At 29.3% G+C, this 72089-nt stretch overlaps 6 protein-coding genes, 1 long non-coding RNA gene and 1 other non-coding gene across 10 annotated transcripts; 5 read left to right on the top strand and 3 right to left on the bottom strand.

The window, feature by feature from the left end:
* Positions 1–15942: 15942 nt before the first annotated feature.
* Positions 15943–18809, top strand: LOC110652558 (AT-hook motif nuclear-localized protein 1). Of its 2 annotated transcripts, none has more exons than XM_021808169.2 (5): positions 15943–16643; positions 17399–17463; positions 17572–17703; positions 17936–18097; positions 18205–18809. In XM_021808169.2, exons 1-5 carry the CDS (start codon positions 16193–16195, stop codon positions 18580–18582), a joined length of 1188 nt encoding a protein of 395 aa, XP_021663861.2. In that variant the 5' UTR covers positions 15943–16192; the 3' UTR covers positions 18583–18809. The 2 variants fall into 2 exon arrangements, with proteins under 2 accessions (XP_021663861.2, XP_021663860.2); XM_021808168.2 differs by having other exon boundaries at positions 15944–16643; positions 17396–17463.
* Positions 18810–24759: 5950 nt separating this feature from the next.
* On the top strand, positions 24760–25430 carry LOC110652559 (uncharacterized). The gene is given in 2 exon segments (XM_021808170.2): positions 24760–24962; positions 24965–25430. Coding segments are annotated over 2 exon segments (447 nt in total). The 5' UTR covers positions 24760–24835; the 3' UTR covers positions 25285–25430.
* A 17148-nt stretch (positions 25431–42578) lies between these two features.
* On the top strand, positions 42579–48128 carry LOC110638576 (glucomannan 4-beta-mannosyltransferase 9). The gene is made up of 9 exons (XM_058147444.1): positions 42579–43450; positions 43539–43637; positions 43730–43982; positions 45755–45865; positions 45989–46125; positions 46491–46604; positions 46849–47048; positions 47155–47346; positions 47501–48128. The coding sequence occupies exons 1-9, from the start codon at positions 43121–43123 to the stop codon at positions 47661–47663; spliced, it is 1599 nt and encodes a 532-aa protein (XP_058003427.1). The 5' UTR covers positions 42579–43120; the 3' UTR covers positions 47664–48128.
* A 3075-nt stretch (positions 48129–51203) lies between these two features.
* LOC110638551 (peroxiredoxin-2E-2, chloroplastic-like) lies at positions 51204–52147 on the bottom strand. Its single transcript, XM_021789146.2, has one exon. It carries the CDS (start codon positions 52005–52007, stop codon positions 51315–51317), a length of 693 nt encoding a protein of 230 aa, XP_021644838.2. The 5' UTR covers positions 52008–52147; the 3' UTR covers positions 51204–51314.
* A 2302-nt stretch (positions 52148–54449) lies between these two features.
* Positions 54450–58998, top strand: LOC110638565 (enolase 2-like). Its single transcript, XM_021789164.2, has 16 exons — positions 54450–54705; positions 54866–54929; positions 55105–55169; positions 55263–55310; positions 55571–55657; positions 55739–55819; positions 56012–56113; positions 56193–56273; positions 57014–57088; positions 57206–57268; positions 57361–57438; positions 57737–57931; positions 58084–58134; positions 58234–58374; positions 58484–58540; positions 58631–58998. Exons 1-16 carry the CDS (start codon positions 54637–54639, stop codon positions 58709–58711), a joined length of 1338 nt encoding a protein of 445 aa, XP_021644856.1. The 5' UTR covers positions 54450–54636; the 3' UTR covers positions 58712–58998.
* Positions 58999–62444: 3446 nt separating this feature from the next.
* On the bottom strand, positions 62445–62527 carry TRNAL-UAA (transfer RNA leucine (anticodon UAA)). The gene has a single exon. It is a non-coding gene; the product is annotated as a tRNA-Leu (tRNA).
* Positions 62528–62606: 79 nt separating this feature from the next.
* Positions 62607–65488, top strand: LOC110638560 (splicing factor U2af small subunit B). Of its 2 annotated transcripts, none has more exons than XM_021789156.2 (5): positions 62607–62964; positions 63059–63140; positions 63645–63771; positions 63995–64436; positions 65184–65488. In XM_021789156.2, exons 1-4 carry the CDS (start codon positions 62635–62637, stop codon positions 64392–64394), a joined length of 939 nt encoding a protein of 312 aa, XP_021644848.2. In that variant the 5' UTR covers positions 62607–62634; the 3' UTR covers positions 64395–64436; positions 65184–65488. The 2 variants fall into 2 exon arrangements, with proteins under 2 accessions (XP_021644848.2, XP_021644847.2); XM_021789155.2 differs by having other exon boundaries at positions 64566–65488.
* Positions 65489–66178: 690 nt separating this feature from the next.
* LOC110638561 (uncharacterized) lies at positions 66179–68394 on the bottom strand. The gene is made up of 4 exons (XR_009148991.1): positions 68373–68394; positions 67639–67714; positions 66521–66648; positions 66179–66450 (listed from the first exon to the last, which is right to left on the bottom strand). It is a non-coding gene; the product is annotated as an uncharacterized LOC110638561 (long non-coding RNA).
* Positions 68395–72089: the final 3695 nt, after the last annotated feature.

Raw genomic sequence — 72089 nt, 5'->3', positions numbered from 1 at the left:
GTGAATAGGTTAATTTTTACCCTCATTAATATTTAATCTCTTTTTAGGGGTTAAATGTTAATCTTGGGGTGGGTAAGTTAACAGAAGCTAAACACACTATTTATATATCTCTTTCTTATTTCTTCTCAACTTGTTTTATTTTTTAGTCCCTTCAAACTCTTCATCTCCTACGACAATAAGAATGTACGATTTTTTTTTTTAATCACATAAGTAAGACTATAATTTTTCTGGGTATGAAAAATATGAATTTCTATCTTGTTTACTTGCTATGAATTTCTATCTTGTTTATTCAATTCTGGGTGTAAAATATATATATATATATATATATATATATATATATATATATATATATATATAACCTAATGAAATCTGTATGTAAACTGATAGAATTTTTTAAATTAAATTATTTACAAATGAAAAATAATATTACCAAAAATAAAAATTAAAAAAAATAATTTTGATATTTATTATTAAAATATAAAAATAGATGTTTATATATTTTTATGTGAGTTCAATTTTTTAATCTTGTACCAAACATCATTAATTATTACACAATTAATTATCTTTTATCCCTTAATAATTACTCCTTTAAATTTTATAAAATTAACACTTAACCCTCAATTTTTTAACCTTATATCAAATACACCCTAATCATTATAGAGAATTCTTATATTTATCAATTCAACTAATATGTTGAATGGACATTGCTTCAATAATTGATTACATATGATTTCATAATATAAAAGGTTGAAAGATATTTTAAAAAAATAAAAAAAAATAGAAAGAAAATGGATTAATAACCTCTAAAATCTTGAACTTCAATGGTCTTCTAAAATTTAATTATTTCTTTGACTTTTGTCAATTCTAACGCTAACTACTATCACATGTGTAACATTGTTGAGGCAATTACCACTCATGGTGATGTGGCTTCGAAAATAAGTAAACTTATATTAAAACAATAATAAATGGCTGTTTAGGACACAACACAACTCACCATTTTGCATCAAAGGATTGTTGAGGATAGCAATGCCAATATATATTTCGAGGATTCATCTCAATGATGAGCATAGCCATTTCTATTCATTGCCATCAGGGTGGAGCAAAATTTTGATTATAATTGAAAACTTGAATTGAATTGTTTTAATCTGATTTTTTAATTTGATTTTTAAAATTATTTGATTTAGTTCGGTTAGTATTTTTTAAAAAATTTAAATTTTTAGTTCGATTAATTTCATTTAAAAATAAATAAATCAACTGATTTTCTTCTCTATTATCAATTTTGTTGGTTTTATAGACTTTTATGAGTTAATTGTATAATTTATGAGATTTATAGGAGATTAAAAATAAAAATATGTAAATTAAACAGACTTTAATCAAAAAATCAAAACAAATAAAAATTTTTGAATTTGATTCTATTAACATACATTATTTTTAATTATTTTGATTCGATTAATTAAGAATTCAACTATTAATTGCACATCCTTCGATTATTTGCTATGGGGCTTCGTTTTATACCAGCCCTGCGGTGGCAAATCCATTGTTATAAATAAGGGGTCAATTCACTCATATTTTTTTAAATTATTTTTATGTATATATGTGTCTATGAATTTTAATAGAAAAAGAATTTTTTTTTTCAATGATTTCATTAACTTAATTACTTTTTAAAAAATTTTAATATTTTTTTAACGAATTTTATAACTTATTTATTTATTTTTTATATCTTAAAAAAATACCTACTTTAAAATTACTTTTAGTTTTTAATATTTAATTAAATTTAATTTTTTATTAGTATAATTAATTTTAAATTAAGTCACCAATTAAATTTAGCCCTTTGTTATTATAATACTAAATTACTATGATATTTTGGGCAAACCCAATGTCCTCACTTTCCACATTTATTTTTTACTTGTTAATTTCTTATTTTTATTAATTAGCTTTTATAAAATTTTATATTTAATTGAAGTTAAGTACAAGTAGAATTAAGAATTTAAATTTATATTACCTCTAAAATTAAAATTTTTAAATTTATATAAATATTAAAATTAATTTAAAAATAAAAATATAATTATAATTAATTTAAAGAATAAATAACATTTTTCATAAAGTCAATGTTCCCCTTTCTCATGTTTATATATAATATAGACTATGTGAAAATATAAGTAAACCTATTTTTTGGGATGGAGATAATAATTGAAATTTTAAACTTTAATTGAAAAATCTTATCTTTCTGTATTTTTATTTGAATCTGATGTCCTAAAATATGTCTAAGAGGGGGTGAATTTGACTAAAACAATTTTTCGGTTCTTACTCAAAACTTTTAAAAAATTGCAGCTTAGTTCAACCTAATTTTCTACTGTGAAATGTGTATGATACTGCTCAAATAATTAGTTGATACAAAGTTGGCTTATAAACATTCAGTATACTGATCTAACAGGATATATTGGCACTCAGTAAAAATTTCAGTAATCTGAATAAAATCACAGCACAGTAGATATAGCAGTAAGCAAATTTCATCAGATCTCAACAGATTCAACAGTAAACTAATTATCTCAGCATGCAGCAGAGTTAACAGTAAGTTGTATTAATTCTCCACTCAGCAAAAAATACTTCAACCAGAAATTAAAATTGCATAAATTTAAAAAGTAAGGGTTGAGATAATTGAATACTAAATTTTTATAGTGGTTCGGCCTAACTAGTCTACATCCACTCTCTTAAAGATCCTACTTTGAGTCTTCACTTCACTATTCTTCTCTTTTAAAGGCAAGAGACAAAAGCCCTCTACAAATTTTCACACCAAAGCTTTTACAAGTAACTTCACAATTCTACCAAATGTTATCCCAAACACTTTTCACAATCAAGCTTCAAGAGGTTCTTGAATGACCTCTTATAAATGCTAAGAAGATGTTTAAAACTTAATCTCACTTAATACAATAGAATCTACAAAGAAAAGATGAGTAGGTATGCCAATAATGAGCAATAAAAACAATTTGAGCACTTTGAATGAAAGCTTTAATGATCTTAAAAAGTTAGGAACAGTAGAGAGACTTTCATTAAGTGCAAAATGGCCAAGGGTAAGTGTATTTATAGGTTTGAATCATTTCTGACCGTTTGAAAACTCATTTGAACATTATAATTTCAAATTTCAAAAAAATAGTCGTTATTTTATCGTTTTCTGTGATGTTATGCAGAGTTGAGTCAATTAACAAACCAGTTAGTATACCAGAACCAGTAGCAAACCAGTTAGCATACCACGAAAGCTTTTCTGCATAACTTTGAAAACTTTAAAACTTTCACCAAATTATAATAAAATACTTTTAGGCCATTGATGATTCAAAAATAAGTTTTGAAAACTCAGAATAAAAATTTGAGGAATTAAAAATAAGTATCATTGGCTTCTACTCCTAAAATCTTTTTACACATATTCCTAAATTCCTTAAACTATTCTCAAACTACATATACCTTCAATTTTGATCTTCAATGCAGCTTGGAAGGTAACATTTTATTTCTTCTTTGTCTTTAATTTATCTTGTGTTATCTTAAGATGTTATTCTTTCTTTAAAACACAAATTCATCATTAACTCCATGAATTTTTTTCCTTATCCTTAGAAAAACACAACACTTAAAATAAAGTTAGTTTGATTCTAGTTGAATTTTTTTATCATCAAAATCTATTCTCCTTTGAGCTATGAGGTCAACAGAATCCATTAAAATTTTCACCTTTAATCTATATAAAAATTGCACTACTTCAAAATTATGAAAAATAAAATTTCCTAAAAATTTCTCAAATGTAACAGGTGCATATTATTCTTATTGTGATAAAATAATAATTTTGAAACATTACTAAGCATATGAAAAACAAAGAAGATTTTTTAAATGTCCAACTTATAAAATAAAATTAATTAAGTTTATTAGTAAAATTAATTAGAATCGTTAAAATTGAAAATCTTATTTTAATTAATTGAATAAATCGGTCGAAATCACTATAATTAAAATTATTTAAATAATTTTAATTTTAAAAATATATATTTTTATATAATTAAATCTATTTAATTTAATGTTATTGCAAAGAAATTATTAATTTTCTACAAGGGATGTCAAAGTAAAGATAATTTCATATGACTATAGCTTTTTTATTTATAAATAAATATTTTAATTAAAATTTGTTTTATAAATTTTAATATTTTTTTTAGAATAATTATTGTTATTAAATATTTATATTCTAATATTTAAAAAAACAACTTTATAATATATTTTTAGTATTTACCAAAGTGATAATCTAAATTTTTTTATTTGAATTACTAAAATATTTTAAAATTTTTCATTAACTCGATTAATAATATATAGATTGTGACAAAATAGAATTGAAAATTTTTAGATATCAACTATTTTTAAGCCACCAAGTATAGGTTCTACTTTTTAATTGGACTGAGTAATTATTTAATAAAAATTATAAAAATTAAAATAAAATTTATGACCTATATAATATTATTTTTATTAATCAAAATATACTATTAAAAAAATAAAAAAAATTCATTTACTTAAAAATTGATTAGTGATATGTTGAAATAATCTATTAATATTTGTTAAATATATATTACATACTAACTTATTTTAACTCTCTCTAACTTTTCAATAAAAATTTTATTATATTGAATTGTTTTATCATCAATATTTAAATGATTTTTTTAATTATTTTATTAAATTTTTATAATATAAAAACTTATTTTCACTTTCTCTAACTTTTCAATAAAAATTTTATTATATTGAATTGTTTTATCATCAATATTTACATTATTTTTTTTAATTATTTTATTAAATTTTTATAATAAAAATTTATAGGAAACAATAATTATGAATCATTATAATCACAAATTTTATATTGTAAATATCTAACTAACTTATCATATATAAATGATTTATTTATTTTATTCACCTATATATTAAAAGAAATCTATTAATTTATTAAATAAATTAATTGATAAGATATTGAAAAAAATTAATTATTATCTATAATATCTGTAATATATTTAAAAGTGAGATGGGGAATAATGTGATTGCCAAAAATACTTTTAATTTTCAAAAGTTTAATTTTTCAGGTATTTCTTGTGCGTTTTGGTGTCCTCTGTATAACAATTCTTGTGCAATTTTTTAAATTTACTTATATAATTTCATTTATTTAGTAGATATTTAATTGGAATTGTAGAGAGTAATTTGGTAAGATTTTATATTCCCTTATCATATTTATAGTATTTATCTATATTATTTTAATTATTTAATTTAATATTTCTAATTGATTTTATTTTCTTATAATTTTTTAACTAACATTAATTAAAAATAAAATATCATCATGGAAATTTAATAATATGATGAAAAATATTAAATTTAAATAGATATTGAAAATAATTAAATTATTATATAAAAAATATACATAAAAAACTTAAATCATAGAGTACGCACAATGAATACAAATAAAATGCAATGCATGATATAAAAAAAATTATTTTAAAATTTCAAAAAGCAAATTATATTTAATTTTTTTAATTATTTTTAACATGTTCATTAATATAAAATTTACTTTTTAACAGTAATATTATAGTTTAGATAGATTTAAAATTGACTGAGTAATTTTAATAGATTAAAAATAAACATGTTAATTATATTTTGGTCAAACCTCAAATTAAATTATAATTTATGTTAAATTTTTATTGAAATGAATCCGACTTTATATTGACCCGACCTAAGCGTAATAACAAAATATTTATGAAACTTTATTTTTAATTTTATTATTTAAAATCATGCATTTTTTGAAAAATTTTTATTTATATATATATAGTCTTTAAAATATATGCGTTGCACATGTATCAAATAATTTATAATTCATAATTAATTTTATCTATAAAAAAATAAAATCTAATCATAATAAATTTTAAATTATTTTGTAGATAAATTAGACTCTATTTTAATATATTACGAGATAATTCTAAAAAAATAATTTTACAAAAAAAATAATAATAAAAATTCCCATAATTAATTAATTATTTATTTAAAATGTTTCAGTGAAAAAAATTGTTCACCTTATGACATTCTTATTTTTCAAATAATTTACATTTAATTTATTATTAATTATAATACTTACAATTATATTATAAACATTTATGATTTATAAAAAAATGAAATTAACCTCCATTAATAAAAGTCATGCTCTCTATTTTAAAAATCGTTTAAAAATAGTTATAAAAAATTGTCATAATTCTAAAATATTCTTAAATTTTGCAACTGTTAATATTACATAATAAGAAAATCCAACAACAAACATATTTAAAATCACTTAAGCAAATCTTTGCTAAAGATCCTATTCTCAATATCATTTTCTACATTCATATACTAGTAATAATATAAATTAAATAACCAAAAAAAAGAAAAACTCCAAATAAACATTTTATATGATGTGTAAGATTTTTTTTTTTCTTAAATCACTCAATTTGTGAGAAATTTCAAAAAAAAAAAAAAAAGTTAGACAACCTAAATTTTGACATTATTCCATGAATCACTTTAAATATAGTGCACCTTTATTATTTTTAATTTATAGTTATTTGTTAAAAATTTTTAGTTTTTTATCTAAAATATAAATATCTTCAATTTATTTAATTTTATCATGAAAATATAAAAAAAATAAAAAAAAAATTATTTAAATTATGGTGTAAAAATTAAATTTATATTAAAATTTCATTAAAATGTAAGATAAAATAATGTAAGATAAACGTTTTGCATGAGTAACATGTAATTTTTTTTTTCAAACCATTTAATTGATGGGTATATTGATAAATCTATTCATATAAAGCGCATTTTTATTATCTTTAATTTGTAATTATTTTTAAATTTCATAAATTTTTATGTAAAATATAAATGTATTTAATTTATTTAATTTTACGATAATTACAATATTATTATCATCCAATTTTATAATATTTAATCTATATTAAAAAATTATATTAAAATTCATTAAATAACTTATCTTTTTTTAAACCTAATGATGAAAATTTTAAAATTTATTCACCTTAAAATTCAAAGTTGATAATTTAGGGATAATCAATATGTAATTAATGTGTAATAATTTTTTTTTTACATATTAAAATAACATCAAAAATAAAAATAAATAGGAAAAATATGACTTTTTTTAGGAACTAAAAATTATTAACTCATTTTATAATTGCATGTCTAAACAATAAGTTTCAAAATTTATAAACCATTATAATTAAAATATTATATTTTATTGTCACACCTTATCCCTATTTAGGGCATGACATGATCTCGTAATATATCCAATGAATTACTGAACTTTACCTATCGATAACCCATTAAATATATTACAAGGGATTTTAAATAAATTCAATTCATTTTAAAGTTTGAAGTGATTTTAAATAATTATTAAAGAGCTTTTAAATGAGCTTAACATCATAAATTGTAATTTTAATTAATTTGGTATTTCTAAAATTTTACAAAAATTTTGGCAGAGTAACGGCTAAAATCTAACAAAACAGTTCTTCAAAACTTGTTAAAAATACTTCATAAAGATATATTTTCCATAACTCAACTTAAATCATCACATTTCAATCTCAATAATCTACATCATGAGGAAAGTAATTCATTTTTTGGAGAATTCAAAAAGAACTTAAATATTGCATTTATTGGAATAACAAAGATTATATTACAAAAAGTTACATTAACCAAAATTATTTTACAAGCTTTTTGTACAACTGCTCAACATTCACATAATAATATATATAAATCACTTTACATCAAAAGAAGGTTTACAAAGGGTATAATCAATATATCCGGAAATAGATCCAAAATAATGCTCTCACTACTGCACAAGCAGCTCACTCTGCTGCATTATCTATCTCCTTACCTGCAACAGTATAAACAAGCTATCGTTGAGCAAACATTCAGTGGTGCACAACTTAAAAATTTAAAGCTCAATTCAAATTATAATTTATCAAAACTGAATCAATTATAATGTCAAACATATATAAAGTATTACAATATTTCTAAAACGATGTAACCATTTAATAAAAGCAAATTTTTATTTCAAACAATCATAGAACACAAGTTTTCTGAAAACCACACAGTTTAGAACATGACACAATTATCCAATTAATCCCAATAACCAAAGGCTAATGGGGAATACAAGGGCTAACTAGCACATATATGAGTACTCATTCAATTCGTCCTCAACTGGCACATATCTCAACATTTCAGCCAGAGAGGGAAAATAAGTCCAATTCATCTCACTAGGCAAGCTAGTGAGGAATACAAAATACATAGTCATGTCAACTATGGTTTCAATCATATTTAAACAATTTTCCATTCATCAAATGCATTTGTCAACTCATAATAATATTCCATTCAAAACAATTATCCAAAATGGGTTATCAACACATAATTTCTCAATTAAGATTTTTAATATAATAAAAGTCATAAACCATTCACACAACTCATTCAAAATAAATTCAATTTGAAAAATAAAAAGATAATGGTTGTTGTGCACAAACCTCTTTGTACTCCTCTTTCCTAGATTAATTTATCATCTCCTTAGGAGGCTCCTTTTCCACTGAAAATATATAATAGAGATGTCTCAATACTCAATTTAACTATCAATAAAAATCAATTAATTAAATGCCTAATGAATATCTAAGTTACTTAAGCAATTTTGAAGAGTTTTGGTTCTGGACAGATTTATGTCTTGACTTTTGAACCTAATTTCAACCTAGTTTTAATCATAATTTGATGAGGTATTCTTCATAAAAATTATACCTCTATGTCTTAGTTTTATTTTCCAATTTGAATCACTCCATTTGGAGTTTTATAGCTCTAGTTATGGTTAATTAACTAAGTACTGGTTCACTAACCCTTTGCTGTTCCAGAACCTGGCAGATTCTGGAACCTCACTTTGTCTAGCCAATTGGACCAGGTACAATCATATTTTAGCTAATGTTCTTCATATGAGTTATTCCCCTATGTGTCTTGGTCACATAGGCTCAAAATAATAAATTTTAAAGTTATGTATGGTGAGTTATGGCAATGTAACTAACCTAGACTCATAAACCCTATGCATCAGGATTTCAGGTTCAGGTTAGTGTTTTATATTTCACATATGAGGTCTTTATCCTTAGAATTTGAGTAAGATTTCTAAATCAAAGTTATAGTCCTGTATCTTAAGTTTCCAAAATAGTTTGGCTCATTCCAATTGGAGTTTCCTAGTGGGAGATATGATTTAAAGACTGTTCTAAGGTCAAGTGACTATTTGGTTGAATTTCAGGGTTTGGATGGCTAAATTATCCTAGCAATTTGTCAAAGTTCTATTAGGTTTTGGATTTTGCTCAAAACATCAAAATTATAGTTCTAAATCTTATAGAGATTTTGGCTTTAGATTCATTACATTTGCAGCTTTGTGGACCAAGTTATGGCATTTTTGCCAAAACTGGTCGGGTAGGTCCAAGTCCAGAATTTCAAGTCAATTTTGGTTCCGGTCAGAATTATTGACCTAAATTTTTCTAGCAAATTGGTTAGGTTAGAGTCAAAATTGGGCTCTATATTCTTCATGAAAAGTGTGCTCCTATGTCTAACCCTTCCAATGGTTCAAGAATTAGGTCATTCTGACCTTCCTAGAGTAAGTTATGCTCATTTGAACATTTAATGTTCATATGGTTATTTTTTCAGGTCTAGCATGTGGTTACTCGAATTCAAGTAATTTTTAGGTCATGTTAGATTCAATTTCTGGGCAGGATCTCTCTATGAAAAATGTGAATTTAGGTTAAGTTTTATCTCTAATTGGCCTCATACCAATTGGAGTCATACAATTCAATTTATAACCACTTAAGTGGATTGGACTCAGGTTATCCAGAATCCAACACCAAAACACCGTTACTATCCCATTGGTTTCTTCCACCAACTCAACCTCAATCCTCATCAAATTCACATTAAATGACCATAATTTAACTTCGAATATGTCAATTGCTCTTCTTAACACAAAAGCCCTAATTCTCAAAATCCTAAATTCCCATCTTCCACAACTCATGCAATTCATGTCATTCCAAACATAAAAATCAATATACTTCATCATTTAAGCTTAAATACATGTTTAATTCCATTCAATCCATTAAACCTTGAACCCCCTCATACTAGCCGAATTTGTCTCCCAAAACTCATGCATGATTTTTCCATCCTTTTAAGTAAATTTTCCTACACTTAACCTAAATTCAATGATCACACATAAGAATTCTAACTTGTAGAAAGATTTATCTCTAATGAAGTCTGTCAAATCCTCCAAATTCTTTCAATTCCTCAAATTTTCTTGCTCCTAATTTTTAAAATCAAAGTCCAATTTGAGTTTTCTCAAGATGAGTTATGGGATTTATGATAGAAATTTAAGGTTGTAAGCCTTAGAAATAGGTGAAAATGGAAGAAAGTTCAGAGAGATTGAGTGAGAGAGAGAGCCGACTGGATTTTGAAGAAGAAGATAATTTGTTTTTTTTTTAATTTTTGTCTTTATTTATGTATAATTATCCTCAAATTTATATAATTTAAAATTATAAATTTAATTATGTCATGCTTAGGTAATGCTTATGTCATAAAGCATTAAAAATTAACAATTTTCATTTCTTGATTTTCTTTTCTTTTCCTATACTTCTTCATTTTTAATTATTTTTCATTATTTTAACCTCATACATTTTAATGGACATTTAGGTCAAAAGTCTCCTCTAAGAGTAAATTGACCAAAATGCCCTTCATCGGTTTCAATCCATTTTCTAATATTGCTTAGTAACTCTTTGAGTTCTGATTCACTTATTTGAGCTTGTTCTCTTTTCTTTTCTATGATTTTCTAATTCCCAATAGTTTCACAATTATCCCTTGACTTAGCATGTCATGGAGTCCTACACGAATTTAGGGTAGAAACTGAGCTCGCAGTCGCTTCCCGGGTCGGTCATCCATCGCCGGGACCTCGGCTCATTTAACCGATTAGGCTTTGTTTTTCTTATTTCCATTTCAACTTCATGTGATTTCTATTAATTTTTATTTATGGCTTTTCTGGATGACTTAGATATGGTTGTAAATATCCTGACTGTCTGAATAGGCACTAGTCACCGGAACAGTATAATGCATAGATTACTTAATACAGGGGTGTTATATTTATATAATATAATGTAAAATGTTAAATTCAATAATAATTTTTTATAGAATAATATTGTTAATTAAATTGGCTTTTATTGAATTTTTAATCTTGTTTAGTTTTTCATTAATAATCTAATTATATTTTATAAAATATAAATAATAAATTCGTAATGTTAGTATGTAGACTTCTTATTAGATTAGTATTCCTAATAATCTAATTATATTTTATAAATACAAATAACAGATTTGTAATATTAGTATATAGACTTCTTACTATATTACCATATCTAAATTTTATCCAATTAGGATTCTATATTGTAATTAATTAATATTTTTCTAGCAATTAAATTGAATAATTTTATTAAATATATGAGTGCATTTTTATCCATTTTTAAAAGCTTACCCCTTATTTGTGTATGTGCCTATATATATATATATATATATATATATCATTAAGTTTTGATTTATATCATTCCAAAAAATAATTAACATTATCAAGACTATCAAACCACATTGAATTTGCATTTGCAATGATGACTAATTATTAAATTGATTAAAAAAAGTAATTAATTAATATCAATTGAATAATTCAATTAAATTTATTATTAAAATTAAAATTAATTTGAAAGTTTGAGAATTAATCTAATAAAATTAGTAAATTTGACTAAAACTAAAACAATAATCAGTTATTTTATATATTTGCCATTTGCAATGCTCTAAATGTGATTAATTTGATACATATTGAACCATGCAATTGAGACAATGGAATATTATTATATGAAATTATTATATTTTAGTTAATGGGTAGTTGGGCGTTTGGTGAAGTTGTTGGGTGGAGAAAACTAAGGTGGCAACCAAATACAACCTACAAAATCTGTTTTTCTTAACTATGTATTTAGAAAATTAAAGAGTATTAATTTTTTTAAATAAATATAATAAATATTTATATAAAAAGTAATTATATAACATAAAAAGTAATTTAATTAATTATCAATATATTTTTTAAAAATATATTATTCAATTATTTTTTTAATCATTATGTAAAATTCAAATATAATAAACAAAAATAAATAAAAAAAATAATATTTTTTATTATTTAATTCAGCATTAGACTCTTCATTTCAACAACAGATTTATTTTTGTTTGATTTTAAGTGTCAATATTTTTTTTTTTTCTAAGGGCAGTGGCTATTCTTTCATGCAGTACAGCTATAATGTTTGTTATTAAGAATTATATATGATATTTTTAGGCCGCATGCCAAAAGAATTCAAAAGTTGCAACTCAATATTATTCTTTATTTGATTACTTTTTTTTTTGTTAAATTATATTAATAATAAAAAGTCAATTACAGCAAAAAGCACAAAGGAAAAATGATTAAGATCAAATGATTAAAAAATTTTAAATTTTTACAAATCTAAATTATAAATTTATTTTTATATATTCTAATAAAGGTAAATATAAATTTATTTAATCAAAATTAAAAAATGAAGGACTTAATTGATTGTAAATTTATTTTAAGAATTAATTTAATTATTGTATATAATTAAAGGGCTTTTTTTTTAATTTAAAGGAAAAGCATTTAAATATTATTTTGTTTAAGTGAAATGTGGATTCTTTTCTTGGTCAACAAAGGCAAGCTGTCGTTCACTGTCTCCTGTTTCGTCAGCTTTCTGACGTGGCATTTCTTTGATTCAGTTATGCCACGATAGACGTATAGATAGGGACTGTTTTATATTTTTTTTTTAATTACTGTTAGAAAATTTATTTTTTTAAAATAAAGAGTATTAAAAAATTAAGAAAAATGATTTAAAATTAAATTAAATTAATTTAATTATAAAAATATTAAAATAATAAAATATTTTTTAAATTAAATATTTAATAACATTTAAAATAATATTTTTATTTAAAAAAATAATTTAAATTGTGTAAATTCAATATCAAACAGTCAAATAATCCTATGCCGTCAAGTTCCTGGCACGCCGCGTCATCAAAAACCGTTCGTTTTCGGACATCATAAAAGGTTAAGATCCAAGGTAATATAAAAGAGGGATCAAGTGTTGGATTCGAAGGATGGAGCACACGGAATTGTATCAATTTTTTTTATTATTATTATTTAATTTTTTGAGGTGGTAATAATAATAAGTGGGGGATTGCGTGTTTGGTCCGGGCCGTCAACGGTCTTACCGACAGCTTTTATGCTACTGTTGAGTTTTTGCTTCTTTTTGCAGCGTTAGAATTAATTTTCTTTTTTCTTTAATTTTTTTTATTTATTTTTTAAGCTCTTTTTGTACTTTTCTCCGTCTTTTTCCACAGCCAATTGATATGGGCGCTCCTTTCTATTCCCTCTTCTCCTTTTATTTGGTGGGAAATTAAGAAAATGCTTCATTTCATTAAATTTTCAGCATATGGTAGTTTCCACACATAAAGTGGAGTTTATAAAGTTTTGAAATAATGATAAATAAGAATAGGGGTTTATCGGTTGGATTTGGTTTTGATTTTTATTAAAAATTAGAATTGAATTAAAATATAGTCCTTTTTTTTTAAATTCAATTACACTTTAATATTTATTAAAAAAATTTCAATTTAATTTATTTTTAACTTTTATCTAATTTAGTCTAAAAATTTTAATTTTCAATTTAATTCAAAAATCAAAAAAATTAATAAATTAAGCTTCTTAATTTTAAGCTTAAATCAAGAAATTTAGCCATAAAATCAAGAAATTATTGAACTTTTAAATCAAAAAATAAATAAAATTTAATTTTTAAGCTAAATTTAGTTTAAATTAAAAATTTTAAATTAAATCGAATAAAAAATTAAATGGGTTCTCAACAATTTAGTCATATCTTGATTGTTAGAGTTTCTTATTTATCTACTTACTTTTAATTTTTGATTAAAAATATATATTTTTTAATTTATAAATTAATTTAAAAATAAATAATTAAATATTTAATAAAGTTACTTCAAATTAACTTTGAAATAAAGATATATAAAAGAAACTTAATTTATTAAATTGACAAAAATAATATACCATTGAATGTTATAATTTCTAATGTATTGATATTTTAAAAACTATTAGAATAATATAATTTTTTATTTTATTAAAATATAATTTTAAAATAAATAAAAAAATTATAAATAAGGCTGCTTTATTTATAATTTTTAATTTATTTTAAATATATTTTTTTAATTTATAAACTTAATTAAATATTAAACTATTTATATTTTTTCTGCTTATAAATATATTCAACCAATTTATAAATCAAACTTAATAATAATAAGGATGAAACATGATTAAAATTTCTTAAAAAGAGAGCTTCTAACTAATCTAAACATGATGTTAGAGGTGGCAACACTTCCAATCATAACTAAAATTAGATTAATCTAATTCAGAATTGAAATTAGTCAATTCAATTTTAAATCAAAATTAATTTTATCCTTAAAAAATTCTTCCATTTAATCAAAATCAAATTAAATTAAAGATTAAAGCAGAATCAAAATAAAAAAACTTTCAAGTTGGATTTCAATTTCCCCACCTGAGGCTGAAACTGAATCTTGAGGGACCCTACATGACATGATAAGACATAATAGCCTCCCTTAGCTGGATCAACTTTATTAGATTCACATGTGACATGAATTTATCCACAATTATTGAATATATATATTCAATTTAATTATAAAAATAATTAAAATATATTAATTTTGTGTTGTGAGATAAATAATTCAAAAAAAAAAGTAAATTTATTATTTTTTGAGGGGTTGGTTAATTTATGAAATGAAAGTACTCAAATGGGGAAAGCTTTTTGAAAGTAGAAAATGATCATAATAAAATTGGGAGAATCCAATTATGATAAGAAACGTAAGTTAGGGATTTAAACTTTTTTTGGCTTATTATATATAAAATAAAAATTAAAAAGCATTATTTAATGGCGGGTTTCTAGCTTTTACAGCACAGCACTTCTTTGACTGCCAATTTTTTTTTTTTTTTTACTTCTTGTTTGTATCCATCCATCTTTTTTATTCCTCTGGGAAATACCCCATCAAGGAATAATTTTACTTATCTGCCCTTCTTTTTTCATTATTATTTTTTTAATAAAAAATATATAAATAAAATATTACGCTATATATATCTAGCAATATCCCACTATACTTATATCAGATCAAAACTTTATAATAAGAAATATATTTCTAATAAGAAATATTTTTAAGTCAACTCGTACAATATATTTAAAATTTTTATTTTAAAGTATTTTTTGTAAAATTAAATATTAATTAATAAAAAATATACATTTTTATGAATTATTGTAACTAAAAATGGATGATATATATTAATTTTATTTTTTTAATAATTTATATTTATACTTGCTCTTTTATTTTGTCCAAGTCTACCTGAGGAAGAGTTAGAAATTAAGGGACATAAAACAAAAAAAGACTCGGCCATTTTTTATAAACTTTGACTTTTGACTAATTCAGCACTAATTCTTCAGCATATTTCTTACTGAAAGTATTCTTCATCCATTAATAATGAGTGGATGAAATAATTCATAAAAAATCAAAATTAGGTATGAGATTGTGAGTGATAATATTTATACACATAGCATTAATTCATGTCATTTAATAATATTGATTTCAGATTAAATATAAAATAAAAGATTTTATTATGAAAATCAAATAAATTGCTAGAAGGGTAATGTGGGTAATTTTACATAATTGATATTATGGTAATTGTATTCATGAGACTGTGCAGTCCAGACAATAAAATGATCTGTTTTCAGAGACCCTTAGTTCTTCCTCCATTAATGGAGTAAGGTTTATAAAATTAATCTCTCTCTCACATACGCATCTTTTCATTTTGTTTCTTTTAAAGAAAAAGCCACACGTTACAGCTTCTATATCTGGCGCCATTTGCAGTCTCTTTCTTTGTTCAAACTTCACTCCACAGCTCCACTTTCCAATTTTTCCCGTTCCATTCCTAAAAATCAATTATCTGTGTCTCTGCTGGCCAATCCACCACTCACTTCTAATGGAGGAAAAAGAAAGCACACCTTCTGGGTCACCAGGGTATTCGGGGACCGACTCACCACCACCAGTGAGCAGCGTGGTAGCGCCGCAGTTGATGAATATAAACATGAACATGGCTGCAGAGAATATGGTCATGGAAAGAACCATTATTGCAAGTGCAACAACTACACCACCAACCACAGGAAGTGATGGAGGATCCGGAGTCCCAGTAAGTGGAAGTGTTGACTTATTTAGGAAAAAAAAGAGAGGAAGGCCAAGAAAGTACGATTCAGATGGCAACCTGAGAGTGCAGCCCTTTCATCATCAGGCAGTGCCTGGAGTAACATTATCACCACCTGGTTTCTCTTTCTCTCCTCCTTCTCCTCCTTCTGATGGCTTAATTTACTCTTCTTCGAAAAGGGGTCGAGGCAGGCCTCCTGGTTCTGGTAACTGGCAGCTGCTTGCTTCTTTAGGTAAGTTTCAAGAAACCCAGAAACTGAAAGGGGAAAAGAAAACAATTTTAGGAGATAAAAGTAGTGTAGTTTTCTGTTTTTAATCTTGTTTTCTTTTTGTGGTTTGTGAGTGATTGCTTGCAGAGAAAAATGTAGGAAAAGAATAGGGCAAAAAAAAGCCTAAATATTTGTGATGGTTTTATTTATTACAATCGTCCCTTTTTATCCAAAACAAAATCCAAAAGATTCGAACTTTGCTAAATTTTTTCTTAAAATTTTCCCATAATTTTCTCACCAACCAACCTACTATATCCAATTATGACCTCAAAGTATCTGAAAAAGAAAGAAAACAAAGCTCTTGAGGGATAAATGCTTAGAGGGAATAGAAAATTTGTTAATTATGTTTGAACATACGAACGTTGATGAATATATATATATATATATATATATATATATATATATATATATATATATATATATATATATAGATATCCGCTAAATTCCTAGTGCAAATAAAATTAGGTTGACTGTTGAGATTGGAATGTTTTAGATTGATCATTATTTTATTGGTGAAACATGAAAAAATATTATTAATATGGTGAATTTGATCCATATATTACTGATTGAAAGGAATTAGCTAACATTCTCCATTTTGATGTTTGCTTCACCAATTTTGGAGAAAGAAAAAGAAAAGTAATTATATATCTCCTTTTTTTTCCCCTTGGTTTCTTTCCTTGTTAGATTTCATCTCACATAAATTCTGATCCTTGAAGGAGAGCTGTTTGCGAACACAGCAGGAGGGGACTTCACACCTCATGTAGTAACTGTGAATACTGGAGAGGTACTTAATTATTTAATTTACTTGTTCAATATTCTACAGTTTAAGATTCAAGAATTTTCATATTTTCTTAATTTAAAAATGACCCCCATATTGTACTATTACTTGCAGGATGTTGCAGGGAAAATTCTATCATTTGCTCAGAAGGGTCCTAGAGGAATTTGTATTCTGTCTGCCAATGGAGCTGTTTCTAATGTCACCATTCGCCAACCAGGTTCATCTGGTGGTATTTTGACATATGAGGTATGATTCTGGACAATCACTAAAAATTAAGGTTTGCCCATGAATAAATATCTCAACACCACTGATTCCACTGCAAGCTATGCACCTTTAGACCTCTCAGTTTGAGAAGAGGAAAGCGTTGACATATTTGTGCAGTTGTGCTCCAATTGGCCGTTCCTGTGATAATTTTGCTGCTGTTAGTTCAAAATTTCAGGTTTATCTATGCACATTCAGCACAAAATTTTCTTTGCAGGGCCGTTTTGAGATACTTTCATTATCTGGGTCATTCACAGTCACTGAAACTGGTGGTGTGAGAAGTAGGACTGGTGGACTGAGTGTATCGTTGGCTAGCCCTGACGGTCGAGTAATAGGCGGTGGCATTGCAGGACTCTTGTTGGCAGCCAGCCCTATCCAAGTAAGACTATTCTCTTATGCATTCAATTGCTTCACCACTCAAAATTAACTACTTGTTTTAACATATTAATGATGGTTTCTGATATAGATTTCTTCTTATTTGCTAAGATTGTTGTAGGCAGCTTCATGCCAAATGGTTACAAGGCACACAAAAGAAAGCACCATCGTGAAAATGCAAGCAGTTCTGTGATCCCAGGTGCTCAAGATGTACTGACAGAGGCGAGACCAATCTCACAGGCAAAACCTGATGGCGAGACATGTTCGGCGAAAACTGATGGCGAGACATGTTTGATCTCCACGTCTCCATTGCCAGAACAGAGCCATGGAGGAACAGATAACAATGTGAGCAAGCAGCAGATACCAAATGCTACAATTTCCTTCACTCCCTTTTGGAATGGATCACAACCCACATCCATTCAGAGACCATCTCCAGACATTAATTTGTCTGTCCCCATTGAAGAGGATGCACAAGGTATGGTACTTTAGAATCCTGGAGGCTGACAAAACAACCCAAATGAAACTAATTCTATTTGCTTTTGTTGTTGTAACCATTAAATTTATTGACGACCATTCTAATTTTCTGCCTCAGCATTTAGGTATCAGTAGGACATGTAGCACTTCTTATTGGGCAATGTTATTGGATTATTTTTGTCCACTACACTGATCACAGTGACTATAAATACTAAGCAGACAGTGATTATTCTTCTTTTTCACCTCATTTGCAAAGTGAGCTTTCTCAATGGCAGCAAGAGCCATACAGTATCCATCAAAGAAAAAGAATCAAAACCCCAATTTAAAAAATGGGGCTTTGGTATACTTGGTGTTCTATACTTCTATCTTTAATTTTAGGAGATGAATACTGAAATTTACCCAACTCTTGGCTGGCCACTGAGGACGAATGCAGTCAATCAAGAGGTATTTTATCTTATCATGCAAAGTCGCATTTGTATTTCATCAAATTTTATTTTAGTTTCGCTGGTTACTCCATCTTTAAGTGATGCTATGTTTTAATATAATGCTTTCAAATATAGTACTATAGGAACTTGGAGGCTGAGAAGGCAACCAAAAGAAACTAATTATAAGCATTAAACTATTTTATTTCATATTATAGGCATAAGTTTAATGGCATACTGTAGTTCCAACTTCACATTTCTGATAACAGTAAATGTGTATTCAAGTTATAAATTGCATTAGAACAGCAGGTGCAATATCTGAACCCAATCTGCGGCTCATCCCCTGGTGTGATGACTGATAATAATGGAGTAGTAACCCCATTCAGGATGCTTGTCTGTTATAGGCTACTGTCCAAAAGGGTGTTTATTCACGTATGTAGGAACATCATGTCTTTGCCAGACCATCCAGGTGGAGCCTGAGCTCGCCTTCAGGACCTAATCAATGAGGGGAAATTTTTACGCATTATGCATACTTCAAGTTTCCATCCAAATGTAAAGTTGTAGAAATTTAAAAAATAAAAATAAAAAATTAACATGCATAAATAGCAACATGCAATTCTCTCACCTGAAGCAGTTTCATTTACATGGTTTGCCTTGTATTCAGTAGGGAAAATTGCAGTGTGAGGCTACAAGAAAACAAAATTAACAACCAGAAAACTTCAACTGCAAATTTAAAACAATTATACTAAAAATTTATCAGCAGATATTAATTATATATTACAGGATTAAGGAGTGCCTTGTATGGCTCATCATCAATCAATAAGGTGTTCACTGAAGTATATCTCCCCTTCCACAGTTCGTTCTCCCACAGTTTGTTTAATTCCTTGAGAAAGATTGGCTTATCTTTCTTCTCTATGGTATTGAACTCAGATTTATTGCATTGACCTTGGTCCTGAAAAAGAAAATATTAGACATCCTCACTGCTTACATCATACATAATTCTGAAGCCAGTACTAGACAAAAAGTCCTGCTCACCCAAGAAAAAAGAAGCAAACTTCTTAATCCTCTCGTCACACAATCTAAGGCATTATTCAAATACCATCTCTATCTCAGGCAGGGGATATAAAAGACATGTTAAATACATCACTCAAAAGACGATCTAGCAAAGAAACACAGAAATGCAGTAACGTAATATAAATACTATCTCTCTTGCGGAGGACCATATTCCCACTTCGAATCTTTCAAAGTAAAATCTCAGGAACTCTTCACTTTATGGCCTCTTGTAAACTAAGAAAAGAAAGTAGAACAAGTATAGAAGAAATTAAGATTAATATGAGAACTAACTACAATGTTAAATAGGACGATACGAGATCATTTACCGAGAATGCTGCCATAGGCAGCATCAGCAATGCGATATTTAGGGACACTGGAAGGGTATAGCACACCCTATGACATAGCAACCCATCAAGAGAAAGTACAAGAAGCTTCTTCCTAGGAGTAGTAAGGATTGGCTTCTCTAGTAAATTGCCTTTTAAGTGGCCTCCATCCTCTTCAAACTTGCGGCCAAAATTTCCTGCCATTCTTGGTATTTCTCGAAATAGCTTTAATTTTTTTCTGTTAGGCCATTTGAAAGATGCTGCTGTTGGTTTATTAGTTGAAGGTTGTCAAACTTTTCAACTTCTATACTTATTAAAGATTCATGTTCGAGGGAGAAGAGAATTCTTTTGGCTATTAGACTTCCTCCCTTCTATCTCATTGCAGATATCAAGCCTCCAAATGAAACTCCCAAAATTTGATTGTTCTGAATTACCTTCTTGGGGTGTTGATCGGTAATTAGAGGCTATTGGGTTAGAGTTAAGTAGATTATACAAATAAAACTTTTTGGGAAGTGAAAAAAAAAAAAAAAAAACTCTTTTGTTTGATTTGTATTATCACACCAACTTTCTAGTTTCTTTGAGAGAGGGAAAGGGAAGTAAGTTACACTTCCCAAATGTTCAGGAGCAAATTTATTTTTTGATAAAATAATTTATATACTAAACATATTTAAATCATCACTTCTTAAAAAATAAATTTTTTGAAAGTATAACTCCTAAAATGTATACTTATCAAGAACTATAATACTCTCTCCATCCCACAATCTTAGACACAACTAATTTTCTCTTAGTTTAAGAAAATTAGAGTTTTTTCTTTTAATTAAAATTTTTTATTTCTTTTTTTCCAAATATACCCCTAATTAAATCTCTTTTTTGTTATTGATGTATTTAATCCTACATATCTGCATTAATAACAAATTTGCATAGCTGGACATATTGAAGGTCAACACTATGCAATTATCACATCAAATGTACTATGTGATTTTGGTTTTGAGCCAAAAAAAAAAAAAATTCGCACACTTATGCTGGAGGAAACATTCACCATTTTTTTCCTTTGTTGTTTTCCCATTTTGGAGCAATGGAGGCAAAATTCACAAATTTCAATTAAGTACTTAACTTTAGCCAATTAATTAGTCTTTTGGAGCCAATTTTAAGTCCCTTATAGAGCCAAAATCTAAATTTGATACTGTATACATAAATTAGAACCTTTTCCATTTTCACTCACATTAAACAAACAAACATGAGTATCTCAACATCAGAAAATTCACTTGATTTGAATCCACCTACTGCAACCATGCATCCACCGTCAGACATCTCATTTGGTTTGAACAACTCACCACTCGTTTCCATTGATTTGAATTGCAATTCACCTTCTGACACATATCCAAATAAAGAAACGAATTACCTTCTTAATTTGAATTGCATTCCACTAGATGAGGTCAGCAATTTTGTTAATTTCAACTGTAATGATGATACTACACCTGATGCTTTGCATTGCTCAAACAAGAAGACGAACATAAGTTTGGACCTTAAAAATACTACAATAGGAATGCTTCTCCAACATATGCAATAGGGGACTTGACCAAATGGAACCATTTTGAAGGTCAACAATCATCTTTCTATATCTAAACGATCAGTTTATTAATTTGACATGATGCAAAATATTTTACTCGTACAAATGGTGAGATAGGAATTCCATCTCTTGAGCAAAGGAAAAGAGGTCCCAAGAGAATTGACATTGATTTATAGAAAATTATAGGAATTCCTCTTCGCCGTCGTCGGACTAATATAAGATCATTAGCAAATGCATTGGGTTTGGCAAAATCAACTGTTCATAGAAGAATCAAATATGGAAGTACTGGACCTCATTCACATGCTATTAAGCCACTTTTGAAGGATGAAAACAAAAGAGCAAGGTTGTAGTTTTGTTACTCAATGATTGATAAAGGTAAACTTGTTTCTAAACCCTCCTTCATTAACATGTATAATAGAATTCACATTGATGAAAAGTGGTTTTACATTTTTAAAACTTCTCAAAAATTTTATCTCCACCCTAATGAAGAGGAGCCCTATCGAGTAAGAGATTTGTATCAAATATTATGTTCTTGGCTGCTGTTGCTCGCCATGATTTGATACCAATAATATAGAATTTGATAGGAAATTGGAATTTGGCCATTTGTATTTAAGGATAAAGCTAAGTGGAATAGTAAAAATTGTTCGGCAGGGACTTTAGATACCAGGCCAATTTTGTCAATTACGAAAGATATTGTTCGTTCACGTTTAATTAACAAATTGTTGCCTTCAATCAAAGAAAAAATGGTCACTCTCCAGTTCTAAGACTATTTATGTTCAGCAAGATAATGCCAAGCCTCATTTGGATGTTTATGATCATGAATTTGTGCAAGCTGCAAGGACAGATGGATTTGATATTTGTCTGTGTTGTCAACCTACCAACAGTCTCGATTTGAATGTATCGGATCTCGGTTTCTTTTGAGCCATCAATTCAATTTAACACCAAGAGGCTCTGAATAAAATTGATAGTTTTATTGATGTCGTCAAAAAAGCGTTCAATTTATTTCTGTCACAAGAATTAAACAATGTTTTTTTAATAATGCAATCATGCATGGTGGAGATCTTGAAAAATTTCGATGGAAATAACTACAAGATTCTACATATGAATACACACAAAAATTGCAGAATTCTGGAAATCTCCTATTTGCGTTGAAGTTGACCTTGAAGTGGTGAGATAGAGGAAGGCCAAACTTGGTTTATAAAGTTGCATGTCTAAAACATCATCATTTGGAAAGTGAAAAGGTAGGTTTCTCCTTCAACTACATTATATATCAGCTTCATGTTCAACGAAACAATACATGCATCCTACATTTAATTAACATTACAAAAACCTTAGCTCACAAATTAAGCTGACTAGTCGTAGTGTATAAAATTAAGCTGATCATTCCTTGCCAAAACGAAGATTAATAATCTTGGAGTAGAAAAACCATTAAGGATGACTAGGGCAAACGCAGGCTGTCCAATTCCAAGAGGTTTCTCCTTCACATAGGAAGGCACATCATCTGCTTTTGTTAGGCCATCCAAGAATTGCCGAAGCTCGCCCTTAGGACCTATTGAACAAATCTTCTCCTTCACGTGATGAACTCTTACATAAAACATCATCATTAGCTTCTCCTGCTTTGTATTCAAGAAAGAATGTAGCAGCGTATGTTGGATTTAAAAGCGCCTGATACGGTTCATCGTCTTAAAAGCGCCTGATACGGTTCATCGTCAATCAATATAAGTGTTTGATGAAAAAAAATTGCTTCCAGTTCGAATTATTAATTTTCTCCCAGAGTTTCTTCAATTCCTTCAAAACGATTGACACGTGTTGTTCTCCTAGGACTTTTATCCAGAATCGGAGCAATTAGGGATGACAACCGATAATTAATTAGATTTGAATTTGTAAGAATGCTTTTCTTGTTTACTACATCTGTTGTTCCTGCAAAGCAGCTTTGGTTAAAGCACTCTGGAGACTATAAGTACATAAATGAATTGATAATTGTTATTAAGTATTTTAACTAGATACTTGCCGAAACAAAGAAGGGCTTGCTTTTCCATCTTCCCATCAGGGCATTATTACATTGGCAGCATCAGTGGTGCAATTTCTAGGTTTATATTTACCGAATACCCTGACCCTGTCACATAGCACTCCAGGGCAAGCACAAGAAGCTTTTTCCTGGAGCCATGACTCGGCTTTTCCAGTGAAATTCCACTGAACTCTCCTCTATGTTCTTCACTATCGCTGTCATTTTGCTGCCATTCTTTCCTAATTCCATCTTTTGGTTAAACCGTATGGACAGAAAGTTTTTACTGGCCTATTTATTTGAAGAGCTGCCAACTTTTGAGCTTCTGTTGATTGATTATGATTAATTAACCCATATGGCTTTACAAAGATTCATGTAGATGGAGAAATTAAATGGACCTTAGTTTCTTCTCTCACACATTGGTTAGTGACGAGTTCCATCACCTGGATGGAATTGATTTTATTCGAGCACCAAACCAATTCCCTGCAAGTCTTGAATCCATTGAAAAGACCTGTGCAAGAATTATTCAATCCAAAGCCCTTGGAAAATGGGTTCTTTTATAAATTCAATTGTGAATTGTGAACCCAACTCCACCTTGGGTCTAAGCTTGACAAGCCCAGCTCATTTCCAGGCCCAAGTTAACATCGCCTAACCATGCAACATGAAACAGAAAATAGTTTCTTGATTTCTTCTGCCTCGACATAAAAAACAGACTACACGTGGCGGATACAAGCATTAGCACGTCACCACGTGCATGCCCTGAACCTTCTAGCTCGATCTTGCTATATTCATCTCACTTTCCAGCACCTTTCAAGACTGAAAACTCTACTACTATATAACAACTATCAACTCTCATCCACCCAGCAGCATCAATCAACGAGAGAGAAGAAAGAAAATGAAGCCCATTGACGACAAGAAGGACAAGGTAGTGATAAGGGCGGTGTCTAGCAATGAGGAAGGGAAGAAGAGAGTGGAGAAGATGGAGCTGAACACCCACAACATAGACACCATCAAGTACGTGGAAAAAAGCTCATGGACAAGGGGGTGCAGCGCATGGAAAGGCACCCAGTTGATGGGTTAGGCGGGATCAGGAAACCGTCGCCGAAGTCAGGACACGGCGGGAAGTACACGTGGGAAGGACCCGACGACATAGTGGAGAACGAGCTGGAAACTGCGCCACCGGCTATTGATGAGAAGGATCCGAACTATGTAGATGAGGAGGAGGAAGAGAAGATTGTGAAAGGAGAAGAGGGTGGTGGGTTGGTGGTTGGCGAGGTGGAGGTGGCTAAGGAGGCGAAGGAGGGTGTGGCTAGAATTGAGATTGATCCTCACTTCAAGCTGTAAACGCTAATTTGTGCTTTAGTGTTGTTGGCTTTGGCTGTTCTTCCTTTTGGTTTACTTAACAAGGGATGTGGATTGTAGTTAAGGAGAACAATTAACTAATTAATTAATTACTTAATATGATAAGTATGTTCAACTTTCCGTCAAAATGGTAGCTGTGTGATTAGTATATTGTTCTAATTATGATCGATTATCTCGATTTCTCTTTTCGCAGAATAGCTTAAACAGCTCTGCGCTATTTCGTGAGCCCAACCCCTGAGGTGATATGCTGCCCCTGTTGGAGGGTTGGGCTTCGGTCTACATCTTTGATGCAGCGCACAAGCCAAGGTCTAGTCAGTAACAGTGAAGTTGTTAGAATAATATTGAGGATAATATTCTAAATCCATTTTAAATATGGTAAAAAATTCCAAAGCATAAGGTTGGTGAAATGTAAGAATAATTCAAAATGTTGTATAAGGTTGGTGAGATGTAGGAATTAATTAATTTGATATATAGAAGACCACTTCAAGTAGAAGGACCAGTCGGGTGTCATTGGTGGATGGACCTAAACGAGTCTTCAGTTTGTAGTTGATCTTTCACCACCCATTTGTAGCTTCTTTATTATTATTATTATTATTATTATTATTATTATTATTATTATTATTATTATTAAAAAAAAGACTATTGGTTGATTTGGGTCCATTCATGCAAGCTCAGTTTAGCTGTTAATGGGTAGCTAGAGTTTCATAGTAAAAGCAAGACTAGGTAGCCATAGAACCCTATGATATAAGGTCATTCTTTATTATTATTATTAGGAGGTCATTCTTTATTAATTTAAGTATATATTAGTTCAATTCAATTGTTGCAATATCAGCATCGAATTAGTTGTTTAAGTCAACTATTGATTGGTTAAAAAATATTATTTATTTTAACAAATTGTTAAAATTTACTAATTTTTTAAAAATGGTCTTGAAAAGTTTGCATTAATTAATATTGTATAGATCCATGTGTTTAAATATAGTGGTTAATTAATTATACCCTCACCTTTATTCCATACAATATATATATATATATATATATATATATATAGTATTCGTGGAGCATGATGGACTTATTAGTATTATACGCAATATAAAAAAAAATATATAAGATTTACGTGATATGATTTATATTTATAAGTAAAATAAGAAAAAAAAGTTTTATTGTGCTGAAAAAAGTAAAATATAATCACTTAATACTTTCAAATTCTAACATAATATGTTTCTTAAATATTTTATTAGTCTATTTCAAATGGCATAAAATATGATCTTTATAGGACTTTTTTTTAAAAAGAGGCAATTGAAAAAAAAAATTATCAAAAAGGGGTATTTTAGCTAACATAGAGAAGAGAGAGAGCTGGTCGCTAGTATGGCTAGCCTCTAGCAAACAAAAAATAAAAAAATGACAATTATTAAAAAGTAGTTGAACATTACTTACAATTGCGCCTGACTGTTGGACACTACTCTAAGGAGAGTCTGACCGTTGGATATTACTCTTAAAAATATAGATTAACTACTTTAAGATTCTTAAAAAAAAAATTAATTATAAAATCATCTATATATTTATAAAATAACCCTAAATATTATAAATAAGTCATTATATTTTTATAATTAAAAAATTTAAAAATTGTACATAAAATTAATAACTATATAATATAAAAAATTTAAAAACACAAATATTATTCATACGTAAAAGAGCATTAATATTTATTTAGCAAATTAATAAAATCAATATAGTGAATGAATTATATTAAATATTTTATAAATATTTAAAAATTGATATTATTTAGTATTTATTAATTTAACAAAATATTAAATTATGATAAATATTATTAATATGAATTAAAAATATATATATAATAAATAAATGTTGAAAGACATTAATTCAAAATAAATAAAATAATTTATAAATGTTAAATTAATATCTGTGAAATATGAAATTAAAATCAAAATAAATAAAATATTAAAAGGAATGTATAAATATTTTAAATATAGTTTCAATATTTAATAACATAAAATTTTGATAATTAGTTTATAATAAATAGCTTTTAATAATTATTAATCAACAAAAGGAAAAAAAATTGATAATTAGATAATAAAATATAAATAAAATAAATAAATATTAGTATTAATTATCTTGATATATATTAAGATTTAATTATTTTTTTAACAAATAAATACAACTCAACTCAACTAAGCATTTATCCCAAAAATTTGGGGTCGGCTATATGGATTCGCTTTTTCCACTCTGAACGATTTTGGGTTAAATCCTCATAAATGTGTAATGCTTCTAAGTCATGTTGTACCACTCTACTCCAAGTCATTTTAGGTCTACCCATTTTTTTCTTTCTATCCTCTAACCTAATGTGCTCTACTTGTCTAACTGGAGCCTCCGTATGTCTACGCTTCACATGACCAAACCACCTCAATCTCCCTTCTCTCAACTTATCTTCAATTTGCACCACTTTATCGGGTCCAACTTATCTTGTACTGTTCATATGCCTCATTATTATCACATTTAGGTAATTTCTTATAACATTCCCATTTTCTCTTCACTGCTTTTTGTACTTCCTCATTCCACCACCATCTCTCTTTTGAGGGTGGTCCATGTCCTTTAGACTCTCCAAGTACTTTTCTAGCTACTTCTCTAATCTTTGATGCCATCTGTATCCACATATCATTGGCCTCCATATCTAGCTTCCATACTTCGGACTCAAGAAGCTCATTTTTGAACTTTACTTGCTTTACTCCTTTGAACTCCCACCACTTTGTTCGAACTACACTATTTCTTCTGACCTTACTTGAATTGTTCCTAAACTTGACATCCAAGACCACCAACCTATGTTGACTTGTTAAAACCTCTCCTGGAATGACCTTGCAATCCTTGCATAGAGCTCTATTTGTCTTCCTGGTTAAGAGGAAGTCGATTTGGCTTCCATGTTGCCCACTTTTGAAAGTCACTAAATGTGACTCTCTTTTTATAAAGTAGGTATTTACTAGTATTAAGTCGTATGCCATAGCAAAATCCAGGATGCTTTTTCCCTCCTCATTTCGATTGCCAAAACCAAAACCTCCATGAACATTCTCATAACCTTGTCTATCACTTCCTACATGTCCATTTAAATCTCCACCAATGAAAACATTCTCTTCATTCGGTATGCTTTGCATTAAATCATCCATATCTTCCCAAAACCTCTGTTTACTCTCACTGTCTAGTCCTATTTGTGGGGCATAAGCACTAACTATATTTATTGTTTCTCCTTGTAGTACTAACTTTACTAGTATAATTCTATCTCCTACTCTTTTCACAGCTACTACTGCGTCTTTCAATGTTCTGTCTATGATTATACCCACTCCGTTCTTGTTTCTCTTCTTTCCGGTAAACCACAGTTTGTACCCTGAATTACCCACTTCCTTACTTTTCTCTCCTACCCATTTAGTCTCCTGAATGCAAGCAATATTCACTCTTCTCCTTTCCAAGGTATCCACAAGCTCCATTAATTTTCCTGTAAGTGATCCAACATTCCAAGTACCAACCATGATCCTCCTTCTATCCTGCTCCTTCCTAATTGGTCTCCTTCTATGATATCTTCTATTGTTTTCTATATCTATTTTGTGTTCTGTTCCACTATTTGTTCTACTATATGTCTTATGGACTAACTTCTTTACCCACACCCATCCATGATATGGGAACCCTTGCTCACTTAACACCACACCCAGGCGCCGGCATGGCGCGTCACTTTCGGTGAACGCTCTACACCCTTGCATATTTATCACTACACCCGGGCTCCAATGTAGCGCGTCGTTAATAGAGGACGCCCCAACGTTTATATTTTTATTTAAATTTTTCGATAAATGCTTTGTTATGTTAATTATGTCACTTTTATTTATTTGTTTTGTTAATTATGTCACTTTTATTTATTTGTTTTGTTTTAACAAATAAATAAAAGTGACATAATTAACATAACAAAGCATTTATCGAAAAATTTAAATAAAAATATAAAAAAATTAGACAAACAATTGAATATACCCACAATCTCATACGGAACATCAATAACACAACAATTGAGATAATGTTTTATATCCTATAGCATAAAGAATACAATTGAGTTATAGCATTTGATTATGTTTTTTAATTTATTCTGCTTATTTTATCATTTATATTCTTACTAATTAAATATATTTTTACTAAAATATTTATATATTACTCTCTTTTTTTTTTCTATATTGCCACCTTTTAGAGAAAAAGTATGAAATTTTATGAAAGCTCACCTGAAATTCAACAAAGAATCTTTTTCTTTTTTTCATCAAATGCAGATTTTATCAAATTTATATATATTAAAATTTATAAGATAATTCAATATTTGGTGATTGTGAGACTTCATTGAGTTGCCTCTGGTCTAAGGATTTTAATACAAATTCTAATTGTGATATGATTCAAACTCAACATGAGATTATGATATTGCCTAAACTTGATAAATCATAAATTAAAGAAATAACACACATATATATTCATTACTTCTATTATTTTATTTATTTTGAATTTATTTATTTCAATAATTATTTATTCATATCTTTTTTATTAATTCATAATAATAATATTTATCATAATTTAATATTTTATTAAATTAATAAATATTAAATAATATCATTTTTTAAATATTTATAAAATATTTAATATAATTCCTTCACTATACTAATTTTATTAATTTGCTAAATAAATATTAATGTTCTTTTACATATAAATAATATTTGTATTTTCAATTTTTTATATTATATAATTATTAATTTTATGTACAATTTTTTATTTTTTAATTACAAAAATATAAGGGCTTATTTGTAAATAGTTATAATATTTAGGGTTATTTATAAAATATATGCATGACTTTGTAATTAAAAATTTTTTAAAGAATTTTAAAGTAATTTATCCATATTTTTAAGGATTAAAGAGTAGTTGGACAGTTTTTAGAGTAGCATCTAACAACCAGACGCAATTTTAAATAGCATCCAACTACTTTTCAATAATTTTTTTTTTTAATTTTTTATTTGCTGAATGCTAGTCATACTAGCGATCAGCTCTCTCTCTCTCATCTATGTGAGTCAAAATATCTCTAAATACTTTTCAAGTCACCCATTTTTATTTATTTATTTTTTTTAGTTGCCTACTTTTAGAAGTAAGCCCATATTTATAGTGGCTCGGACTATTAACTTCACTTTTTATTTCAATCGGATTGAAATGTAAAATTTTTAAGTTAGGCCATAATTTCGATTTGTAAATACATATCTAAAATTTAAGCCACATAAAAATAACCATTAAAATCAATATAGATAAATTAGCATAGAATAGAAAAGAATAACCATCTTGAGCTTTTGATTAATTATTTGAAAAGTGGCCTAGCCTAAGTCTAGTGTGTAAAAAATTAGGCATATTTAATTTAAGGGCTATAATTATTAATTAAAAAATTTTAACTATTAAAAGATTAAAAGTTAATTGTGGAAAATTTTAACTTTCTGAATTATAATTATAATTTTAAATTAAAATTATAAAATTTTTAATATTAATTTAAAATTTATATTTATTAATTTCAGTCGCTAAATTAAGTCAATCTAGACTTAGACATTACTATTAGTGGGTAATCGGTGTTAATGAGTTTGAGATTAATGCATCAAATCAATCCCTCTTCCAAGATTTAACCTTACGGCAAAAAAGAATAAACTATCCTTGACTTTAGAGTTTTACTTTAGCTTAAGCTTAATGATAATACAAATTAAATATTATTAGACATAATAGAACACTCATGAAGGGGCATGGTGTTAAAAAGAATACAAAGCCATCAACTCAATTGCATACCCACCAGAACAATTATAAGAATTAATGTTTTCCTTATGTTCCCAAGCTTAAAAAAGACCTAAATGTGTATGCAAAACTATGATTTAAAATAATTAAATAGAGTAGCACTGGCTCTGCTTTTTTACATTTAATCTTTATTTTTAAAATTTTTCATTAATTTTTTATTTACTACATGTAAAACCAATAATAAAAAAAAATTTGGTGCGTATGTATTTTTTTTTATTTATTTATCATAAAATTAATCCACTTACAATTTACAGTGTCAAAAGCAAAGTGATGATGTTGATGACAATAACCAGTGGACAATGAAGATGGTGAAGGAATTAGATGATGTGATCAATTTCAACCGTTGCTTCTTATAAAAAGCTTTCTTTCTTTTTTTTTTCCCTTGAAAAATATTTTTTTTTGAAAAAAATTAAATTTCATTATGTAAATAAACTATTTTTCCCTAAAAAAAAACCATTTTTCTAATTTTTATTTTTTAAATAAAATTTTCAAAGTCGGACCAATTTTTTTAACTAATTAATAAGGATAAATGGTGCAAGATTACCGATATATTATTTATTAAATATTAAATATATATTATGTAATATTAAAAAGCTTCTTTTTTAAAAAAGTATTAATTTTTTAATATTAAATTTTATTATGTAAATAAACTATTCTTTTAATTTTTTACTTAAATAAAATTTCCAATTTTCATCTAATTTTTGAACTAATTAATAAAAATAAATTATTAGAATAAGTAGGCTTATTAATTAATAGAAACTTCTTAAATAGAAAGAAATTTCTTATTTAATTAATATTTCTAAATATTAATATAATTAAATAAAATGTCAACCTTCAACATAATAAATTTATTTATTATAATTCATCTATTAAGTATAAAAAAGAGTTTTATTGTTAGATGAATAATTTTTATTACAATTTTTTTGAAAGATATGATAGTTTGGCTTTTATTAGTCTTTTATTTTTTTAATTTTTAGTTAATAAATTAATTATATTTATAAAATATAAGTAGAAAAAATTTTTAACACGTAGACTTCCTATTAGATTAATATTTCCAAATTTTATTTAATTAAGATTCTTTATTAATTAATAAATTAATATTTTTTGAAATTAATTAATTAATATTTTTAAAATAATTAAATTAAGTAATTATATTAAACACATAAAGATATTTTAATTCATTTATATGTTGGCCCTTAATTTTTTTTAACATTAATAATAATAATAATAATAATAATAATAATGGTGTATTATGATAATTAATAATTTTGTAAATAATTTAAAATTTTTAATTGAAATTGAAATTATATATATATATATATATATAATTTATGTAAATTTGTCGTAAATGGCGAGTAGTTTTAAAGGTGATTATGAGCCTGCAGTTTAAATTCAAGCTTTGTTATTATTTTATTTCTTAAATGAAAATATGTGACAATTAAATTAGGCGATGCCTTTTTGAAAATCCATTCAACCATTTAAATTCACTTCAGATTGATGGATTAGTTAGATTATGTGTCATTTCATCTTTTTTAAAACTTGATTAATTCGTTTCAAATTGATCAGTTTTGAAAGAGTTTTATTAAAAGAAAAAAAACTTATTGAATAAAAATAAATTTTATTTATTTTATAAAAATTGATAAAATATTTCATTAATTAAGAACATAATATAAAAGAGAAATATAAATTAAAATATTATATTTTTATATAAATAAAATTAATCATTTATATAAAAAACAATATAATGAATTTAAAAAATTTTATGGTATTGATTGAACATGTAAATTGACCGATAAACATATTTAATAGAGTATTATTCTTTTAAAAATAAAATATCTCAATAATTAAAAAATAAAAATAAAATGACTCCATTAGAAGAGAGAAAATACTATAAAAATTTAAGGTATATTAACGATGATAGATCTAATGATTTATATACTCAAAATTTATTAATAATGATAGATCTAAGGATATACACACAAAAATTTATGTGAGTCTTCATCACATGATTGCTATGAGTAGAATAAGCATTAATATATAAAGGATATTGCATTCAAAGTGTGACTGCTCATTATTCCACATGAAACTTGAAGAGCATACTTAGGTTGTTGTTGAATATGAATATTCAATAAAGGACTAACAAAAATAACTTCAGCCATAAGGGTCACTAATTGGAAATTGAATAGCAGGACAAGGATATAACTAATTCTTTCATATCTAAATTATTAATTAATTGATTAAGAAGTGTTTATATCATAATTTAATTTTAATATTTTTAAATTCTAATTAATTAATTAATGAATTATTTTTCGTTAATCATTCCGATTAGAAATTATATTAGTATAAATACATTTATAAATGAAATTATACGTGTTTCTGACACATCTACAATCTAATTCTCATATGTAAAAAAGCCAAAAAAATAATATCAATTTCACACAAAAATATTAGGTTTATACCATCAAATTAATCTCAATCCAATACACAAATAAACAAGCAATTCATATAATTAATTGAAAATTTTCTTCCCCAATGGAAAAAAAAAAAAAAACCCTAGAATGTGGTATGATCATGGACCCTTGAAAGATAAGTTAGAAGTAATTGGTAGGTTAAGGTATGAAGTCTAGTTCACATATAAAAAGAAGTTTATATTGCAAAAATCAAAGCATTTAGGGGATCAATTCAAAATCTTCACAAGTAGCTCATTGACTGAAAATAACTTAATTTGGAAAGGTTTAGGAGAAAAGTTAGATGGTACATCTTGTCCATTGTGACAAAGACATATTGGGCACCAACCAAGCTTTTTGCCTAAAAATACTTTAATATTCAAATAAATTAGAGGAAAATGGACAAGGGAATATAATCTTTTGTAGATACAAACCATTGAGTTTTTATACTAAGGAATAATCTATCTTTTATTATATTATTGAAAGTATACCAACAACATATAATTTGGCCTCTTTTGCTTGAAAAAAATAGTGTTGCATGCTTAATTAACTACAATTTTTTTTAATGGCTAATTAGAATTTATTTCCATGGAGTGAATTAAATGGAATTTTGATGGGAAAATAAAAGGCTATATTTTTATAGAAACCAAGTAAAATTAAAATAAACAAGCAATGATGCTGTTGATTAATTAGAGTCAAATTGCAGTTGACCAATTTGATGATAATATTAGGTGATGATTAAGAAATATTAGAGTGCTACTTAGAGACAATGCTTTTTTTTATTAGACCACTCTAGATCTACTTGGTGCTATATGAAAGTTACCCACATCCAAAATTTTCTAATTTTTTTTAAGGCTCAATACATATATAAGGTCATATGATAAAAAAAGAAATATAGAAAAATTTCATTTAAAATTTTATTTAAAAAAAAAAATTAAATCTATAATGAAGATGTACATGAATGCAATGGAAGTATTCTATCATTTGCCAATACATAATATGCATACAACTGTGTGTCCAAGGCAGACATAATCCCTAGCTGTTTGATCATGTGGTGTGTCTCAAGCAAAATAGTTAAGTTGCACAAGATTGCATGTGCCAATTCCACTTTAACTAATTTTATTTTTTTATTTTCTCCTACTCCTTGAAGAGATCAATGAATATTGAATTACTAGTAATATTTCATAATTAAGGAATTGGAGAACCTAGTTGACTTAGATACCTTTATCTCTTATTTTTTGGTTCTTAAATGCCCACTTGCAATTTCAATGCTTTGTTATGAACATTTTTAATTCCTTTTTTTTAATAATAATTTGTTTTGAGCGTTGAATAAAATTGTAACTTTCTTTTATATTACACATTGGAAAAATGACTACAATTTAAAAGAATATTAAATAATTAACTAATTTCTTGTGGTCAAATTGAAATATATATATATATATATATATATATATATATATATATATATATATATATATATATATATATATATATATATATATGTAGATTATAAGTCTTCTTCTTCCATTTATAATTGGAAATTGCATTGATGTGTTAAAAAATTAATAGAGAGGAAGAGGCAAATTGGGTTTTGACTTGGCATTGCCTCTTGAATTTTTTAATTTTTTCCTAGCTAGTATCATTTAGCATACAATTAAAATGTGTGTTATTTTTTGTTCATTATTTTTAGACAACTAGGGATTTCATAAGTATTATTATTGGAGTTGTTATTTAAAAATATATATATATATATATATATATATATATATATTTAAATATATTAATTAAATTAATTTAAAATTATATTTAACATATTGTAATTATAAAAATCAATAATAAATAATTTTTAATAATATTTAAAATTAAATAAAAAAAGCTTTTAACTGTGAATCTTTATATACTATATAGAGGCAGAGCTTAATTTTTTTTTATCTGCCAAAATACAGCATTAATAAGCTAATGAGTTGGAATAAATTGTCCTTATTGTCTCTTAATTTATGTGGTAATTTTATTTTAACTATTCAACTTTAATTTATTAAAAAAAATTCAAGAAAAAAAAATCCCTTTAATATGTTGTAGCACATTTCCAAATTCATTTTCTTAAATTAACACTAAATTAATATTTGCTCAAAATAAAATTATAAGTTATTATTTATTATATAAAAATTAAAATATTAATAAAATATCATATATTAATGAAATATTATTTAAAATTTATTATTATATTATGTTGTTGCAAATTAAATAAATAAAATATATATAATTAATAATTTTATTAATAAATTTAGTTAAAATAAAATATTTTTATTGATAATAATAATTATTAATTAATTTAATCATAAAAATAAGAAAAAAAAAACAGAGTAAAAGAATAATTTTATTTTTTTAATATGAAAACTGAGATTTTTTTTTAAAAAATAAAATAATAAATTAAAATTAAGTAATTAAAATAAAATAAATATATAAATTAAAGAGAATTAATGGATTTACTCAATAAGCAATTCAAAATGAGTAATTTTTACTTACACTTAAATATATAAATCTACCTAATCAATAATTATTATTTTGATTAAAATCATAATAAATTTTACTCAAAAATCCATATAATTAATTTTTTATTAATTAAGTGTCACCCTGACATATGTAAGAAATCTTCATCCATTATAGGAACATATATATACATTACAGAAACGTATACACGTTAGGGTAGATGATAGAAAAGAAGGAGTAAATTTAAATTGATTTAAAGAAGAATGGTATAATATGATCCAAAAATATTATATATTTATGAAAATTTAATCAAAAATTATTTAAAGTGAGGAAAGATAATTCTTATAGTCGATTTTAAATTTTTAAAATAAAAATTTAGTTAAATTAAATTGAGTATATACATTTTGATTTGCGAGCCTTAACATACTTTGATACTGTTTTAAAAATAAATAAATAAGAAAAAAGGCCATTCTCAAAATAGATTAATATAATGGGGCTAAAAATATAAATTATGAATAAAACTGGGAACGGTCACTAATGGCTAATGACAACCGTTGAGCAGTCCTTTCACTGGTCCAGTTGTGGTGTCACTACCCCTTCCTCCACATAATGTAGTCCTGTACATATCAAATTATAATAATAAAATATCAAATATTTAAATTCGCAAATTAATTATTTAAACCCTAAAATTAAATACAAATAGCCGTGGTTGTTGTTATTCATATAAAAAATCATAAGGTGACGTTTGAGTTTGACATTAAGTATTAAAAATAAAAAAAAAATTTCAAAAAAATTTATTTTAAATATTATTATAAAATAATTTAAAAATTATTTTATTATTTTAATTTTATTATGATTAAATAGATTAAATTGATTTTTAATTTACAATCTTGGACAAGACTACCATAATATGAAAAATGCCTTGATAGCCTGTATCAGAATTAGAGAATCAGATTCTAATAGCCATGCTCAACAGATGCCTGTATAAAGTCTACAACTAAAAGAAATTATATATAAAAAATAATTCTAGAAAGTATTTAATAAATTAATAATTTGTTCCAAATTGGAAATCCTGAAGTAAAAGTAACTTGAATTGTTAAAGTGGTAAGCTTAGTGGTCCTCTCTCTGATTCTTTTACTAAATTTCTTTAAATCTCTTGTGAGTTCTTATTTTTTGATATTTCATATTATATTTCTTTCGATAATCTTTGATATTTCAGAATTAGATTTGATATGAATTTAAATTTTTAAAATATTAATTGAATTCGGGTTCGGATATGATGATTTTCATGAGTATATTATTCATTATCATCTATAAAATAAGTTATTTAACAAAGAGAACTATAATCATATCTAATATTTATTCGAAATGAACACAAAACTGAAAGTTATTGAAGAGATCTAACAAAATAAACTCTACAAAAAAAAGAAGATACACTCTCACGAGTCAAAACACCAATAAAACCCTATCGAGGAGGAATTAAGACAATCCAAACCTATCGAGGATAGATTGATGAAACTAAATTGAATATCAGATCCAAATATATACAGATTTGCAAGTTATTTGAAAAAAAAAATTTACAGAAAAGAAAAAAAAAGGAAGGGAAAGCCATCGGTGAGAAATCCATTGCTTGCCAACCAAAAAAGCAGCTAAGGAGAAGAAAGGTGGTAGAAAAAGAGAAAAGATGGGAAGATGAGGAAATCTTATATTTCTTTTTAAATATAAGTAGAGATGTTAATTACCATATTATATGTAGTGTAGATTAATTCACTTAAAATCTTATGTTTATGTATAATCGTTTTCTTAATGAGTTGCCTAACAAGATCAACTTGCTGTAATATGGTCTAATAGGAGATGATGATTATCAAATTAATAATTAAGATTGTGTAATTACTCTTGAAGTTCCCTATCATGGATTTGTTGAGATAACTTAGAATTTCCGCATAGTAAAGAATTAATTAAAATGTCATTGTTAGCATTACGTAAATTTTATCATGCAAATAAGTTATTTCATTTTCCATTATCTAATTACTAAATTGAGAGCTTTATGCCTAACTTAATTACATCCCTAAGGAGCTTCTCTCTCCCAATTTCCCAATCCATTTCTAATTAAATAAAATAAAAATTATTGAAAATTTATTGATCTAAACATTTTATTATAGCTATTAAAAACCCTAAGTTTCATGTGAAATGAATTTCTTAAAATATTATTTGATATCATCTCAAAAGGGGAATTAATATTTAATAAAAAAAATTACACTTAAATAATTTTATGCCTCTAACACTTATAATTTATATTTTTTCATTGCAATACAACGAAAAATTAAAAATATATTATTTTCCTTTCTCTCTCATCTCTCTTTCTTTCTCTGTCATTGTTCTAAATTTGTAAAGCCAGCCACAAAATCTCAACTATAAAACCCAAATTCCATTAGAACCAACGGGTCATCTACAAAATACTGCACAATACAAATAAATATACAACACTTTCATCATTTACGTCATAATTACTTTTGTATAAATATATAATTATAATAATAAATTAAATGCAATATCATGATATATGATCATGCCTAAAATAAAATAATTTTAGTATTTAATTAAAAATAAACTTAAAGTATATTTTACCTATAGATTAGTTAACTCGACTTTTATTAGTTTGGTTGAGACTGATGAGACGACTAGTTTAACTAACCTATACTGATATATTGACCTTATCAAACACTTATCATTACATGACTGAAATTACAAGAGTAAAATTATAACTCTAAGGATCTATAAAAAATTCGATAGAGTTTCCTTTATATATAGACCTATTCCCTTGAAAGGTAAGTGCAACACAATAACCTCATACCAACGATAATATTACAAAACTCATCCGAAGCCTACAGGACCTTAATTAGGGCAAATTCAATGTGAATTCAAATCGACTAATGTTTTCAACACATAAGAGGCTTTGGTTACGATTTTTTTAGATAGAGATGGACTAATTTGTAAATAATGATAATATTAAGGAACTAACTTGTTAAAATATAAGGATCAATTTGTTTAAAAATAGATATAAATAAATAAATGTCAAGAGACTTTAGAGTAATTTATTCATAATTTTAATAATTATAATTTATATTTTATTTTTAATGATTAAATATTTAAATTTTGTAGAATTCACACACTAATATATATATAAAAAAATCTTTTAATATGTTATATTAACGTTTCGTTGGAGGTTTTGTCACTTAATTAAATGTTAATAGTATAAAATCATAGACTCTAAATTGCAACAAAAAACTACAAGCCCAAAGTGCTAAAGCGTAAAATCATGTATTTAATTTTCCCTAATTACAAATGCTAATTGTCAATTAATGAGCCATTATCTAAAAAATTATACTTTTTCAGTGTTTTGGAAAGTGCATATATTCCCATTAATCATGTGTTCTTTGATTTTTTTTTTTTTACAATTAATTTTGATTGAAAAAATGAATTCGAAACGAGACTTTACAATTTTAAAGATGATTTCAATACTATTACCCTTTGTTTGGTAATGAGTTTTTTAAAGCAATTAAAGGTTTTTCAATATTTAAAAATCTTAAACTTTTGTTTGAGAGGATATAAGGTTTTTTAAAGTATGATTTTTAGAAATTTTTAAAAATCTCTAAAAATCTTCATTTTTCAATTCACTAAATTGATGGGTTAACGAGATTTTCTCTTTAAAATCATCAAATATTAAAAAAAAAAACCTTTATTTTCTCTCAAACACTAAAAAATTATGAATATTTGAAAATCATAAAAAATCTTATTTCAAAAAACTTTACTTTATACAATTTTACTTTACTCTACCTCCCACCAAAGGTAGGGTAAGTTGAGTTAAAAGTTTATTGGTTAAATTTTTTTTAATATACAGTGAATAATGAAAGAATACATTCATATCCTGTCATTTGTTTCTGTATTATTATTTTTTATTTTAAAATTAATTGGGTCAATAGATATTTTATTAAGGAGAGAAAAAAATTAAATATGATTAAGTATTTTTACTTTCTAAAATATTTTAATTATTAAAAATATTAAAATATAAATTTTATCTTTTATTTTTTTAATTTTATTTCAAAAAATATCTATACTTTTTTATAAAAAAGAAAAATATTTCATTAGCAGAAGGAAGAATACAAAATATAGTATAAATAATACAAATAATTTAAAAGATCTAATAAAACATGCCGATTGATCAGTAGAAGGATTGTGCGCTCCAGAAACAAAATAAATCACTCGTAAAACCCATAAAAACTCCTTATAAGAAGGTATAACTCTATTAAAGGAGAGAAACACAATATGTATACTCCTACTTATCAACAAGATCAAAACTGAGAATATATTCATTTAAGGTCTATAAACAATGATAGATTTTATGAGATATGCTCAAAATCTATTTTATATGGATAAGAAATAAGAGTTATTTATATTGGAAAGGCACATGTGTGAGTGCAAGAGGGACCAAAAGAATCATTGTGTGCCTTCTAAAATCAAAGCCCACATTTAAATCCTCTCTGGTTTATTGAAAATATTCAACAAAAGAGAAGAAAAATGTATTTAATTAATGTTGTGTTTATTTGTATATATTGTTTATTAATTTTTATATTAATTCATTTTAAATAATTATATGTATAAATAAAATAAAATCATAACTATTTTTGTGGAATAAGACTTGAGATTGTACAAATGCCATTAATACGTGTGTGTGTGTGATAGATTATAATTGTAATAGAATAATGAAGACTAATTTTCAATAAAATTCAATTCTTAAATAGTTATGTTATTAGATAGAATCTTGACTCAAATATCTAATAGCTTATGTTAAAAAGGATAAAAACGGTAACTTCAATTATAGTACCCATTATTAGATGCTAATAACAAATATTTGTTTTATTATATAATTTTATTTTATAAAATGTATACTTGAGTTTATAATTAAATATTGGACGTAAATAAAAATTAATTCAAAACTTATAAATTTGATCAAATTTAAAATAAATTATATCAAAATTTATTTAATGAATTAAATATTTTTAAATTTAATATCATTTATAAATTACGTAAAATATTCAATTTCACTGTTATATTTATTGAGATGTTTAATTTAGTACATTTTTATTTTTTTGATAAAATTAACTCAAAATTTTCAATTTAATCTCAATTTAGTCTAAAAATTAAAAGTTATGGGCTAAATTTCTTTATTTAAATTTAGACCCAAAAAAATCAACAAGTTCAATTTCTTAATTTTTGAATTAAATTTCTTGATTTAGCTTAAAAATTAAGAAATTTAATTTCTTAATTTTTTATTTTATACTAAATTAAGATTAAATTAAAATTTTTTAATTAATTTAGATAAAAATTTAAAAATAGACTAAATTGAACCTATCTTCTAAAATTAAGTATTAAATCTCATTGGCATTGAATCAAAATAGCTTAATGGGTCAGCATCCTACCCAGATTCTTTTGATTCCTAACATTTGGGTTATTACACTATAGAATGTTATAATTGAAGATTTGCTAACAATTTAAGTTTTTGATATTGCGTTAAATGCTCGATTATATAATTGGTATCAAAGTTAAGGTCATGAGTTTGAATCCTAATAGGTGTTCGAAATTTGTTAACATCAATATCTTGCCCAAATCCATTCAAACCATAACATTTTGACCCCTACACTATAAAGGATAAAGTTGTGCTTTTACTAGTTATTTAAGCTTTTGGCATAATAAGCGCTCAAACCTATAAGCCTTGAATTAAATAAATTCTATATTATTTTCAAACAAATTCAATGAGAAAAAGTTTTTTGAAAAGAAAACATGCCAAGGGCATTTCTGTCAACATAAAAATTTGGACCCACTTCACTAAACTCGTCGTTTTGTTCATGTTTCCATTTCCTTTGTTTTTTATTTTCCTTTTGAACATTTAAAATTGTCGTATGCAAATACCCACTAAATGGATTTTGAGAATCCAAAAAGTAGAGTTTACATTAATTATTTCAATTGATAAAAAAAAAATACATTAATTATTTCAGAAAATAAATTATAAAATAGTGATTAATTAATTGCATGTGCTGATTACCGACAAAAAATTTCTATATAGAAAGTAGATGAGTCTCTTGCAAAAGCTTAATAATTGCATTAACAAATTAGGTGCACAAAATGCAACCCTAAGGGTGACGTCAGATGCCGGTGACTTGCCGACGGTGATCGTTTTTCACCTTGTGGTGTTAGACTGTTAGTCTTAAATAAGAGACACACTTGTGGTTGAAACAGTTATATTAAAATTTATATATCTATTATTTTAATTATTTAATTTATTTTTATGTAATATTGAATTTAGTTAAAATTAATTAAAATTAATTAAAATAAAAATCAGAGTATGAATAAAAATAGAAAAAAAAAAGGAGAGTGGAAACAGTATAGGGAGAGAGAAGGGTTATAAAAAGGTAGTGCTCTCTAGCATTTTTGCTTGCTCTGCTTTCATTTCTCTGTTTTTCTTCACATTTTAGATTTTGCATTGTTCTGCTTCTGTCTTTATCTGCTAACAGGAGCAGAAATATTTACTTTTATTGAACAAAATCCAGAAAAAAGAAAAGCTGAGAAACAGGAGTTTACCTATCAATCTTTCAATTCTTGAATTTGTTTTTATAATGTACATGTGTTCTTCATAGATTAAGGACTGCTTCTTCTTCTTCTTGCTTCTTCTTCTTCTTCTTCCTCTTTCTTTTGTCTGCTTCTTCAAAACAGTGGATTTTTTTTAGGCAGTCCCTGACATTCCAGCTCTGCGTCCATTGCCTTGCGTATACCAGAAGAAAAAAGAAATATTCTTGCTCTTTTGTCAAAGAAAGTCCTTTAAATCATATTCAGATCTCATGGGTTTCTTTTGAAATCTATAAACAATTATCTTATACTTCTGTTTCTAGCTTCCCTTTTCCTTTTTCTTTCCTCCTCTGCTTGTGCTCTATTTTTCTCCTACTATAACAGAATAAGCTAGCTGTCCACAAATGGATCGGTTAACGACAGCAACAATCATTCCAGATGCGTTTCAAGATGCTAGAGATGACGTATCCATGCAGTTTTCAATAGTTTGGGATCAGATCAGAGCGCCATTAATTGTTCCTCTGCTAAGACTTGCAGTTGCCATCTGCTTGATCATGTCCTTGATGCTCTTCATCGAAAGGGTGTATATGGGCATTGTAATTATACTAGTGAAGCTTTTTGGTCGAAGACCAGAGAAACGCTACAAATGGGAACCCATAAAAGATGATGTTGAGATGGGTAACTATGGATATCCTATGGTTCTGGTTCAAATCCCAATGTACAACGAACGAGAGGTTCTTCTCTTTCCCTTTCATTGCATAGAAACTCTTTTTAAACTTCTGGTCAAAAACTGATGTTTTGCGTCCATTTTTAATCCTGCAGGTTTACCAGCTTTCCATTGGAGCTGCATGTGGACTCTCTTGGCCTTCTGATCGAATCATAATTCAAGTCCTCGACGATTCAACAGACCCAACCATCAAGGTAATTTAACCATAAAACTTTCTAACAAGTTGTGCTCATTAAAACCCATTTTTTTACTAATTAAGTTAATCTTTGCTTGAAAATTAATGCAGGACTTGGTGGAGCTAGAGTGCCAAAGGTGGGCAAGCAAAGGTGTAAATATGAAATACGAGATTAGAGATAACAGAAACGGCTATAAAGCTGGGGCATTAAAAGAAGGAATGAAGAAAAACTACGTGAAAAATTGCGACTACGTAGCCATCTTCGACGCAGATTTCCAGCCAGAGCCTGATTTTCTATGGCGGACCATTCCTTTCCTCGTTCACAATCCAGAATTGGCTTTGGTTCAGGCTCGTTGGAAATTCGGTAATCTCACTTGATCCCAATTAGGGTAACCTCTAATCATTTATTTTTCACTAATTATTAATTAATCTGTGTTTTCATTTTTTTTTTCAGACATTACCTTATATTTTATATTTTATTATGGGTTTCACTGTTTTTAAGAAACTGTCGGTGGGTCTGTTTTCTGGGGGCCTGGAGATTGGTTGGGTAGAGGGTGGGTCAAATCCACGCTGTCTATATCAATTTTTGACACGTTGAAGTTTTTGTCTGTGTTTACATTACGGGACCCACCTCTTAACCTACTTATTTAAAATTAAAGAAAAAAAAATTAGTTTTTGATATTTTGGAAAATATATTAATTAATTTTATATAATTTGATTATTTATTTTTTAATCTCTATTTATAATTTTTTTATATTTAAACTGCCTTTATCATTTTTTTTTATTTTTTTCTTATCTTTTTTGTTTCTCTTTTTTTTTTTTTATATTTCTTCTCCTTGTCACTCACACCTTTTTCCCCTTTCAATCTCTGTCTTTTTTATTTTTTTTTTATGGAAATTTGTATAAATTATATGCGTAAAAGGTTTAATCAAATTTTGTAAATTTTTAAATAATTAAAGTGATAATATAGAAAAATATTTTTTTATTAGAGAAAACACAAAAATAATACTTAAGAAATTGAATAAAAATAATTAAATAATTTACTTAAAAAAGTATAAATTTAGATTTAGTTTCTATAGTTAAATTTTCATTTTCATCAAAGAACTATTTTCTAAAATATTGTGTTTTAAAAAATATAAGGACTAATTAATTAGTTTTATTAAAATAAAGTGAATAAATAATAATATTTTTTAAATAAAGGGACCAACTATCTAAAATAAATAGACTAAATAATAATTAGACAGATATTAACTAATAAAAATTTTAATAAAAAAATTAAATAATTTAACAAAAATAAAATAAAGTATCACATAATTTAATAAAAATAAAATACATAATTAAATAATTAATTAATTTAAAATATATGAATTAAATAATAATTTTTTCAAAATTAAAAACTCAAGGTAGTTTCCTGTTGACTCTTTAATGTGCCGTTTGGTGACGAGATGATTGAAGGGTAAGAAAAAAGATTTTTTTTTTTTTTAATTTACAATTAATATATTTGAGAAAATTTTTGTCCAATAATATCCATAACAACAATATCAAATAATACAAAAACAAATTTTAATTACAATTAAAATAAAACTTAGTTATGGGATTGTCTTGTCCTCAGATTAGTGTACCGTTAGAATCTTATCTGAACTTTCCAATCAACTTTCATATTTTTTCCTCTAAAAATGTTCATGATTATAGCATAGCATGGTGTGTTCAATGATTTTAAGAAGAGCTTAGCTAGAGAAAAGTCCATGTGAAAAAGGGATTGTCTGCTTCTAGTTGGATCTATCCAAGTCTCTCTCTCTCTCTCTCTCTCTCTCTCTCTCATTAATGTCAAAAGATGAACAAGGGTAGGCTTATAGGGGGCATGTTTGGCCATTGGAGAATATCTTAAGGGGTAGATATGTCTCAGAAAATAAAAATTTTCCTCCTCTTCTCTTCCTCTTAATATTCCCAGCAACTGCATGTGCAGATGTTAATGGGGGACCTCAATCATCTGTCACTGTCTACATGTACATATCTCTACTAACAGACACTTGAAAATTTGTTATCTTTAATAATCATTATCAATGAAGATGTACTGCCAGCTACTGTGTTTTTGTGTGACGTGGCATTAAGTGGAATTTTTTTTTTTTGCTGCAGTGAATTCTGATGAGTGCTTGATGACGAGAATGCAAGAAATGTCTTTGGATTATCATTTCACAGTTGAGCAAGAAGTGGGCTCCTCTACCTATGCCTTCTTTGGCTTCAATGGTAAAAAAGAAAAAAAAAATTCCACTAATTAATTACTATTTTACTGTTAATTTGTTTGATTAAGTGGTTTCAATAATTTAAAAATTAGTGTTAATTTTTCAAAGACTAATTGTTGATTTACAGGGACAGCAGGGGTATGGAGAATTGGTGCACTTAATGAAGCTGGAGGCTGGAAGGATAGGACCACAGTGGAAGACATGGATCTTGCCGTTCGAGCTAGTCTCAAAGGCTGGAAATTCTTGTACCTTGGCAATCTTAAGGTAATTATTGCAATTGTTTTTCTTGTTTAGAGACTAATTAAAAACTGTTGAGTTTATTAAAGCATTAATTACAATCTAGCTGTTTTAACGTAACTAATTTGTGTTTATCTTTGAAGGGTAATCCTAATTAGTCAACAAAATTAAGCAAATAAAATACGCTACAAAATCTGACAAAGCTCATGTGCTTTTAGCCCAGCATTTCAACTAAAATAATGAGCATATTCTCTGTTTATTATTTTAAAAAATGCTCAATATCTCAATGTCATTAGAATCATTTTTAGAGCTGTGAAGTCTCAATCAGAGTTAATTGTTTAATGACAGTGTTCATTTAATTATATATGTCCTGTATCTGAATATTTGTTCAGGTGAAAAATGAGCTGCCTAGTACATTGAAGGCTTACCGCTACCAGCAGCATCGGTGGTCTTGTGGTCCTGCTAACCTCTTCAGGAAAATGTTTATGGAGATCATAAGAAATAAGGTAAAAGTAATTCGTCTAGTTTCGATTGGGTTCGAATTGGAGGCCTTGTAATTTTGAGATGACTTTAATGCTATTGAATCGAAACTCATTCACGAAAACATAAATTTTCTTTATGGGGTTGTTGACCTTGAAATTTGATTACCTTGTTCTCCACATTCTATCATTTTACTTGTGTTGGCTGTAATGGCAGGGCTCTGAATCAAGTACTACATGTTAACTGACTTTAAATTTTTTTGAAATACAGAAAGTGACCTTGTGGAAGAAGGTGCATGTTATCTACAGCTTCTTCTTGGTGAGGAAGATCGTTGCTCACATCGTTACATTCATCTTCTACTGTGTCGTATTGCCTGCAACTGTTTTAGTACCTGAAGTTGAAGTTCCAAAGTGGGGAGCTGTATATATTCCTTCTATCATTACAATTCTCAATGCAGTTGGAACTCCAAGGTCTAGTATTCTTGAAAATTCTGTTTCTTTTTGTCAAATTTCTTGAAGCAGACAAATATGTTCAAAAACCAAGTATGATTTGCTGATTTCAAAGTTGTTGTTTCAGGTCACTCCACCTGTTGGTGTTCTGGATCCTTTTTGAAAATGTTATGTCACTACACAGGACTAAGGCTACCTTCGTTGGCTTGCTAGAGTCTGGCAGAGTTAATGAATGGATTGTCACTGAGAAATTAGGAGATGCTCTTAAAGCAAAAGCTGTCAAAGCACCCAAGAAACCCAGATTTAAATTCGGAGAAAGGTACACTTAAAACCCTTGCAGTGTCTTCTGTTATCTTCCTGTGTTTTAGTCCATTTTAATCCAACCAAGATTCGAATTGAAATCTCATATCCATAAAGATGACTACAGTACCTCTCTGATTCGCATTTTCCATCTGATATTTGAACATTGACAGGCTCCACCTGCTAGAGCTTGGAACTGGAGCTTACCTCTTCTTCTGCGGCTGCTATGATCTTGCTTTTGGGAAAAACCACTACTTCATATACTTATTTGTGCAAGCAATTGCCTTCTTCATCATGGGGTTCGGATACATAGGCACCTTTGTCCCGCATTCTTAACAATGGACTGCGAGAGAGTAACAGAAAGTTGGTGCAGTTCTTTGTGCAAATTCTTCAGTTTATGCCTGTGAATTGGTATATGACATTCAAAGTGAAAATTTTCTGGTATTTTTAGCTTTGTGTAAAAAAGAAAAAAAAAAGGTCATATTCTTTTAGGTGGAGCATAAATAATCGAGTGCATGTCTCGGAGAGCTTCTAGTTTCCCTTGTGAATATCCAAATACATTTTAAGTATAGATCACATTGTAATGTTGTTTTTGGGATACAGATTGAGAGGATCATAAGGAGAGGGTGAAGAATGCAGCTTCTGGGTTTGAATGGCCCTCAAGCAGATAGATCAAACCATCTTCTAATGGATTGTAATTGTAAGATTTTGTAGCTTGTTTTTTTTCCATTGTTTTGTTGTGGTTGGCATTGGTTTTGAAAGGAATAAAATTATAGCAATGGGATAAATTTCATACTTGCATTTTATGTGAATTTTTATTTAAATCTAATTTATTATATATTCAAAATATAAATATATTATATTTATATACTTAATTGGTGAATTTTACTATACATTTTATATCTTTAATTAATGAAGAATCATAATTAAAAAAAAAATTCATAATTAAGATGCTAATGCTATTTTATATAATCTTTATTAATAATTAAATCAAACTATAATGAAGTATTTATTACTAGTAAATGAAATTGTATTTGTTTTTGAATTTAAGAAAAGTCATGATGGAAAAATTTATTAAAATCTATTAGAAAAAGCCATACAATTCATAATATATATATATATATATATATATATATATATATATATATATATATATATATATATATATATAAATAAATATATCAAATTTCAAAAAAATTATACAATAAAATAAATATGTATACAATAAATTATTATTGATTATGTTAAGTGTCATATGAATCTCATTATAATCAATTATTATAATGAAATTGATGTATATCCATATAAAAATTTATATTTCAAGCTCCTGGGGACATTAATAATAGTACATGCCCTAATAATTCTAGAACCCCACAGTCACATTACCTCTATACATTATTATGGGACTCTGCCCTCAAGCCTCAAATCTACACACTTGGGTTTAGATTTGAGGCTTCAGTGTTTAATATTGAGAGGTTCTGTTCTCTCAACTGCAGTTGAATTTGGATGGAGGGGCCCTGGAGGGTGTTGGGAAGTTCCTAGAGAGTCACATTACCATTGATACAATCAATTAGAATAGGCATGCGATTAGATTGGGTTGCCCAACAAAATTTATAATATCTTGGGGGTACCCATTATTATTATTATTATTATTATTATTATTATTATTTTATGCAGCTGGAGCTGGACCTCACTTCTGGCTCCCAATATAAAAATAAAGAGAATACATACAAATACCTCCATTCCTTCAATTATGTCTTCCAAAATAATCAAATACAACAAAGTAATGTATTTCCCAGCATTCAGTCAATTCGATTCTTAAAATAATCTAATTAAAGGAAAATTATTATTTAATTTTTATATTTTAATAAAATTAATTATTTTATTTTATATTTTAAAAATTATATTATTTAATCTTTTCGTTAAATTTTTTTAATTAATAAATTTTAATAATAATTAAATTATTATTTTAAAAAAATTAAAATTTAGTATATTTATTTTAATGAAATTAATTAATTGATTTTTATATTTTAAAAAATATATTCATAAATGAAAAATATAAATTTTACTGCATTGCATGTAGATTAAATTTGAATTTATTTATTTTTAACTTTTTATATTAATTTAATTTAATTTCTTGTGCATTATTTTTGTGCTTTATCTATTGTAAATCAATTTTCTTGAATTATCGCATCGATTACTTGGAGATTTAGATGAAGTAATACTTAATCAAGTATTATTTTTCTAATAGAGAAAATATAAAAATGATACTTAAAAAATTAAATAAAAATATTTAAATAATAAAAAAAATTCATATTTAGTCTTTACATAAAAATTTTTTTACTTTTATTTAAGAATATATCTTTCAAAATATATAAATTAAATCATTAATTTAACTAAAATAAAAAAATTAAATAATAGTATTTTTTAAAATATAAGGATTAACTAATTAGTTTTTGTAAATAGATAGACTAAATAATAATTTGATAAGCATAAAAATTATTAAAAATAAAAAAATAATAGAGAAATTAAATAGTTTAATAGAGTAAAAATAGGGGACTAAATAATATATATATATTTTTAAATAAAAAGATTAAGTAGTTAGTTTTATTAAAATACAAAGACTAAATAATAATTTTTTATAAAATTAAAATAATATATATATAATTTAATATTGCATAAATATAATTAAAGTAAAAAATTTGAAAAAAAACATATTATCAACTAAAACAAGAAAAAAAAAGAAGAAGATTTATTTTAAAATATTTTTCTAAAATCATGTTTAAAAAAAACCATTAATTTTAGGTCGTAATGAACTATTTCAAGTTGGATTAAAACTAAAAAAAATCATAAATTATGCAACTTTTTAAATTTTAATTTTATAGCCTTTTTTCCTGAGGCAGAATTTTTTTATATTTAATTATTAAAATTTCTTATTTTTATAATATAAGAGACAATTTCAATAATAGGGAGATAATATATTAAGTATATATTATGAACCGTTAAAACAAGAGAAAAAAACTTTGACTGAATTAAAATATGGGAAGGAGGAATCATTATTTAATATAAAGTAAGAAAACAAAAGTCTTATATAGTTTAATAACTAGCAAGTATTACAAGAAAATTAAATTTGTGTTAATTTATTTAGGGTATTACACATTCATAAATCATTTATTTATGTAAATTAATTAATATAATTAAGTTTTAATGAATAAAATATTATATTTTAATATGAACATTGACTAATTTAATTAGTTAAATAGTCCAGCAATCAGCCATTCAGCAGAAGAATGTAATCGGCTGGGCCCAAACCTTTCATGGTCCTTACATCCTTGGGTTACAATGGCCCAAACCTTAGCCCCACGGGCTTGAGATTGAACAAGGGCTTTAAGTTTTAACAGAAACTTGAACCTGAACCAGATTTTCGGAAAATGGAGAAAATGGCCAAGTGAGGGGTGTGCATTTGCTGGATTCCATGAAAAAGAGAGGATTAAGAACTAAAGTGTTTGTTTACAATATTTTGATTATTGGGCTATGCAAGGACAAGAGGATAGGAGATGTAGTGATGTAGAGAAGCTGTTTGGTGAAATGAGTAGGAGGAATTTGGTGCGGAGTACCGTGACTTATAATACGCTTATTGATAGATCTGGAGGTGGACGCAGCATTTAAAATGAGAGAGAGGATTAAGGAAGAGGATTTGGAGATGAATATCGTCACTTTCAATTCATTCCATAGTGGGCTTTGTAAGAGAAGAGAATGGAGGAGGCAAGAGCTCTAACTTCATTCCATTTCAAAGAAGGAAAGAATGCTCCTAGTATTTTCAACTACTTATCAAACTCGATGAAAATCCACATAAGTAGAAACCACACTGCATCATAGAAAAGGAGCAATTTCTACTCCCATTTGTTGAAATCCTGCTCAGGTTTCATCTATTTTTATTAATAAACTTCGAAACTCTTAAACACAGAGAAAATCAACACAACAAAATTAAATCACTTTAAGCAAATCTTCAGCTCCACTGAAAGTAAAAGCTCCACCTTCCTCCAAATTGAGCACCTTGACGACCCCATCCTCGGCCAGAAGTGCATATCTCCTTGACCTCGCTCCCAATCCCACTGGATTATCACTCAAATCTAGCTCACACCCAATTTTCTTCGTGAATTCCCCATTTCCATCAGACAAAAGCAGCACCTCGTCCTTAATCCCCAGATTCTCCTTCCAAGCTCTGAGAACAAACGCATCGTTCACTGATACACACGCAATGGTATCCACTCCTTTCGCTTTTAGCTCCGCGGATTTCTCCACGAATCCCGGAAGGTGTTTCTGCGAGCAGGTGGGAGTGAAGGCTCCAGGGACAGCGAAGAAGATCGACTTTTTCCCGGAAGTGAGAGTGGATATAGTGGCGGTCTGGAGTTCGCCATCAGCATCGAAATAGGAGAGGGTGGCGTCCGGGAGCTTGTCCCCGACGGAAATGGTGGCGGAGATTGTGGGAGTGGTGGTTGTTTTCGTAGAGAATCTTTTGAGTTTGAGCGGTTTGGATTTGTGTTTGAGAGGGAGAGAGGAGAAGGAAAGCTTGGAGGAAAGGAGAGATTGGGTTGTGCCTGTGGTGTTGTTGGCGTTGGTGGTGGCAGCAGCAGGGAAAGAGAGGAGAAGTCTGGAGATGGAGAGAGAAGCAGCCATTGCAAGAGCAAGAGAGAGAGAGAGAGAGAGAGAAGATTTGATGGGTTGAGCCGTTGAGGGGCTATCGGCCTTTGAAAGATTTGTGGAGGTGGAGGACGGAGGAAACGAAGATTGCAACGCAAGATGAAGACAGATTTGTTGTTGGTTTGGATTACTCCAGGAAAATTGGCAAAAAAAAAGTCCCATGTTGGCTTCCTCACCCAATTCCCAGTTGCTTTTGAAAATAATAATAACAATTTATGGAGAATATTCATAGATAATAATTTTATGTTGGCAGTTAAAGATTTGTTAATTAAAACACTCAACTTAATGAAAATTGAACATAATAACTTGATTTTAGCCCTATAATCAAAATTATTTTCCCAATTATTGTCATCAATTGTCATTTACTCATTAATTTTTCAATAGTTCAATCTTAATTGGCTGTGCTGCCAAGCTTAGAATTAATTAGATTCTTTAAATAATGACTTAGATTTGTAATAAAATATGAAAGTGTAATTGTGTAGCCAAAATTTATGAGTTTTATTTTTAATGATATTGAAATCCCCTTTAATATTATAAAATATCGAGTTCAAAATTTAATAAAAGTGAATTATATATTAAAAAAAATTATAACATTTAGTAATTAATTAAATCTCAAGCTTTTAAGTGACTACTGTTTACACAAATTAATTAAAAGAAAAGGGGGCAATTACTTTTTCATCATATACTTTCATTCTTACATTCGTATTTCTTTAAATATATATGAAATTAAAAGTAATTTATCTTTTTTTTTTTTACTACTAAATAGATATATTCTATATTATTTGATTTTATTACAAATTCCGTTATTATGTTATTTTTTATAATTTAATAAATTTTCACAATTCATTTTATTAACTTTTTAAATTAATATTTTTTGTAAAATAATTAATTACAAAAAATATATTAACTTAACGAAACGAATAAATTTTCTTTACTTAAAAAATATGTACAATATTTAATATGTTGTATTTTACATGAAGTAACTTTTTTTTTAATTCGAAGTCACCATATTTTATTTAATTTTATCCGTAATTAATTTTTTTATATTATTAAAAATATTATATGTGTTTTTTTTTACCTGAGAAAGCATTATTTTTTTCCTTTAAATTAATAAATTTTTATAATTAATTATTTTATAAAAAAAATCATTTCACAAAATCTCTTGTTATGTTAAAGTATTTTATTTTTTGTAATAGGATAATTTTACTTTATATGCAGTGAAGTAATCATGCAAGACATTTGTATAATAGGTTTATTACATTATATATATTATATCAAAATATGTAATTTTTTATTTAAATTTAATTTATTACGAATCTAAGACACAAAAGATATATGATGAGATTTATCTATTAAATATATAAATTTCACATATTTATATTTTAAATTTATAATAGATCAAATCTAAATAAAAATTTACTCATACATTTTGTTTTGCTTAAAAACACCTCAACTATTTGATATCTTACAAAAATCCCATCTTATTTACATATTCACACTATATATAAACAAATGTTAAAAAAATATATTTTTATTAGTATTTATATATTTATTTCGAAATAATAAAATTTTACACATTATATCATTGAAATATATTTTATTTTACACCAAATGCATGCGCAAAAGCATCTTATCGTGCCTGTCTAATTTAAATTTGAAATCGGTTTAATTAACATATTAATTTACATTGACTTGAAATAATAAATTTACACTAAATATAAAATTTAACAATTTTTTTTAAAATTATTTTTTTAAAGTGAAATTACGTTGTAGATTTTTTTACATACAATAATTTAAAAGCTTGAATTAGAATCGGACCGAGTATAAGGGGCAGATCTTAATTGCAGCTACGTAATATTATAAAATAATTAAAAAAAAAAAGTGATAGCGTTGAGTTTGGCCCTTTGGGAATTTGGGCACATAGAGATTATTATAGTTGAGAACTAACAAGCAGCGAATCTTGCCCTCAATGAACAGTCAACCTCAAGTATTGAGCAAGATAGCATGCCTGTGTAGTTAGAATATATATATATATATATTTATTTATTTATTTATTTTTTAGTTAATTGGATGAAAATGATTTTAATATTTTTTAAATTAAAATTTATCAAATTTTGGAGTTTAATTAGAAATTTGAAAATATAATAAGATTAATTCCAAAATTTTAATTTAAATTGTTTTTAAAATTATAAAATTTTAAATTTAAATATTAATAATAACTGAATAAATAAAACAATCCTTTTGGCTAAATTAGAATTTAAATTCAAGATTATATATATTATTATATTATTATTTAAAAATAGCATGAGTTCCAGAACTTCACTTTTCACTTTTCAACAAACTCACGTGACTGACATGGGTTTTTTTTTTACTATTGACGCTCCGCTAAACCATTTGCTTCGGGCAAAACCATATGCTCTCTGCTCTTTAAACACTACCTAAACCCACCTTAATCCAACGGCTATTATTAACTCCAACTCCTCTACAAATAGCTTCTCAAACTCCTTGCACTGATTGCTCCTATTATACTTGTCTCTTCTCTACATCTCAAAATCCTTCTCTCTCCCTCTCTATTTGTGGATCTAACGCAACCAAGCTTATAGGCATGGCGACTACCATCGTCTCTGTCAAGGCTAGACAGATCTTCGACAGCCGTGGAAATCCAACGGTTGAGGTTTGTTCCTCTACAGATCTCTCTCTGCTTTTCATTTTCGATAAATTCTAAGTGATGCACAGATCTATACAGTGCATGTGAGGTTTTTATATTAAACTAAAGTGATTATTTTAATCCTCTAGAGTGTTGTTTCTGATTGGTTTGATTCCGATTTCCGTAGGCTGATGTGAAATTATCTGACGGTCACTTGGCTAGAGCCGCCGTTCCCAGTGGTGCATCCACCGGTATGATTTACTCCGCGTGTTTATGTTATTGATTATTACTTTCGTAATTCTTTTATCATGTAAAAGAATGTTAATCATATTTGTTCTGTTCTAATTTGTGAAAATGGCCGTTGCTTGATTGATAGCTCCTTTTTTTTTTTGGCGCAATTTCAATGTTTCATTTTGTTACTTTTAGGGATTTATGAGGCTCTTGAGCTAAGAGATGGAGGATCAGACTACCTTGGAAAGGGTGTTTCCAAGGTAAACCATTGCCTAACTCTTTATCATGTTTTCCTTCATGGATCTCAGTAGAGTCGAGTCATTTCCTGATCTGAGTTTGCTTTTATATTGTAGGCTGTTGAGAATGTTAACACAATTATTGGCCCTGCATTGGTTGGCAAGGTTAGTTGCTGTCACATAATTACTCCTGAAAATGTTTTGCGACTGTTTTCATTTTTCATTAACATTGGGTTTTACAAGAACTCCTCCTTAACTCCTTTGCACCTGAATTTGGTTCTCGATCACTCCAAGCAAATTTTTGTATAGAGCAAGTTTATGTTAAATTGGATTATGGAAAGCTAATGATATTTTCTTTATGCATATGAGCTGCAATTTTTTTTCTTTTTATTTTTTTTTTTGTAACTTTTGATCATCTTGTGCAGGACCCAACTGATCAGGTTGCTGTTGATAACTTCATGGTTCAACAACTTGATGGTACTGTAAATGAGTGGGGTTGGTGCAAACAAAAGGTAGCTTAATATATTGCTTTGCTCACTTTTGTTTCTGTGGGCAAGCTTATTGACTGCAATAAGTTTTTGTAATTTTTGCAGCTTGGAGCAAATGCCATATTGGCAGTTTCTCTTGCAGTTTGCAAGGCTGGGGCTCATGTCAAGGGGATTCCCCTCTACAAGGTATGTAGTGCCATTTGTTGATGGTTTACCAATGTCATTACCAACACAGTTGGTTAGACAAATATATGCGAGAATGAACTAGGTTACCTAGTCAGGCACTGAATGACATTCAGTATCTGTTATAGCTCTTAATAAAACCTTATCCTAATCTTGTTCCTTGGATAAAACTGACAATGCATCTTTTATATGCAGCACATTGCTAACCTCGCTGGTAACAAGAAATTGGTGTTGCCAGTTCCTGCTTTCAATGTCATCAATGGTGGATCACATGCTGGAAACAAACTAGCTATGCAGGCATGCTTCTCAATAATGTACTTGGCTTATCCTTAAAAGGATACTCCTTGATTGAGATTCTTACTCTCTTTGTCTTCAGGAGTTCATGATTCTTCCTGTAGGAGCTTCTTCCTTCAAAGAGGCCATGAAGATGGGTGCTGAAGTATACCATCATTTGAAGGTGGGTTATCCCTTCACTTTTTCTTCCTACTTTTTTTTTTTATTTTTTTTTTTATTTTTGCTTTTGTTACTGTGGAGTGTTTCTTTTTGATGTAGCATGAAGCTCACAAAGAGAACACACTCACACACACAGTGAAATTTAAGAGAAAATACTCTGCTGGATTTTTATTACTGAAAACTCTAAACTGCAATGCACATATTTTAGGTTATTTATAGAGTTTTTAGGCTCCTAACCTAATAGGAATATGAATCTAATAATTAGCAAGTTTAGATAAACTAATCTACATTAGGAAAATATAGATAAAGTAGGAAATTAAAATCCTAGGTAGAATAGGGAAACTAAAATATATACATTATTTGGAATAGGAAAATGCATTAAAATCCTAAATAGAATAGGAAACAAAAATGGAAGAGGAAAACACAAAAATAAAATCCTAATTGGAATAGGAAACATTAAAATTGAAAATCCAGGGCCTCATCTCTTCTATAGTACTTGTTGATTTGTTGATGCTGTTGCAATTTTAGATCATAATGATGACAATGTAATATCCCTCTTTAAATCACATATAAGCCTCTGTACATATTTATTATAATTTCCTATGACTCCTACGTGATGTACCTATTGCTTTATCTATCTAATGAATTTTGGTCCAGCACACTATATTTGATTACAAATATATAGCCAGCCACCAGCCAGGCAGCCACTAACTTTTAACTACTTTTTTCTCAACTGTTTTTTAGTCTGTGATAAAAAAGAAGTACGGTCAGGATGCAACAAATGTTGGTGATGAAGGCGGTTTTGCTCCTAATATTCAGGTGAAACTTAACTTTGTCAAATGTCACGTTTTTAGTTGACTTCTGTTGCATTTGTTTTCTCATTTTTTGCAACCAGTTTGCTCAGTATCAAATTGGCTCATACTGGCTCATACTCAGGAAAACAAGGAAGGACTTGAGTTGCTCAAGACTGCCATTGCTAAAGCTGGGTACACAGGGAAAGTGAGCATATTTTAAATCTCCACTCTTAACTTCTGTAGCCTTTTGATATTATCTGGAATATCATACGCTAAAAATTTTCATTATTTTATTAGGTGGTTATTGGAATGGATGTTGCTGCTTCTGAATTTTATGGCTCAGATAAAACATATGATTTGAACTTCAAAGAAGAGGTGAGTTTTTAATGGCATGCTCATATTTTCAATTGCAATATTTTAAGTTCAGGCTAAAGGCCAGGACAATCAGAGTAATCGCCATTCTTGTGTCTGAAATATTGGCATTTCAAATTGGTCTACTGTTTTGGCATTGTTTTTGTTTGGCTGGCTATTAGGTATCATTGTGAGATGACAAATAGAGCTGGACTGCTGCTCATTTATATAGTTTGTGCATGTATGAATGCATGGTGATGCATGAATTATTGTACATTCTCTAACTGTAGCCTTTCCTTCTCGTGTTATTCTGTTTGTGCAGAACAATAATGGTTCACAAAAGATCTCAGGAGATGTGCTCAAGGACCTCTACAAGTCATTTGTAACTGAGTATCCTATTGTATCAATTGAAGATCCATTTGACCAAGATGACTGGGAGCACTATGCAAAGCTAACTAGTGAAATTGGAGTGAAAGTGCAAATTGTAGGAGATGATCTCTTAGTCACCAATCCTAAGGTTGGATAAATTTTCTCTGGTCCTCTTGGGCTATATTTTATTTTTAATGGAAAATTCTCTGAATTTGTGGAATACATTGCTCAAAGAAGATAATGTTAAAACTCTTTTTTTCCTTTTATTTGGACCTCTGATGATCCCATTCTTGTTTGCAGAGGGTTGAGAAGGCTATCAAAGAGAAAGCTTGCAATGCTCTCCTCCTCAAGGTATCATTGACTGTTTTTCCCAAATGGTTCATTGGAGCTTTTCTATCTTTGATTATTAGAAGAAACATTAATTAATTATATATTGTGTTATGGAAACAGGTTAATCAGATTGGATCTGTAACTGAGAGCATTGAAGCTGTGAAGATGTCCAAGAGAGCTGGCTGGGGTGTAATGGCCAGCCACCGCAGTGGTGAAACAGAGGATACTTTCATTGCTGATTTGTCAGTGGGTTTGGCCACGGTAATTGAATTATCAGAAAAAGACTCTGGACCTTTGCATTACTACAAATCAAGTTTGTTGCAGTTTCATTTTTTATTTTTCTCATAGTCATTTTTCCCTTTTGTCTCAGGGTCAGATAAAGACAGGAGCACCCTGCAGGTCCGAGCGCCTTGCAAAATATAATCAGGTTAATTTCCTACTGCACTTTGTTTTTAACTTGTGAAAATTTGTGTAGGTGTAATTTGTGTAATTGTTTCACATCCTTTTATCCATGCAGCTCCTCCGAATCGAGGAAGAGCTTGGTGCTGAAGCAGTTTACGCTGGAGCTAACTTCCGCACACCTGTCGAACCCTATTAGAATCTGAAAGGTTGTCAGCTGTCTTGTTGGATCCGAGTAGTTGAAAGATTACATGAAGTGAATAAGTTTTATGTAAACTGGGACCTTTTTTGAATAATTTTCTAAGAAATTTTGTTCTGAGGTTGGAACAGTATTAAAGCGAAGTTTTTTAAATTTGAAATATGTGCTACCAAAAACCTTAGATTGAGTTTTATAATTTTTTTCTAGTCGGGAACGTGTACTTTGGATGCATTGTAATCCTAGGTGAATGATTTTGCTTTGCATATCAAAATGGTTTGGTTTGCTAATGTCCATCCCCTTGTGCTCTAGGTTGTCTTAGAAGAACAGCTATTTCTATGATGTATCATGTGATGCGAAGATAATTCACTAAGGAAAAAGGTAAATAGAGCCAAAAGGATGAAATTTAATTGTCTGATTTGTTTTTTCCTCTTTCGAAAAAGTAGGAAGTTTAGTCAGGAGAACACATGCCATCCAGTACCAGAAGTTGATCAAGGTTTCTTCAAGGTACGGTGAAAGTGAAGTTGGAACAAGGTTGGGTAACGTGTTATTTGTTAACGATCCATCTCTACCCTTCCAAGTTCCACCCATCTAACCTGCTGCCTTGTTGCTTCATGTCAAGAGCATGACCTTGTAATTGCAGCCTCACCTGCTCAGAGTCTGATTGGCGGTCCTCCTAATTCTTCAGTAATAAAGATTAATTTTGATGCAGTCTTGGATATGCAAAAATAATTTGATTCTGTCGCAATCATTACTCTTAATGCGTCTGGACAACCTTTGGGTTGAGACTGTAAGCGTGTTCTGGGAATTACAGATCTTTCAATTATTGATTTCATGGCTTGCCGTGAAGCAATCTTTTGGACTAGAACAAAGGTTTTCAGGATGTCTTTTTTGAAAGAGGTGCTAAGAACATTATCTCATATGCTATTAGAGGTAATCTCTATTACTGTTTCGAAAATTTTCTATGATATTTTCTTTCTATATATATTCAGACAATTAAATTTGAGTTTGCTAATAGAGAATGTAATAAAATAGCTCACTCTTTAATTAAGTGTATGTTTCAAAATAACTCTTTTGCTTGTAATTCTTTAGAGCAAACCAACTATGTAATTCTTTTTATGCCATTTTGATGCATTTGCTTTGCTTTTTGTTTTTTGTTTTAAAGAAAAAACCGTTGCCTAAAATTTTCAGTTGAGTGACTCAAAAGAAAAGTTCATTTTTAATTATCATTTGGAGAAACTTTTGCTGTGTCCATCCACTTGTTCATATGACCATAATTTCTATATATTTTAATTCTAGAAACATGCCGGAGGCGCAAATACAACAGCAGGCTCATTGCCATACAACTAGCTTGTAACTTCTGCCACGCAGAGGCCCATACTCATAGCAACCAAAAACGCTAGAAGACATGGTTCCCTACGTGAAACCCATGACCCGGTGATAATTTCCATCGCGTTGCAGAGAAGAAAATAGAGGACCTCCGGGAGAAACGACGCTCATCCCAGATCGATCGTCTAACACTGGTGAGAGATGTGCTAACTGACTGAAGCTCCTTCAGGAAGCCATGCTCGATTGAGATGCCTAATGAAGAAGTCCCCCAGAATAGCAACCCAAGAATGTCGGGAGGCAAGCTAGAAACCCAGAATAACTTTACTGATTTGAAACTATCAAGGAGGAGGGAAGAGCTCTGGCCATCTCATTTTCACCTAGGTTTAGTCTACCAGGTAGCACCGTAGAGTTCCTGAGAAATGCCCATCCTTACCAAAAGAAATGCAAACCGACATTTAAGCACACAAAGCAGGAGAGAACCTCGCACCTTAGAGCAGACCCTAAAATTAATCAACAGAACCATGGCACAAACTACTGTTGCACAGCATGGCCAAAGAGAACCATCCCAGGTTGCAAAAAACCTTTGCTTACCCACACTTGCATGCAACTAAAAACAACCAAAAAATATATACAGTCCTACCCATAAAAGGGAGGGAAAATCCATGTATGGGAGGGGAATGGGAACGGTAGACGATCTCAGCAAGTAAGGAGACTTGGTATCTCAGAAATGAAGGAAAAAAACTGAGAGAAATTCACTACCAACTTAAAACCTATATAGCATGGGAATGGAGATACCGACTGGGAACGATGTTTTCAAAATTATATGCAACGAAAACGCGTAAATATAAAAAATATAAAAGTATATTTATAAATGTTAAATAAAATAATATATAAATAAAATAAATATATGAAATTAATTTAAAATTAATAAAGCTATTATATTGATAATTTAATTATGTTTAATTTATCATTATCAGCATTTTCATTTAGTTTTATTGTTAATGTGAATACTATTGTTTAATTTAATTTGTTTAATTATTGAAAAATAAAATAAAATGAATATTATACAAGTATATGGGATAATTGTTGGTTATTTTATTATAATTTATTATATTTTTATTAAGTTTTAAAAATAAAAAGAATATGAAAAGAAAAGAAGCTAATAAGGAAACAAATAAACAAAAAAAAGCACATGGCACCACCTTTTTTTCTCTCACGTCTTTTTTTCTTCGTCAATTCCCCTACTTACTATAAATATTACCGATAAGACTCAAACCACTTTATGATGCCGGTGAAGTAACTTATCGATCCAGCAAGCTATTTGGCCCGCAAGAAGATGGGATAACAATGGCTTTGGGTAACCTCACGATGGGTTTTGCGGGAAGGATTAACAAACACTAATGGTAAGCTAGAAGCCATCCCATAGAAATCCGTTTCCTCTTTTGATTTTTTCGGACATGGTTCCAAAATGTGTTATGGACGTGTCCTGCCATTTCCGTCTCAGAAACATTTTCAAAATGAGAAAACGCCAATTATTAGAGTTTTCGTACCTCATAAAAACACATGAAAATGGGAGTTCCTCTCTCTCTCTCACTACTTTATTCTTTTACCTTAGCATGAGCACATGAATGCTTTGACTATTGATAGTCCAAAACCACACCAGTTCCTGGCATCCCAATCGAACTTGATGGAACCTTTGGCTGGGAGACTCCATATAACAATAATACTGTTAAGTCTAGTCTAATGTATTGGTCGAATGAGGTTTTTTCTTGATGATGCCCAGTCATATATTTTGTGTATGTGCTAAAATTATCATGAATAAACATAAATCTCAAGCCCACCCATTTTGAAGCCAAGTCGTCATCAAGCTTAGCCGAGTTAAGTTTAGGGACCAAAAAACATGTTCGATCCTAACATAAATCTAAAGCCCAGTACCCATTTGATTTGACCCCATAAATCTTAAGTTTAGGGATGACAAAAGCTTATGAATTTAACTTGTCCTATTAATTTTTTTAAATCCTAGCTTAATCTCGATTATGTGAAGTGAGATAAGAAAACTTACTCGTAATTCGCTTGCATAATAATATATTATTATTTTTTATTAAAAATTAATTTATATAAATAAATTTAATAATTTTTTAAATTATAGATTTATATTAAAATTTATAATTTATTATTTTAATTATATATATTTTAAACGTTTTATAAATACTTTTGTAAATAAAAAATATTTTTTTAATTTTATTATATATTTAATTTATTAATATTCAAATTTGAAAAATTGCAAATCTATAAATGTTTCTACAGAAAATAAAAGTCAGTAAATTAAAAAGAAAAATTAGATAACATTAAATTTTGAATTTTTTGGTAAGAAAAGAAATAAGAAAAATAAAAATAAAAATAAAAATGCAGGCTGTGGGGTTCGAACCCACGCGTACTTATGTACAGAAGATCTTAAGTCTTCCCCCTTAACCTCTCGGGCAAACCTGCGCTGTTAATGATTTTCCAATTAAATTTCTTTAAAGTGATAAATTCGTTTCTATTTTTGTATTTTAGGCTTAAAATCTGCAAAAACCCTACGCAGATCGAAGAAAATCATGGCGGAGCACTTGGCTTCCATATTCGGAACAGAGAAGGACAGAGTGAACTGCCCTTTTTACTTCAAGATCGGAGCCTGCAGGCATGGAGATCGCTGCTCTAGGCTCCACACCAAGCCCAGCATCAGCCCTACCCTTCTCCTCTCCAACATGTACCAGCGCCCCGACATGCTCACTCCTGGCGTCGATTCTCAGGCGCAGTCTCAGTCCCTCGACCCCCGCAAGATCCAAGACCACTTCGAAGATTTTTATCAGGACCTCTTTGAGGAGCTCAGCAAATATGGAGATATCGAGAGCTTAAATATCTGTGATAATCTTGCTGACCATATGGTTCTTCTCTCGCTTTTTCAATCTTTTTTAGTAATTTTTTGTTTAATTTTTCTTTCTTTCTTTTCTTAATTGTTCTGTTTAAACTTTTGAGCAGGTGGGTAATGTTTATGTTCAGTTCAGAGAAGAAGAGCATGCAGCGAATGCGCTTAACAATCTAAATGGAAGGTTTTATGCAGGTTATTGCTGCCTTTTCTATGACTATTAGGCGTCGCGAATTTGATTGTTGAATTGTTAAATTATATGCTTAGATACTGTGTTAAGCTGGCCTGCTAATTCTTTATGACTTCAGCTTGAGCTCAGTTTTGACTGCTGAATGATAATATTATACTTGCAAATTGATTTTACAATTGTTCATGGCATAATTAAAAAAAAAAAAAAAAACTTCATGTATAACATTAAAGGGAGTAAGTGTTTGGTTATTTCCAGCTTTGTATCTGTTGTAACTTGTAAGTGGGACAAATTGCTGCCATGGTAATTTGAAGCATTCAAATGTTGGTGCCCCTAGATGACTGTAGATTGTGGTATTCTTATGGGATTCAGAAAATCATTCAATTTCAGAAGTAATATAATTTGTTTCTATTCACTCTCCATAATGTTACTGTTCAGTTTTCTTGAAAGTAATACCATTGCTGGTGTAAAGTCAAAGTGCATTTTGATGTTTCATAAAAACTTCATTTTAGGACGCCCAATCATTGTTGACTTCTCTCCTGTTACGGATTTCCGCGAAGCTACATGTAGGCAGTATGAGGAAAATGTATGCAATCGAGGTGGCTACTGCAACTTCATGCATCTGAAGAAGATTAGCAGGTGACTTTCTTGGTGTGACTAGTCCTCAAGCTGCTCTATGTTTGTTTATTTATAATTTTTGTATGGAATGATATAGATGTGAAATACGCGTAGACCATACTATTTATATAATTTAAGAACATTTTATATGTATGTATGATTGTTTGCTGAATGACGTATATTGCTTCAGTAACTTGGGAAGTAGGTTGTCTATGTATTTATCTTTTGTATTCAACAATTTTAGGGAGTTAAGGAGGCGCTTATTTGGGAGGAATAGGCGAAGGCGTAGCCGCAGTAGAAGCCATAGTCCTAACAGGCACCGTGGTTATGATGAACGCTCGCATAATAACCGCAGTTCTACTAGACGGGATGATGATAGGGATCGTCACCATGAGAGGGGCAGGAGGCATAGAAGCCGAAGTCCTGGACGCAGAGGAGGACGAAGCAGAAGCCCTGCAGGAAGGAGAAATAGAAGTCCTGTTAGAGAGAGCAGTGTTGAAAGAAGGGCTAAGATCGAGCAGTGGAACAGGGAGAGAGAACAGACAGAATCTGGTAATAGAGATGGCCAAAAACCCGACAATGACAGGAACAGTAATGATGATGCTAAGAATGGAGGTCATTATGATGATCCTCAGTACCAGTAGGAGCTTTGTTGATACAAATACTGAACCCCTTGGAATCATCTGGTTTGTCCCTCAGCTACTTATTGGAATATTAGAAGACTTTATATTCTTAGACATGAAGTGATTGCAACTGTTCTTTTGATGAGATGGCCCATCTAGAAAGTGTAGCTTACTGCCATTTCCACTGTGCAGGTGGAGTACAGGTTCACTGTCATGTCTTATGAAAGTGAAATTCTAACTTTTTGCCCTATAACTGCTTATTAGATTAAAGAGAAGAGATTTATAAAAGAGTAATAATAATAATAATAATAATAATAATAATAATAATGCAAGGAGGAGGAAATGGACCACAAAGAGAGGAAAAAGAAAGGTTCTTTCTATTCCTTGTTGGTTCAAAGCTTCTTTTGTTCTGGAATGTATTTTGGACCTTCAAATGATATTTTTTTTCTCCCTCAAAAAACTTCCAAATTGAACCTCTTTTTTTTTTTTATAAAAAAGTCCCAAAAGAGGTGTTTAAGTAATCTTTTGATGAGATGGTTCACTTTTTTAACTCCTTGCTATGATTTCCAACATAAAAGAACACTGGAGGAGGCTTGAATCTGCTCAGTTTAACTCTCTCGTTATAGTCAATTGCAGGCAGGCATGGGTAATTAAATTTTGCAGGGATTTGGCATGGCCTTTTGCTTTTAAATATCATTTTCCTTGGAAAGTTATCTTACATGCTTTATGAGTTTTGCAGGTTCAGGCTTTCCTGCTTCTCAGGATCGGCCTCAGTCTTTTATCGCAGCTTACCATGATATTTGTATACAGGTTGGCTGTTTATCTGCAGAGCGTGTTTGCAGGATTCTAGTTCTGTGGAAGGATTCAGAAAGCTCATCGACCTTTTGTAAAATAAAGAAAACAGCTAACCTTGATACATGGGGGAAGCTCTGCCATTCCAGGATCCAACTGCTGGATTTGACATTAAGTTTGTGAAATTTGAGAAGCAACAATTTATTTTTTCAGTTATTCAAACATCGTTGAGTTTTTTGGTATTTTATCTTGTCGCTTTGGTTTGGCATCATGTGGGTGAGCTTGAGAGCAAAAGAATATATATCGTTAAACTTGCTTGCTTAGTCTTGAATTTTTTCTTATTTCTTCTCATTTCTTGTTTTTAATGCCAGAAGCTTCACGCCATCCAGGTATATGTCGTTGTAGGAATAGTATATTACCAGGAAATTTGTTTTGAATTTTGCAGCATCAATTCTAGGGGAATTGGGTTTTTGAAAAGTTAGGGTACAGACGAAGTTGCTATGTTGTTAATTTACTGTTCCCAATTTCCAGTTTGATGTGTGACATCAGAAAGACACTTCCGATGTCCAGTGGTTTGCCTTTGTAAAGCTAGTTACATAGTGAAAACCAAGTTGGTGGTTAAATTCTGACTAGAAAGAGCTTCAAATGTCCACTGGTAGAGGTCTCAGGAGTCTATGGTTGTGAACCCAATTTAGATGGTAGATACCCAAATGAGTCTATCACCACTGGATAAATTAAAATTGCAGCTAACTAAATTAGAGCCTATTGCAGAGTCAGGAAAAGACTTTTTATTGAACTGGTGATCAGGAAAAGATTGGGGTGATAAATTAGTATAAGCATGCGTGTTGCAGTTGCTCGTAAGCTAGCAATTATGACGAGAATACTTGTGCCATCTAAAATGTAGCTATTCTTTCATTACTAACTTGTCCAACCAGTTCAATGAGCCGGTAGCGAGTCTTCAAAGCTGTGAGGTTTTTTACTTGAGCACAAATTACACCCATACTGGCTCTAGATTGCTTTAGGTTTCAGCTGTTGCAAGAAATGCAACGTAGCAATATATTGATACCATCGTCCATCAAACAAGTAAACACTTCATTAGACAGTTGCGATCACCAAAAGCCTAAAAGAAAATGGACCAGACTGAGCTTTCCTTTGTCATTTACGACTTTAACACTCCTGTGACGAACTCGTAAAAAATAAAATTCACACTCTTCTCTTCCTTCACTGTGCAGCACCGTGCTTGGCCTTTGTATGAGACTGTAAAGCAACTTCAGATCCGAATGACCTGCAAAGGTAATTAATATAAGGCTCTAGTGCCATAGAAAACAGTTTCAAGAGCTTCTGGAGGAACTTACCTGTTGCAAGACGCACGTACACAAGATTTTTGATTCTGCTCCTTTTTTCTGGTCACTGTTAGCAGGAGTATTTACAGTTTGCTTTGAAAGGTGAGGAGTTGCTGCATGACCAACCACTTTCTTCCCACCTGCACATACAATCAGCAAGAGCTTAAATAACATAGGAGTACGCTTTGCATGACCACCAGTCCAAATCACAGACATTTTTTATGTTTTCCTAAAAACCTGAAGCACCACTTATACAACGACCAAAATAGCTCCCATCTAAAGGACTAAGTTAAGCATCATGAGAAACAAGCAGACAATAGAAATATCTGTCTTTACTAGAGGGACACCAATAGAGATCATGATCATATACCATAAACTGATAATCAGATTCTGGTTTCCAACCATCACCCAAATATGGTAGAAAGACTAGTTCTATTCAGCTACATCTAATATATGATTAAAAAAAAAATGATATGATTGTTTCACAATAAACAAAAGCACAACATTTTATAAAAGCAATTGGAATGATAACTTGTTGTAATGTCCTTATGATACATGCACTATGGCTTTCAATCTTCTTGGCGTTGCTATTTGAGCGTTGTTAAAAAAACATTATTTCAAAAATGTTCACTAGAGACCTTTAAATTTTGATTTTAATTTAAATTTGACATTTTAATCATAAGAACTTTAAAACAAAAGTTTCAAACTATTTTTTTCAACATCTAAAAAGGTACTTAAAAAAAAAAAAACACTTGCTTGAGGTGTGAAACTCATCAACCAAAGTGAAATAACCTAAACAAACAAGTAAGATCACTTGATCATCACTAGATTCACCATCGTCATAAGAGACTTCACTAATATCATCAGTCTCTTCACTAGGTTTGTCATCTTTATTTGGCTCTATGATTTTCGCCTTTCGCTTAGGTTCCAAGAACAAATTTCTTTACACCAATCTTCACATAAAGACAAACGGATTCATTTCCTTTATCCTTCTTCACCTCACTAAGACAAGCCTGTCCTCAGTAATAGTATGGCCAAATTTAAACAATTTGAATATTTCATAAAGCAATATAGAGAAGGTAGCAAAATCTAATTTGTCATGTAAAATCTCGGAACTATGATCGTATAACCTGTGCTGTGAAACATGCAAAAAGAGGTCACCACCAATTTTAACCTTTTGGGGCTCCCCACTTTTGAACTCCATACCTGCATGACATTAGCATTATCAAATAAAAGTACAAACTTTTGCTTTGCCTTTTTAGAAAACATACGTTATTCTTAAATAACCAAGAAGCCACCATCCATTCATATCCAAGAAGCAATAATAAAATCTTTCCTAAACTACCAATTCCCACCACCAAATTTCATTCATAAATGATTAAAAAGACTCAAATCATGGAAAATTTAAGCTTCCAATAAACTATAGTGGCTATACTAATGCTCATTAAAAACAAAGACAGACACAAAGATCCAATTCAAAACTATAAATGAAAAATTACAATTATGCTAGTGATCAATCAATCCTGCTTTTAATCATCTGTTAAGAACTTTTGCTTTACAATAGAAACAAGAAGTACCCATTGACATGAGCATTGTAAAGTGCCTATAAACATAAATATTGTACTAAGTACTACAGAGAGGCAAAGAATCAATTGCCTAACCAACAGTGAGCGATCACTAGAACCAAAAGCATTAAAAGAAAAACCAAGAACAGAACAAAGATTTCAACTCTGCTCAAATCTACAAAGCAACTTAAGATAGAAGTGTGCCGATTTTCGTCTACTTTCATACACTATGATCGAGACATAGGTTAAAAAACATTAAAAAGAAAATCAAATGAAAAAAATTGGAAATTCGAGAGTACATCATTAGCATATTTGAGAGATCAAAACGAAACAAGAAATGCGAGAGGAAGATAGAGAGAAAATTACCCCAAAACTCCATTGGCGCTGAGGGTAGTAATAATAAAGTGTAAAAATTCTCTTAAGAAGTGGGATTTTTAAGGGAGTGAGAGCTATGTTCTGGTGCAGCGCGATCCATGTTGTGATGTGAATAGTGAGACGGCGTGTTGCAAGTAAATAAGATAGTGACTTGGCTTGATTAGATTGTCGCAAGTGTTTTGTGGTCGCCGAACGATTCTCGTCGAAATGGAAAAAGTGAGGAGTCACTACTTTAATTTTGAGAAAAATTAAAGAAAATCATTTGTAAAGATTAAAAACCACTTTGAAAACAAAGATTCTAGTTTCGGGGTCCGTATACGGGTGGGGAAGGTGTTAGGCATCCCACCTCGTCTCTCAACAAGGATAAGTAGATTTAATGTTGTGCTCTTTATAAATTGAAATTGATAATTTAGGGGTTAGAATAATGATGTTAATCCTTTGTACGAATAAAAGGAATGTTTGATATTTCATTATTACGGGTTGCTCAAGAACACGAGTACATGAGATGACCCTTCAGTGAATAGGTGTTGTGTAATAGGTATTTAGGGGGTTAATATGAATACTGAATTTGTGATATTCTCAGGGAGATATTTGTCCTATAAATATGAGTGCCTTGAGGAGGACCCTCCATCGGGCCTCAACCCAATATTTGGGATACTTTGGGAAGAACTCTCCCGTAGATCCCTTGGTGTATTAAGAATTTAATTTGAGAGCTTGGGTAAGAACTCTCACCCAATCTCTTAGTATATTTTGATTTGAATTTAAGCTAAGAGAATTCGGGTAAGAACTCTCTCCAGATCTCTTAATGTATTCTGTTAAAAATTTAAGCGGAGGATTTTGAGTAAGAACTCTCCCCCGTACTCTAAATATTTTGTTGAGATTTTGGCTGAGAATTTGGGTAAGAACTCTTCCCCGATCTCTTAATATATTGTGTTAAAAATTAGGCTAAGTTCGGGTAAGAACTCTCCCCCGATCTGTTGATATATTGCGTTAAATTAGGCTGAGTTCGGGAAAGAACTCTCCCCTGATCTCTTGATATATTGTGTTAAAAATTAGGCTGAGTTCGGGTAAGAACTCTCTCCCGATCTCTTAATATATTGATAAGAATGGCATTTTATAAGAACTTCGAATTAGGGATTCAGGTAAAGGGTCTTTCTTGATCCCTTTTTTATAGGAATGAAATACTGAAGACACAGGAAACCCCTATGTAAAGCTTTTCCTAGCCCACGGGACTTTATAACTAGTTGGCGGACGACAGGCCGAACTCCTTGCCGATCTTCCGCATGATCGCTTTATCAAAACTCTTTGGCTTGCGATATCCGATCTCTTTTTAGTCGCTCGCCCGAGATCCGAACTTGTCTTGATTCCCGATATATTATCTTATCGTCTGGGCTCATTCCAAGGTCCGATCTCATAACTTATTTGTTTGACCTAATCTTGTTTCTAACCTATTCGACCTTTGCTACACCTATTTTTCCTTTATCATTTTTCATTTATTCAGACCATAAACTCTCATGTTAAAGTACTCCTGCCTATATTCTTTAGAGTATTTACGAGTTGCCAATGACTCAAACATCTACTCTCGAAAGGAATGAAAACGAGGTGATGATAAATGGGATTTACGAATGAATAAAAAGAAGACAAAGGAAATAACTACGGGCTAAGATAACCTATTCTGAGATTTAGTGTGACTGGATATAAAAAAAAAACTTTAAAAGAAAACTTAAGAAAACAAACCAAGGATATTCAACAAAATGACAGTTTAGACGCTTACTTGTGGAAAGTTAGGGAGACAGGTGAGCTGACTCTGGTATCCACAAATCTTAGAGAGGTGAAGGTAAACGGCTGAAGGACTTGAGCTTGCCCGAGGTAATGGGAATAAAGCGGAATGAAGTTGAGCTTGGAGGGTAATGCAAAGATATTAGAGTGGTGGGAATGAGGCGGAGTGAAGATGGGTTCACAGGGTAGTGCACAGGTATTGAAAATGAAAATCGCAAGATTTAGAGCTCTTTTAGATGAAATACTTCAGAAAACTGGTTTCTAAAGTTTCTCAAAATTTTGAGAGCTTCGAATGGCAATGCAGTAAGACTGAATCAGAGTTTAGAATCTTTCCACGATAATCACCGCCTCCCTCCTTTCTACAGTATTGCATGCAGGTATTTATAGGGAATGGGTGTTGAAAATGAAGGGTCAGGATCTTATCAGGGGGAGACGAAAGGCTTGGATTCAAAAGGATATAATCTGATGTCTGATAATTAAAAAGAATCAAAATGGAGGGTCGAGATTCCGTTCAGAATATCTGTCCTTTCATCCCTTAATCCAACGGTCAAGGGTCTCGCCTTACAAAATGGATCCAAAGGCTGGGAAAGGTCCCTTAGGCAAATCCCACATCGGCAAAGCACGGAGATGGTCTTGGGTTCAAAAAGTAATGATATATAAAATCGGGGAACTAATCACTAGAGGCTCTTTTTGGTGGAATGGCCTGGAGAGTTGGAAGAACTCCAGGGTTAAGCGTGCTCGCTTGAGAGAAATCCTAGAATGGGTGACCTCCTGGGAAGTTCTCCATTCCACCTATGGGACAAAACCGTGAGGCTTATGGCCAAAGTGGACAATTCCTCTAGTGGTTGGATCCCGATCGTTACAATTGGTATCAGAGCCGCTCGCGTGTCCTCTTGGGCGATGGTGGGGGCAAACCTCAGCGAGGACGCTGAGTCCCGAAAGGGGGGGAGAAAGGTCCCTTAGGCAAATCCCACATCGGCAAAGTACGGAGATGGTCTTGGGTTCAAAAAGTAATGATATATAAAATCGGGAAACTAATCACTAGAGGCGCCTTTTGGTGGAATGGCCTGGAGAGTTGGAAGAACTCCAGGGTTAAGCGTGCTCACTTGAGAGAAATCCTAGGATGGGTGACCTCCTGGGAAGTTCTCCATTCCACCTATGGGACAAAACCGTGAGGTTTATGGCCAAAGCGGACAATTCCTCTAGTGGTTGGATCCCGATCGTTACAATTGGTATCAGAGCCGCTCGCGTGTCCTCTTGGGCGATGGTGGGGCAAACCTCAACGAGGACGAGGAGTCACGAAAGGGGGGGAGAAAGGTCCCTTAGGCAAATCCCACTTCGGCAAAGCACAGAGATGGTCTTGGGTTCAAAAAGTAATGATATATAAAATAGGGGAACTAATCTCTAGAGGCGCCTTTTGGTGGAATGGCCTGGAGAGTTGGAAGAACTCCAGGGTTAAGCGTGCTCGCTTGAGAGAAATCCTAGGATGGGTGACCTCCTGGGAAGTTTCTCCATTCCACCTATGGGACAAAACTGTGAGGCATATGGCCAAAGCGGACAATTCCTCTAGTGGTTGGAGCCCGATCATTACAATTGGTATCAGAGCCGCTCGCGTGTCCTCTTGGGCGATGGTGGGGCAAACCTCAGCGAGGACGCTGAGTCCCGAAAGGGGGGGAGAAAGGTCCCTTAGGCAAATCCCACATCGGCAAAGCACGGAGATGGTCTTAGGTTCAAAAAGTAATGATATATAAAATCGGGAAACTAATCACTAGAGGCGCCTTTTGGTGGAATAGCCTGGAGAGTCGGAAGAACTCCAGGGTTAAGTGTACTCGCTTGAGAGAAATCCTAGGATGGGTGACCTC

This window comes from Hevea brasiliensis, chromosome 5 (assembly GCF_030052815.1).
Source record: "Hevea brasiliensis isolate MT/VB/25A 57/8 chromosome 5, ASM3005281v1, whole genome shotgun sequence".
NCBI classification, from domain to species: Eukaryota; Viridiplantae; Streptophyta; class Magnoliopsida; order Malpighiales; family Euphorbiaceae; genus Hevea; species Hevea brasiliensis.
This window is presented reverse-complemented; position numbering and strand designations above follow the sequence as displayed.

Coding starts and splice junctions, on each gene's coding strand:
- LOC110652558 (XM_021808168.2), top strand. CDS start 16,193: ATGGAGGAAAAAGAAAGCACACCTTCTGGGTCACCAGGGTATTCGGGG. Junction 17,464..17,571: donor TAACTGTGAATACTGGAGAG/GTACTTAATTAT, acceptor TATTACTTGCAG/GATGTTGCAGGGAAAATTCT. Junction 18,098..18,204: donor TGGCAGCCAGCCCTATCCAA/GTAAGACTATTC, acceptor TTATTTGCTAAG/ATTGTTGTAGGCAGCTTCAT.
- LOC110638576 (XM_058147444.1), top strand. CDS start 43,121: ATGGATCGGTTAACGACAGCAACAATCATTCCAGATGCGTTTCAAGAT. Junction 45,866..45,988: donor TGCCTTCTTTGGCTTCAATG/GTAAAAAAGAAA, acceptor GTTGATTTACAG/GGACAGCAGGGGTATGGAGA. Junction 46,126..46,490: donor TGTACCTTGGCAATCTTAAG/GTAATTATTGCA, acceptor ATATTTGTTCAG/GTGAAAAATGAGCTGCCTAG.
- LOC110638551 (XM_021789146.2), bottom strand. CDS start 52,007: ATGGCTGCTTCTCTCTCCATCTCCAGACTTCTCCTCTCTTTCCCTGCT.
- LOC110638565 (XM_021789164.2), top strand. CDS start 54,637: ATGGCGACTACCATCGTCTCTGTCAAGGCTAGACAGATCTTCGACAGC. Junction 55,170..55,262: donor TTGGAAAGGGTGTTTCCAAG/GTAAACCATTGC, acceptor TTTATATTGTAG/GCTGTTGAGAATGTTAACAC. Junction 57,089..57,205: donor GTTTTGCTCCTAATATTCAG/GTGAAACTTAAC, acceptor GCTCATACTCAG/GAAAACAAGGAAGGACTTGA.
- LOC110638560 (XM_021789156.2), top strand. CDS start 62,635: ATGGCGGAGCACTTGGCTTCCATATTCGGAACAGAGAAGGACAGAGTG. Junction 63,141..63,644: donor AAATGGAAGGTTTTATGCAG/GTTATTGCTGCC, acceptor ACTTCATTTTAG/GACGCCCAATCATTGTTGAC. Junction 63,772..63,994: donor CATCTGAAGAAGATTAGCAG/GTGACTTTCTTG, acceptor CAACAATTTTAG/GGAGTTAAGGAGGCGCTTAT.